A 72089-nucleotide genomic window follows, 5' to 3' on the forward strand; every position below is an offset into this window, starting at 1 on the left:
CAATTTTGGGGAAACCTTGTATTGTTGATGCTAAGGCCTTGTAATGAACAATGACTCATTTGGATAATATAAATGTGAAATTTAATCCACTATATCATTGTTGTTGTTGTATCTAGCTCACACCTAATAAACCGATTTGTCGTTAGCATGATATGGCATCACCTCATGTCAACATTTTGAATAGCATACCAGCTTCCCAGGGAAATTTTTCTGCAATGGAAATCAACATGATAAGGCTTATTTGTGTCATGTATAGCAACCCCTACTACCTCACATTTTCATGGATTAGCCCTCTTTGATCTATGCTCCCTTGACTCCATTTTCCCAAGGTGTGATTAGGCATGTTTTCCTTCATATTCCCCTTCTCACATCGCTCACTACTCCATTATACTATTACCATCTATTTTGCTTAGGTTAACTCCATAAATTGCCTTTTGCCTATACTCTTTAGTCTTAGCAATCTTACCTTTTAGGGAAGTCCTCATTGAGTTGGAGAAGAACCAATCAAACGTGTGAGGAAGAGCTACTGTGGCGTGATAGTGGGTAGCTTTCCCAGGTTGCAAAAAACCATCCTCTTGATGTTTGGGACTATTACCCACCCAAGTGGGTAACCCCAAGACAATTTTTCTCTTATTTTGTTTAGCTTGCCGGCCAATAGACCTATGATGATCCACAAATAGCTGGCCTCAAAGGTCCCCCATCCATTCTCCGGTTAGTGCTTTATGACATTTAGCTTACTTATCAGATGAAGGCGGGCCATCTATTTTAAGGTACATAACCATTCTTGTAATCAAGTGCTTTCTTTTAATATTTAAGGGAATTCTAGTATGGATCATAGGTTGAATTGGATGACAGACTACTTTTGGTTGTATTCTTATTCCCATGCTTCATGTTGGTGGTTATCCCCTTCTCCTACTTCAGTGTGACCCTCTCTGAGGCCTTTCTTTCCATTGTCTAGGAGGGGCACAAATACGAGGCATTGATTGATGTTGCATGTCCATGGTAATCCATACTCCAACTTTCCCTTGTATGTATGCCCCATCTTTGGGTTGATTACTATTTGCCATTGGTATTGGTTCCTTGTTTTTCTCATTCTTGAGTAGGGGCTTGAAAACTTTGCCCTAAGAGTTTAATTCAACAAAAAGAAAAGAAAGAGCATGAGCAAGGATGATAAAATGCAAAAAATTGGTTGGGATATAATAAAGTGCATGGACAAAAGCCTAGCCTAAGCTCTACCTGCCTCAGTAGGTTCCTGGCTAATGCATGAGCAATCAAAATGAAAAGAACTTTGATATTCCAACCTTAATGAACAATAAACTGCTTCATGTTTAAAGGGTAAATGATGCATGAATGAAAGCTTATAACCCAAGCTATGTAAGAAAAAGAAAACCGGTGAAGAAAAAGGCGCATAAGAGGGGTGGTAAAAATAGGTCGAGGAAGGTGGAAACCCAGGTCCCATGATTGCTTCCTCTTCACATTAAAATAACGTTAAAGAATGATGGAATTTCACAAATATGGTGGCATCCTCCATGAAGTAAATCCCCACCATACCATTTTTTTTGACAATAATGAACCAATGACTAAGCAAGAGCTGAGATGCCCAATATTGACCACGAATGGAGTGAAAACTCCCTGGGGATGCCTACTCCTCGACCCTAATTAGTACAGGCTAAGCATGTTATTTTGGGGAATCGAACCTGGTGGTGAGGGAGTTAACAAACCACTTCAACCACTCGATCTACCCTTACTTGACAAACCCCACCAGTACAGGCTAAGCATGTCATTTTGGGGAATCGAACTTGGGTGGTGAGGGAGTTAACAAACTGCCTCAACTATTCGATCTACCCTTACTTGAAAAACCCCCACCATACCAGTATCTACTTGCACTTATTGATTGATGGGTAGGCCTAGGAACTGTTCCTCTCCTTAAGGTTGGAAGCACCTAATAAGTCTTGTGGATAAACCTCCCATATTTAAGCATGGTAACTTGTTTACAAACCCTAAGCTAGAAAGACATTTGAAAATGATGTTTGTGTGAAGTACTTTAATGCCTTTTGCATTAGATATGGCCCACCTCTTATGGTTAATTTACGTATGATGATGATGTAACTTGATTTTTAGGATATGTTTCGAATGCTTGCTCTTAAGTACAATTTCCATCCCTTGAGGGATTGATTGAGACTTTTCGAACACTTTAGAGAGGACGTCCAACCCCACTTGATGACCCTTCAGGGCACCATAGCTAGGATGTTGACCACTTTATGATGAATGTTGACCTTGGGATGTATCCAACAGTGATGATGACTTTCTCCTCTCCCTCTAAAGCTTGTAATGTTGCACAGTGAATCGAAGACATTACATAGAAGGAAGATGTACCCCAGAGGCCACAAGGTGCCCCCAGGTTGACATAGTGCCTTCTTGATGGACATTGCCTTGTTTCTAGCCTAGTTTGATGATGATGATGATGACGTGAGCTCCCTTTTGAAGGAATGGAGCATTTTTCTAGGTGATGATGTCATGCTCTAGCTGTTGGCTTAGGGAGTCCTGACCCATGTTCAATATTAAGTTAGCCAAGCAAATCCCTACAGTACTGGCCCTTTCGACATCAATTTGCGGAGCGCAGACTGAAATCTCACCCGAAGCAGTATGGAGAGATGCTGGAACCAAGTTTCCGCACTCAGAGATGGTTATGATGTCGTTTTGTACCCTTTATCTGCCTTCGCGCAGATCGATAAGCCCTTGAGGCTTATTGATATAACTTCCTCTTACCAACATCTAGACCTTCGCGAAGGTCTATGACTGTCTTTCGCGGACCCTAAACAGGCGAACCAATCACTTACACACCTTTATAATCTCTCCTAAGTCTGTTATTACCCAAATCGGCTTAAGTGTTTGATATCTTTAGCATGCATTAAGATATTCTTCGCGTAAACATATATTATTACTTGCATTCATATAACCATGTAAACCATGAAGAATCGCACATTAATACAACATTAAATTATAAGCCCAATATTCATCATAACATAAACGTATTCATTCATAACAGAAGTAAATGGATAAAACACAAATATTTCTAGAACAATCTCTTTATTGATATTTCAGATTTGCTTACAGACTCAAAACTACCCTGCGCACTCATCTGCAGAGCCTCTCTTCTACTCTAAGACTCTTCGCTCTTAGCTCCTATTGACCCATTACATTCGTTTTCAAAAATTCTATGAACTGCTTTAGACTCTCTAAGACTTTCTTTTTAGGTCTATACAAGCCAACACAACTTACATAAAAGAAGGGTAATGACCCTTTATGACACTTTACATCTACGCGCTCCGCGATCATAACTTGCGGAGACTTTACACTCTACGTTACAGAAACTTGAGTTTTCAGCCCCAAAACTTGACCTTAGAAGACCCTGTCTCAACAGGCCCCCAACACAAATATTGTGACTTGCCCACGAGTCACTCTGCTGGCACGAAGGTCTTACTGCGAAGACCTCTCAGCTCCACTTGCGCCTCTGCAACTTCAGTTGTGCACTGCGTAGCTGTCTACTTGACTTGCTCGGTTGTTGGGCCTGCGCTATCTTCCTGGGTCTTCTGCTGTGATCTCTACAGGTTGGCCAAATTCTCCCCAGTGGTGGCTGAGATCACATAGGCCTCATTCAGCCAAGGCCCCAATCTGGGCTTAAGGACTGCCTCTTTTCGTTGCGCTGCTTTTACATGTTCTTGTAGTTGCTTTGCTTCCTGCAGCTTTGCCAATCTTTGCGTGACAACAATGGTGCGTGTTGTCGCCTTTTCTTCGTCGTACTGTTGCTGCAGTTCCCGGGTCTCTGTGTTCAACCTCTGCAGGTTAGGATCTTCCTGTAGACTTGTGATTAGCTCCATAGACTGCTCGAAGAGCGCAATGCATTCCGCCACCGCGACATCTACTATAGTGACTCCATCCCTCACAGCAGCTTCATGTTGTTCTTTGACTTCTGGTGGAGTTGAAGGCTGTGTCTTCAACTCAAGCTCTGTAATTTTAAGGTTCAGTTCAAACTGAACCTTGGCCATCTCGGTCTTTGCATCACGGACACCTGCAACCAACTTCCGAATCTTGGCTTCCATTGATGCTTCTTCTGGGATATGCAGTTCCGGAACGATTCTGTATGCTTCGGCTACTACCGTGGTAGTGTGCTCATTCTTCCAGCTTCTTCTAGGCTTCTAGCGCGATTGTCGTCTCAACGAATATCTGGTCATATTCCTTACCTTGTTCCCAATGTCATCCAAGTTTCCCTTTGTCAAGGTGATCGCTTCTAGCGACGACTTAGTGGCCTTTGTCTTCTTTCGCGGTCCTTCTTTTTCCTGTTCCCTGTTCCGCTTCACTTGGAAGGGAGTGCTTTCCAGATCTTTGCCGCCCTGTTCTAATTTCTCCTCTTCCTCTATCTGTGGCGAAGGAGATTTTTAACTTATGTCAGAGTCGCGTTCTTTCTCCTGTTCCTTGGCAGCATGCTCCACTTCTGCGCGTGCCTTCACCTCAGTCTCTTTCTTTCGCTTATCAGCCAACTACTGAACTTTCAAGTGGGCCGCTTCTTTTTTCCGCTTTTCCGCGGACTTACTAGTCCTGACGGACAAATCTGATGTTGTGCACCATTTTGCTGGTCAACGAGCGAGAACCGCTGCAATGGCATCTTTCGTCGCGAGGTATGGTAAATCATGCCACTTCTGTTCTAGGTCTTTTCGCGCTCGAATGGAAATTTGGTGGAAGTCCGCTTTGAACTCCGCGGACCCAGATAATTGCTCAAAAACGGTTGGCGACAACCATGGCTTCCGGTTGATGGTCATATTAATGCTCATTTCCATCAATACCCAAAACACCTTTCTCTCCCAGACCCGTTCAACGTCCTTTGTGGCCCATAGCGAAGCAAACTTCGCTGCTTCTAGCAAATCTGGCGTGATCGGAGGAAATTGGCTGTTGTCCGGCAACTGCCATGCGACCAGCGCAATTGAAAGTAAGAGCCATGAGTAGTGAAATGTCTTGCTCTAGTCTTGTGCCTCCTTGCAGTTCGCGAGGAACTCGTTGCACAGGTAACGACCTCAGTTGAATTGTACGCCCTCTGCGCATTGGGTCGCTAGTGAAACAATTGGTGCTGACACCTTGTCTGCGTGACACTTCATCATTATCTTGCCAGCCAAAACCTGGGCGGCCACCTTAACTGCGGGGTCAGTTATGCTGGAAATGGAATACCAGCGCGGCTTCTTGACAAGCTTAAACTTGTCCTTCATTCGCTTGGCGAGGTCGTGCTCGCCTGTCTTGCCGCCAAATGCCTTGTCCGGATTTAGTCCTGAATGTGGTAGTAAGGTGATCCTATGGATCAGCATGTCGGTTATAGGGATTGGCTCCTCCAACCATAGGCACCCGTCGTGCACCAGGCACAACAACTGTTTGATAACAATCAAATTTATGGGAGCGCGGTGGTAATGTGACACCCATAGTAGATTCAACAATCTTGCCTTTTCCACCCCACGAATCCACTTCACTGGCTCCAGCGTGGTGACACCAGAGTCCTTGTAGAATACTCGCTGCATGAAATTATCGGTAGCCAGGTGGGGGAACCGCTCAGTGTCCCCCAAGTCCCAATCTTCAAGCTTCAGATGTGGGACGCGCACCAAGCACAAACCTTCAAACATGATATTCTCTGGCAGTAGGGGTGTATGAAGGAGAAACTTTCCCTCATCTGGGTCCTTTGGGACCTTCACCTTTCCCTGGCGCGGAGGGAGGTATTCTGGCAACTTCAAAATAGGGTCTACCCCCTCAATATCAATGTCCTTTGCGCCCTCGTCGCCCTCTAGGTCGATCACTTTGCACTTTTCCAGAGCGGTTGGCTTTTCTTTCCTCTGATGTTTCCTTGGTGACTCGCGCATTGGTAGTGTCTTTTTCTGTTTATCCTTCTCCGACTTGGGAACCTCTCCTGCTAGCATAGGCTTCGGCCTATGCGACCTTGGCGATTTTGGCACTGTTGTGGGCACCTCCATACTTAGGACCTCAGGGGCAGCTCCCTCAGAGTCAATAGATCCTCCAACAATTGCAGTTTCCATAGGTTTAGACATGAAGCTGTTAATGAGATGCTGGGTTGCCTAAGGTAACCTGGCAAACACAGAACTAGCCACCAAGTCGTCAAAGAACGCACGGTTCATGCACAATAGACAATGCGACACATAAACTCTCAGAATGAAAAGTGTCTCTCGCTGGGCGGCCATCTATAATTTATAGGCAAGTTCGAATTCAAATTCGACCGTCCCCTCCAAAATCCGCTCATAAATTCTAGATTGGCGGCAAATTTTCAAAGATCTCGCTTTTAAATTCAGCCTTAAATGTCGGCCCCTGCTCCTCTTAGCTCTTTTCTCACAGTCAAATCATGAAAAATAATGGTAATGGTCACTTTCTGGCTATGCTGTGTGGTCTCTTGTCTTGTAGCGCAGCTCCCTTCACGCGTCCGATGACTCTGTGACACTCGTTTGTTCCGCGTAGGCTCCTCATTGCGCAGTTCTACAACCCAGGAAGTGTAGTTTATAGTCTCGCGTCTCCTTGCAGCTGCCTGGAGCGCTAAGACTGTGCTATCGCCATATAGTCATCTAGCCGAATCCTCGATATATGGCTTCAATCGTCTGCCATTTACCTTTCCGAGAAATGAATCTCCATTCAATTTCACCTGCTGAACTACTCCACCATCGGTAATCTCCTTGATCGCATATGGCCCCAGCCAATGCATCTGAAATTTTCCTGGAATTTTCTCAAACTTGTCGTCATATAATAAAACTAAATCGTTTACCTTGAAGGTGCGCAGTTTGATGTGCCGATTGTGCCATGACTTTGCGTGCTCCTTCTAAACTTGTTGATGGAATCTAGCCAAGAATCTATCTCCCTCCAGCACTGTCAGCTGTGCGAGCCTCTCTTCTAAGGCTTCGCGATCGGCCATACCTATGAATGCCGCTATCCGTAGACTAGGCACAATGTACTCCATCGTCATCACATCTTCTACGCCATAGATTAGCCGAAAAGGTGTCTGTCCAATCAACTTCTTACAAGTAGTTCTATAAGCCCATAACATCGCTGGTACATGCACGTCCCAATCATTCCTCTGTGCATTGCAAACCTTTGTCAGCGCGTTCTCCAATATCTTATTAAACGCTTCCACCGTCCCATTAACCTGAGGGTGATATGGCGTGCTCTTTTGATGATAAACTTGGAATTCCTCCGTCAGTGCGCTGATCGTTTCATTAAGGAAATGTGTATCGTGATCGCTCATCAAAATCTTTGGGCAACCAAACCTAGTCAGCACATATTCAAATAGGAACTTCACTGTTGTTGCCCCTGTAAAATCCTTTACAGGCTGCGCCTCCACCCATCTGGTCAAATACTCAATCGCAGTGATGATATACCATGCACCCGTCTTCTTTCCTGGAGGCTTAATGGGTTCTACAAAATCAATTGCCCATTTTTCAAATGGCCGCAATGACACTTGCGGATTTAGAAGCAGCTCATCCCTCTGCGATGGTTTGCCCGTCCTCTGACATGCATCACATGCCCTACAATAAGCGTTGGAATCCTTATGCAGCGCTGGCCACCACAACCCAACGCGTAAAATCTTCTGCGCTGTTGCTTTTCCTGCATGATGGCCTTCCGCATCCCTTCCATGAGCTTCGGCTAGGATGATGCTCCATTCAAACTCAGGCACATAACGTCGCAATATCTCATTCACTTCCATATTATACAAGTGACCTGCAATAATAGAAAAGTCTGCTGTGCGCACCACCAATTCCTTCTTTTGTTGGCTGGTGTACCCTTATGGAACTGTTCTTGTAGTCAGAAAGTGTATGATGTCTGCGAAATGATTGTCTGCCATGCACATTGCAAATAGCTATGCTTTCGGCAGTCCTTCCTCCAAATTGGTAGGCCCCTCCCTTGTTTCAATGCGTGAAAAATGATCCGGTCCCGCATTCAATCTCCCTAGCTTCACAATGACTTCAATTTCATATTCCTGAAACAACAACAAACATCTACATATTCCCCCCTCCCCCAACACAGACTTGTTGACCAGGTACTTTAATGGAAAATGGTCTGTATACATCTTAAAGTGTCCGCCTAGCAAGTAGTGTCTAAACTTCTAGAGCGCGTACACCATAGCCAAATCTTCGCGCTCTATCGTTGAATAATTCTTCTCAGCCTTAGATAAATTCCTGCTTGCAAACGCGATAGGGTGATCCAATTCTCCCTCACCGGCCTTTGTCAATACTGCTCCCAGCAATACATGATGCATCCACATGCACATGAAATTCCTTCTCCCAATCTGGAAAGACAAGGATCGACACGGTGACCATCTTTTCCTTTAAAACATCAAGGCTCCGCTGACATTCTTCATTCCAACAGAACATGGCATCCTTCTTCAATAGTTTTTCCATTGGCGCGGTAATCTAGGCATAACTCTTGATGAACTTTCGGTAATAACAAATATGCCCCAGTGTTGCACGCAGCTGTTTGACACTTCTTGGCGCCTCCAAATCGATTATAACTTCGATCTTAACTGGATCCACCATTAATCCTTGTATGCATACTACATGACCTAGCAAGATTCCAAAGGGAACATAAAGCAAACATTTCTTCAAATTTAGCGCGCTCTGATACCTCTGACATGTATCCAGCATCAAGCGTAGATTAGCTACATGGCGTTTCACTAGCCCAAACACCGTCCAATCGTTAAAGTATACCTCTAAAAACTTGTGAATGAAGTCCTTGAACACCGCGATGATTATGCGGGAAAATATTGTCGACGCGTTCTTCAGCCCAAAAGGCATTACAGTACACTGAAAGCATCCCCATTCAGTGGCGAAGGTCGTCTTACTCTTATCTTTCAACACAATCTTGATCTGATGGTACCCCGAGAAACCATCAATGAATGAATATGCCTCTTGTTCTCCTACATTATCCAACACTTCATCGGTGAACAGAGTTGGAAAAGGATCATGCACACAAACATCATTCAACTTCCTGAGATCTACGCATATCCTTATTTCATCCTTCTGCTTCTTTTCCTAAACTACCATCGGACTTACCCAGTCGGACTCTTCCACTGGTTCAATGATTCCTATTGCCAACATTTTATCCAACTCCAAACAGACTCGTTCCTTATATTTAGGATTAAGACGATATGGTCTTTGTTTCACAGGGTTTGCGTCTTGTTTCAACGTTATCTTCATTGTTCCTAAATCACCTATTATCCCTTTCATGTTTGAAAACTTTGTAGGGAACAAATCCTGGTACTCGCGAAGCAATTCAACGACCTTATCCACCGTAGCATCATCCCAGTAGTCCCCTATCTTTGCAAACTTCGGCTCCGCCTCTGTCCCAATGTTCACTTGTCTCGTTTTCAGTGACGCGATGATATCAAGATTCTCTATCTGCGGCCCCTTGACTTCGCGGTGACCTTTTGTCTCTGGGATATTAACGTTCCTTGGATCCTCCTCTTTTTCTTCTTCAGCAGTCACATTGTAGCACTTCAACGCATGGCGCAGCTGGGTGGTCCAATTTGGTTGAATCAAATCCAAGGGATCCTGCGGGACTCTGAAGATTGCTGCTTTGATCTCCTGCAACTCTTCATCAATGCACTCGAATCCATCTTCATAACTGAATGTCATCAAGAACCCCTGTCTCAAAATATCCCATTCGTCCGTGCCATGGCGGAGCTCTATCTCCAAGTACCAATTCATAGGTATTACATCTAATGTGTGACAAAACAGATGCACCAACTCCGGTTGTGGTTTTGCTCCATAAGCATCGGTCCATTTGGCTAAGTGATCGTGCGGATCACTCCTCCCATCATATTTCTATGTCAATCGCTCCTTTGGGCGACCAAACCGCACCCTCATCATTCTTCTATATTCACGCCATCCATCGAAATTGTCTTTATGCGTACCCCACCATCTTGTAGGGGTAGTGCGCAGTGCCAAGTCCAAGGCTTGGAAACGATGATTCTCTGGCACTTCCCTTTCAAATGCATCCAGAAATTTATCAATGTCAGTTAAACAATCATAATAAGACAAACTTCTTACCTTCGACGATACACAATGCAACGATTTGGTCATCATGTTACAACGTAGCATAGACACTTCGTATAATCTATTTTGCGAGTGTTCCAATTCCTCATCTGAATCTGATGTGCAAGAGCTTTCGCGGTCCCATGCAATACGTCCATCAGCTGTCAGATTCACCCAATCTTGATGTCGCGTCGTTATCTTATAAATCTGGTTCAAATCATCGTCACTTTCATAATCGCGGACCGGTTCAGTATAGCGTGGTCCTTTTGCAGGGTCCAACGTTACTACTACGCAGAGCGATTTTCTTTCAACTGACATCGTCTACTTCTTCAAATTGATCACCCCATTCATATCGATAGCTCAGCCGATCCCCAGGAGTGCGGGGTAGGGATTGCTGTCATCGACAATCTCTATTACTTCGAAATCGCTAATTCGCTCACGCCTTCAATATCGACAGTCACTCCTTGTAATCTTCCCATGGGGATAATCTTTTGCTAATTCGCCATCCTCAATTGAATAGGAGATCACTGCAGCGCAGGTTTCCCCATTCTCTCCCATGTCTGTTTCGGCAAAACATTCGCATCTGACCCAAGATCCATAATAACTTGGTCGATTTCATACGCTCCTATTTGTGCGGTGAGCCTCATCCCATGCTCTGTTCTTGCCTTATGCTTAACAATTTTCTTGACCACGCGTGGTCCCTCAGGAGCATTACCAACACATTTATTGATCAACTCCTGTAATCCCTTTACGACCTTGCTATCACATAGAAGCTTCATACAGGGCTCCAAAAAGGTAGTAAGCATGGATGGGTCCATTTCTTCAGACTGCTTATCCCGACTTCTTGAGGTAGAAGCCTCAACAAAGCTTTTCTTTTCTTCCATGAAGGTTTCCTTCGCGCGCTCCAAATCAAAGCCAACCTCATTTTTTGGAGCTTTGTGGACCCATTCACCTTCTTTAGGCCATTTTCCCTTATCTTCGCCAGTTGTCATTCCACTTCGCAGCATAATATTCACATTGGGGTCCTCTTCGCGGGGGTTCAACCCTCATCATATGCAAGTTCTGTGTAGGCTGCGTCCCCTTCTCGTGCATCTTAGCTATTAATACAGGGAAGTCTTCTATCGCGTGGTCAAACTGAGTGCAGTATCGGCACGACAGGCGTGTCGGGTTCGTGCATTCTCGTGCATAGTGTCTTGGACCTCCACAATTGTCGCAAATAACTTGCCCCTAACCTCTTGCATGTCCTCCTCCTCCTCGACCTCGTCCGTGCCCCTGATATATTCTCGCGGCCCCCTAGGGCCTTGATCCGAAGGCCGAGTTTCTATTTGCATCCGATACGCGGGCGTTCTCTCCATCATTAACTCATAACTTCGGCAATTACGCTCATCGTGACCTACTGATTGGCAAAAGTTGTAGAATAGCTGTTGCGGTGTCTGTACAAATTTCTGCAACAAGTGGCAATTATTTGTCGCATGTTTTCTAGCTACCTGACAGATAGCACACCACAGCGCGGGCCATGCACTTGGCCCTGTGTGAGCTTCCGGCCTCATAGGCATTGACCCTCCTCCTGCAACATAATTCGTGAAGACGGGGCAATGATCTTTATCATGCCCTTGACTCTTACATTTCAAACACAAACCTCTTCTTGCACCTCTGGTCGAGCCGCTCTATCCTTCTTTAGACTTTGGAATCCTAGGCAAAGGTTCTACAACTCCGCGTGAATCCGCTAAACTCCCAAAGCAACATCTTGAATTGGTGTCTCGTGCAGTCTCATTGCAATTTCCAGGGCCTCCGCTTGGGTCCCAATCTTTTGCTGTGATAAAGCAACTATCAGATGAGACAAGAGCAAAGGCACAACCATTCGCGGTGCTTCCCATCTGTAAGATTCATGTTAGATTCGCGGATCTTGCACTTCAATCTCTGATCTAGCTCCCAGGGTGTCTCTCCAGGATTCATCATGATCTCCTTGAATCCAACAATTGATTGCGCTTCAGACTTGGGCCTACTAAATTCCTTATTCAATACAGTTTGTATGTTTGCCAACGTAGCCATCGGGTTATCAGTGCAGTACTTAATGTACCATGTTAGCGTGTGTTCCTGTAAAGCAGTAACCAACATTGGTTTCTTCATTTGATCATCTGTAATGCCTCAAGCTTCCCACACAGCCTTCGCGACGAACCAAAACTAGTCCAGGTCCTCATTTCCCTAGCCCTTGAACACGGGCAATTTTACTAAATTTGCCATAGCGAATAGTGGTGGAGGTGGAGGCGGTGTGGGTGAAGGTATATGCGGTGGAGGTGAAGATGGAGGTGGTGTGGGTGGATGGGGTATTTGCGGGAACCTTAGCCTTATTAACTGGACAACGCTATGCAGAGAAGCCTGTGCTTCTTCTTCGTCGTCACTCAGAGGAGGCTCAATCAGTGGGCTATATTTAGGTCCTGTTCCCTTTCTATCCCTGAATAATTTTCTACTTCGCATAGCTCCAAACATCAAGGTAATTGCATAACACGCTTTTCACACAAGAGCATTTTAATCCAAGTATTCAAAGACCTAAAATACTTACCTCACGATCCTTTGAAGAAGCGTCACTTTGCTGCGCTGTAGCTAATCGAGGTATCGACCGCGACCTCTGTCACAAATCCTCCTATGATACGATCAAGCCAGTGATCGATAGCACATGTGAACTTATCTTCATAGGCTTCCAATCTCCGCACTAACTCTGGGGTCCACATTATCGAACCGTTAAACCTCCACCTTCCTTGGTTTTTTGCCAATTTAGCGATCCACTCGTATAATTCGACCGTGAAGGAACATAATAAAATTTCATGTATCTCTGTGTACAAATACCTGTACAACCACTGTTATTTTGTCAATCGTTGGTTCCTGTTTTCTTGCGCTGTGAATTTGTGAATCTTTCTATCCAACCAATCTTCAATTTCCTTCTTAGTTGGATACCAGTGACGCGACATCACACATCTCTTTATGCAGATCCCTGTCCTGGCGACGAAACCATTTGTTGGCTTAGGGGGTCCTGACCCAGATTCAACGTTAAGTTAGCCAAGAAAATCCCTACACCACTGGCCCTTTCGGCATCAATCCACAGAGCATAGACTGAAATCTCACCCGAAGCAGTATGGGGGGATGCTGGAACCAAGTTTCCACACCCAGAGATGGTTATGATGTCCTTTTGTACCTTTTATCTGCCTTCGCGCAGATCGATAAGCCCTTGATGCTTATCGATATAACTTCCTCTTACCAACCTCTAGACCTTCGCGAAGGTCTATGACTGTCTTTTGCGGACCCTAAACAGGCGAACCAACCACTCACGCGCCTTTGTAATCTCTCCTAAGTCTGTTATTGCCCAGATCAGCTTAAGTGTCTGATATCTTTAGCATGCATTAAGATATTCTTCGCATAAACATATATTATTACTTGCGTTCATATAACCATGTAAACCATGAAGAATCACGCATCAATACATCATGAAATTATAAGTCCAATATTCATCATAACATAAACGTATTCATTCATAACATAAGTAAATGGATAAAACACAGATATTTCTAGAATAGTCTCTTTATTGATATTTCAAATTTGCTTACAGACTCAAAATTACCCTGCGCACTCAGCTGCAGGGATCCGCGCATTCAGCGGCGGACTCTACTCTAGGCCTCTGTGCACTCAGCGGCAGAGCCTCTCTTCTACTCTAAGACTCTTTGCTCTTAGCTCCTATTGATCCATTACATTCGTATTCAAAACTTCTATGAACTGCCTTAGACTCTCTAAGACTCTTCTTTTTATACAATCCCATGGTCTGCGGACCATGGGTAGGTCTATACAAGCCGACACAACGTACATAAAAGAAGGGTAAAGACCCTTTATGACGCTTTGCATCTACGCGCTCTGCGATCATAACTTGCAGAGACTTTACACTTTACATCACAAAAACTTGGGCTTTCAGCCCCAAAACCTAACCTTAGGGGACCTTGTCCCAACACTAGCCTTATGGTGTCACCCTTAAGTGGCTTGGCATGATGACATGGGCTTGATTGATGATGGCATGTTTGATGAGGAGGGTTTTGCTTGATGATTGCACACTTGTTGATGAGGAGATGGCCTTCGAGTGAGGGGCACTCTTGACCCATCCATGACACATTTTGATGGAGATATTCACCTTTGGAAGATGATGTCATCTTTGGAGGACCTTTTTCTCACACGCGTGGTCTAAAAAGGAAGCTTTTTATTATGTTTTATCATTGATATAACTTTTTTTTAGGTCGGCTTATGATTTACTTACCTTGTAATCACTTAAAAATATTAATTTTAGGGTTTTTTTAGTCAATTATTGATGTAAATCGAGTTGGTTGCTCTTCTAGAAATAGAGGGAAGTCAATTTAGGAGATTCATGGTTACACACATCCATTTATATATCTAGAGAGAGTGTGCACTAATCTTCTTTTTCTCTTAGACATACTGAAGCAATAAGGTAGCGAATTGTATTGGGGAGGATATTGTTGCTTGGAGCTATTTTCTCTTTGATTGATGAAGTAATTCAATGATGAATTGTGCTATGTTATTGTGAGTATTTTATTCCATTTTACGAATGGTGTAGAATTAGGGTTCTTGTGAATTTTTCATCTTGATATATTGAAATTTTATGGATCTAACGTATCCTTTGCAAAATTTGTCACCAAGTATCCATCAAAGAAACTTAGTATAACATTCCTTGACCTTAAATCTCCAATTGATTGAAAGCCACCAGGGTTTAGATTGAGATGTTTTCTCTCTCTTAACTCTCTCCAATCAAGATCTTCTACCATTGATGTCGCCCTTTTTGACTCCATACCCAAGATTGATAAAAACAATAGTCTTTTGTGTGTCATTCTTTAGAAAAAAACCATTTTCCTTTTTATGTTTTATAGGGTAAATTAGGGTTAGGTTCCACCAAAACCCACATTAAATAGCATAAAATATCTTGGATTTCATATCCTAGGATTAACTTTTGCATTTATTATATTAAAAAAACAACAATCATTAAACAAGGCCGCATAGCTAGCGTTCCCTGCCGCTTAGTTTAAATTTTGAACTTTGAAAGGTATAAGCTAGTTTTTACATTTGAAAAAAGGCTACATAGTACTACTTTTGCTTAGTTTAAATATAGCTAAATTAGAGTGGAAAATAATAAAGACATAGTTTTGTGGCTTAGTTTATATATATAAATTGGTTTATAATGTTAACCTTGTAAACTGTTGTTTAATTTTTTGTCAAAACAAGATTAATTCCCTGTGGCTAAATAAGATGGAAAGAGTTGCACATATTAATAATAAACACTTATATGTTCAAACGACAAGAAAAATAAGCACGTTGTGAAGGCATGAGGCCAAAGATAATTAAATCTTGGTTGAAATTTGTCGACAACAAGAATATGCAAGTCAATATGTCTCGGGGAATATACTACTAATAAAAAATATGCAAGTTGTTTATGCTATGGTTTCTTTACAAAGTAATAACTAGGCTATCAATTATTTAACATTTTCATATTATATGTGGCATAGAATAATTGACTAATAATTTTTTGTTTTATATCGGGTCACTTACAAATATATATAATCAGGGGGATGTGTTGTAAAAGTTCATAAAGGGTTGTAAAACTTGTCTTAACGGTTGATTGTGGTGGTGTAGGTTTGACTTTGAACTTATTGTACGATGGACTTGAATTTGTGTTCAAGTATTAAATTATTTTTGTTTGATTTTTGAGGCAATTGGTGGTAATGGTCAAAGACCGTCTTTACTGAGAATATATATATATATATATATATATTTGTTGCCTTTAGACAAAAGTGGAAAATGATTGTTATGAGCCCTAACCAGTTTGGTGGTAAACAATAATGAATAATAAATATAAGAATGATTTAAAAAGATTATAGTATCCTAGGATAATTTATTTTAGAAGATAATATTGTTGATTAGAATAATTTTTGTTTTTATTTTCTTGATTTAAGATATAATATTATATTATTATATAAAACATAAATTGACACAAATCCTATTTTTCATAACTTAATCTTCTCTTATTAATATAAAACATAAATTAACATAAATTTATAACTCAAAATATTATTCCTTACAAATTTCATAATAATCTTAATTGATTATTTCAATTGGATTCAATCTGAAAGTGAACTGGACATTCCATGTGAACTTATAACCATTTTTATTATATTGATCTTCATTAGATATTTATGAGAGATTTTATTTTCAACATAAAATATTAACCACTCATTAGATGCTTCTCCCACCAAAATAAATTGCAAAAAGATAAGAATTACTAAGCAAATGATAATTATGCCACGTGGATATCTCTGTGATTAGTGTTGTTATTAATTTTTAATAATATATATTATAATTGCTTGTAACTCTTTTATCAATTTATTAACAAACTAACCAATCTAATGCAAACATGGTAGCAACTTCTGAAACTTCTATAATTTGACAGAGATAGTGTACATATTTGAGATCCTTTAACTAATAAAAGATGGTGATCATCAGCTTTGTGATTTAGTACACATTTTCTTTAATATATGACGACTAACCGCACTTACAGTCACAGTTTAGATCGTTCGGAGAACGGAGTTCAATATATAATTTTATTTGTCGGCTCTTCACGTAAGTCAAAAAAATATATAGATGACACTGCACGCCTTGCTTAGTTTCAATTTGACTGCACTTGGCAAGGAGAAATTGATGGTAAATCCCAAGGCAAAAGTTCCGGTTATGGGATATCAAGTGTTATGCAAATTGGGGGAAGAGCATCTCTGCTGAAGAAGCAACATTTACACATATTCTCATCCCCGTTGAAGAAGCAACATTTACACATATTCGCTGAAGCGAGCAGATACAACAGCCGAAACTGCGAGGCAACATTTAACATATTCGGTGAAACAAGCAAATACAATAAAAATTGCGTCATGCTGACCGTAACCCACAATAATACCGATAAGACATATCCAAACTTTGGCCTTGTTAAATAAATAGAAAAAAATAACAAAATATGTAAAGAAATCGAAAAGAAAAAGTGGCGTGAATGACCTTTATTTATTTAATTTGTGTTTGAGCATTTGGGTTTCCTTGGCGGAAGAGCAATGTGCGTTACTACTGTTCTGAGTTATCGATCTGAGTTTTGGGCAACAACCATTCTGGATACAGTTGTTTGAGCTCTCTTAATAGAGTTGTAAATTTGTAAAGGCTCTGAAAAATCACGTCGGTCGTCCCCAAACAGGCAGAGATTGCGCATTCGGCTCTCCTATCTCTCATACCCAGTAAGTCTCCATACACATCCTAATGCTCTTCCTGCCCATCTTTATGACATTAACTGAAGTAAACCTCAACATGATAACGTCTGAAAATTTCCTTGCCTGTATTATACCCTAAGATTTTCAGGACGCGGGCAGTTCAGGGCTCTTTTTTGTTTTGATGGGTGTGTTTGTGAATTATATAGATTCCATTTTCCCCTCTAATTCTGTATAAGAATAACTTTATTTGCCTGAAGCCTCTGTTGCAAAGTGATACATACAATTTTGCATAGATTCATGGAAGTTTCTCATAGTTTGTAGATGCCCTCGTGACAGAGCCCTGTACCATCGACAGTCGTGAAATCAGAATCCTATTTGTACAAGTTGGCTCTACTGCTCTTTATTACAAAATAAAAAAATTCCAAAATATCCACAAACCTGGTTTAAATTAAGATTTAAATATTTTGTAACCCCCTTAGTCTCATCACTGATGTCAGTGTCAGTATTGTATCAAAGTAAAATCATGCGAAATAAGAGCATAACCAATAACCAATAGAATGTAGGAAAAATGGAAATAAAATATTTTAAAAAATAAATATTTTCGTTTTTATAATGTTAACTTTAGACAAGAATTTTATTTTTTATTTCAGGAGTTATTAATTGGATAGTCAATGAATTTGCTAATGCCTTATACACCTGCCATGCGGCAAGGATAATAAGAGGTAGCATGTGTTTAGCATCTATTTGAGTATCTTTAGGAGAGTTATTAATTGGATAGTCAATGAATTTGCCAATGCCTTATACACCTGCCATGCGGCAAGGATAATAAGAGGTAGCATGTGTTTAGGATCTATTTGAGTATCTTTAGGACTATCTTAGCCCTGTAGACTTAGCCATGTCTTTTGAACTCGTTACCTCATCTCACCTAAAACCCTATCTTATTGAATATTATCGTTGGATGCTTATTTAGTAGAATCCTTGGAGGGTATTTAGCCTGAGAATTCATGGGTTATTTAATCTTCGAGATCCACTGGGGAAGCCTCCCTTGTGGGCATAACATCCATCCATAGAACAAGGGAACAATTACTGAGGTGAAAATGGTGGTTGATCTCATTGTTGCCCTTGCTTAGAGTACGTAGTGAGGCTTTGCACTAAGGTGTTAGATTTTGCAGTGATAGGGATTTTACATTATGTGGGGGTGCTAGAATCTATTGTAACATTGGGAATAATAGCAACACCCCCTTTACTAACTAACCAATGCTCTTTAATGCTTTTTTTTTCATTTTGTTCAAAATTAAAAAAGTAACAATTTTCAATTATTTCATTGGTGTGGCTAATTTTAAAAAAAAAGAAATATGCTCCTAGGAATAGCTAGACTCACATGTTGTAGACATACTCGTGCTAGAAATAACTAAAAATGTTGTCAATGCTAAAATAAAGCAGAGAAATGATAGTAGGCAAAAGTGGATATATTTTTATTATAATAATACGAGCACATGTTCAATGTCTAATTAGAATGTTATAAAGCTTGCCCTTTTGATATGATCATAAATAACTAAGTGGAAATAAGCTCAAGAGATTCTCCCAAGTGCATAATATGAAATATACACTTAAAAACAACTTTTCCCTTAGGATATGATAAATGTGAGAAATACCAATTCAGGCCAAACAAAATAAAGAAGCATAATGTATTTAACAATAAAACATATTGCCCCATCGTAAGAGACAAATCTAAATCCAAAACAAGTAATTATTCCATTATAAGATATAACTTAGCTAAGATGATGAAGATATTGAAAGATATAAATAGGGTGTAGATTACCTCATGTAGATGTCTTCAAACAAGATTCATTAGCCTTGTTACAATTGTAGCAACCTAGAGGCCAAGCTAAAGATAACTAGAGATGGTCGGCATGGGGGTAGTTACATGCCTTGGTAAGCTGGGATGGATGACAAGTACAATGATGCAATAATGCTAACTATACTCGAGCTCTTATTGTTTAGTTATATCACTTGTATTGTTATTTAATCATGTTAAATGATTTACATTAATTGATGGTTGATTGTTGTGCAAGACACACACATAATTTGCTCAAATGCTAGGAGAACCTAAAACATAACGTGTGTCTTACTGGGAAGCCAAGTAATGAAACTCCTAGGGTCCCCAAGCTAGCCTTAGGGAGAGTTGAGGGGAGTGGAGATGCTTTTAAAATTAATCATCATTTCCTTTTTCTAAGTCAGTCTAAGGTTTGCTATCTCCTTGAAGTTGTGTTGTCCCTATTAATTTGGGGTAGCATAGGATGTGCTCTAAACCTCAAATTTTGCAGGGAGGCTTGGGAACAAGTATTCTAAAGAACCCAGAAAGTGTTTTGGGAAATTCCACCCAGAAGTGATTTTATTAAAATAATTAATATTTTTTATGAGGTTCCTAAGTCTAAACTTAGGAAAATTAAAATATTAATGGGTATTAACCTAATTAGGGGTGAAACTTCTAGAAAAAGCCACAGATCAAGGCAAAAAAATTTGAGTCTTTAATTATGTTTTAATCTAGGCCGTTGCTTGTCCAATAAGAAGATATAAGAAGGGGCTTGAGGGTCATTTGGAAAATACACAAAGAGATTGAGAAAATCGATTTTTTGAAGTGAGAAGTTCTCAAGAGGAAAATCAATTGAGGAGATCTTGCAAGAGAGGGGCAGTGAGAATTCGGGAGAAGGAATTTCCAGAGAGTGAGAGGCAAAGGGAGAATAAAAGGACGTCCAGAGGAAGGTTGATGCGGGCCCACGCAGTGCTGACGCAGAGGCAGTGCAGTCCTTGAGGGGAAGTTGAGTCCCTGCTGAGGGAAGTCGAAATTTAGTTGCCGAAAGCTGGGATGTGAGTCTAGGAGGAAAAAAGTCGATTTCTCAGCCAATAGAGGATCCAGAGGAGAGGCAGCGTAATACCCAGGAGGGGTGATGTAGAAACTGCCCAGGGTGACACAATTTTGCGCAGAGGCCACGCAGAGGGCGATGCAGAGCCTCCAGAGCAGCAGGATCAGTCACTGATTCTCTAGTGACAGAGTGAGATGATTTCACCAATATTTTGTTCAATATTCTCTTTGTATCAGATTGTTAGTTAAGCATCCTAGGATTGTACTTAGAATTTTCTCCCGCATAATAATAAACAATCAGAGCTGCTGCACTGGTTTTCCCAAATTTGATTTTTCCGGGGACTATTTGTCCAAAAATAACTGTGTCTTATGTGTTTTATTTTTCTTTCTTGCTTAGTATTTTGTTTCCGCATATATGTTAATTATGTGAAGGCTAAAAATGTATTTGCTTCGATATTTACCGTAGAACACAGTAAATAACTTGCTTTATTTAAACAAGTAGGAGAAGTAACATCAATTTGCTATAGTAGGGATTCCGGCTTACGAATTTTCACATGGTATCAGAACTAGTGCAGGTGAGACAAGAAGATGAGAACCAGAAAACCCAGCGTTGAGCAAAAGGGGAAATCGAAAAGCTGCAAGAGGCAGCAAGTTGAAAGCCCATAAGGTTTGCACAGTTCTTGCCAGAGGGCCAAAAATTCGAGGTAGTCTCTCTTCGACTGAGTTGACGGAGATAAAGAGCTTCCAGTTCGAATTTTTCCATGGCAGAGGGAGTAGCGCTTAGCCTTGGCGTGAGGAGCAGTTGGTGGACGTAGATTTTTCAGTGGGCAATTTTGCTGGGCTGAAAGACATCAGAAGAAAGAAGAAAAGCATAAAGAGGGAATACTTCCTCAAGGATTTCTTGCCGAGGAAATCAACATTTCTCAATTGCTGAGCAACAAAGGAGAAAAAACTTACCGGCTCCATCAGGGAGTGCATAAGTCAGCCTAGGAGCTACGTAGTAGGGAGAAAGAGGGAGATGTTTGACATTTTTTGGAGGAGATGGAAACTAGTGGCTTGAGGCATCAGGATAGGTTGGATGTGGCTTCCAACTATGCCATCTGAAAGGCTAGAATGACCTTCCTTCTAGACGAGCATGCCCTCAAGACTTATGTTGATAATGTGGTAGTTGTCCCAGCGAATGCAGATCTGCTGAAGAAGTACAAAGCTGAGATGGCTAAGGCGAAGAGGATGATCTTGGATGGAGTCAAGGATCACGTGGTGTTCTACGTTGCAAGCAAAGGGACTGCTAAGGAGATGTGGGATGCCTTGGCCACATTATATTAGGGATCTTCCGAGTAGAGGAAGATGTACTTAGAGCAGAAGTTGAGATTTGCTCAGATGCAGAAGGGAGAACGTGTGGATCCGTTCCTCACAAAATTGAAAGAGACCCGTGATGAGCTCTTAGCTGCGGGACATACACCTCAAGATTTAGGGTTAGTGAGACTGGCTCTAAATTCTGTTTCGGATGATTGGCAAATCTTTGTCCCGAATATCCTAGGCAAAGCAACATTGCCAAATTGGGACGAGATGTGGGCAACTCTGAAACAAGAAGAGTTGAGGAGAGACCTGCTCAAGGTAAAACTTGACGGGAGTAGCAACAACAGTGGGTTGAAGCCCAAATTATAGGAGGATAACATAACCTTTGCATCGAAGGGACACCAGGGGCAATAGAGACGAAAGAAGGACGTCTCCAAGGTGAAGTGCTTCAGATGTGGCGAGATCCCAGTGTCCTTTGAAGAAAAATGACAAGGATGAGAAGCATGATCCCAAGGTTGCAACTGCAAAGATCGAATAGGAGGAGGAGTTCACCATGAAAACCAAGACACCTCTATGAGGGAGGTGGGATGATATAGAACTGTAGTTTGACAAAGCTACAGATGGGCAGGATCCTTGAGGATCCCACCTCTTGGATCATCACCTTGGTACTGGAGTCCATGATCAGTAGTATCGGGATGATGGAATTTCAGTTGGTGCCATGGAGTGTTGATTCGACAGATGTAGTGGCTAGGAGAGCCAAAGATTGAGCAACACAAAGCAGAGAGGCAACAGTTTGAGAAGGCATAGTGCAGAGCTTCAGCAGCGCAATGGCTTCCGAGGTAGCATGAGATGAGAATCAGTCAGGATTTCAACACCGAGGTGTATCCACCAGATACTTGTCCAGTTTTTGGGTGTTTTTAGTTGCTTCTCTCAGCAACTGAGTTGCAATACAGATGCAGTGTTAACAGTGACAATGCTAACAACATAGCATATGAAACATTTGATAGGGAGTTGTAGTACATATGTAGCATTCGTAGTGGCAGTGTCAAAGGCAGTAGTATAGTAGCAGCAACAACGCAGTGGTTGGTGGATAGTTAGTTAGACATCAACAACGCAAAGACGATGCTTCAAAGTCAGAGAAGTATGAAAATAGGAAGTGTATTGCTAGAGCACATTCCTCTCTAATAGGGAGTGTTGATTTGGGGTAGAATCGGATGTTATCTAAGCCTCAAATTTTCAGGAAGTTTTGGGCATAGGTATTCCAAAGAACCTAGAAAGTGTTTTGGGAAATTCCACCCAGAAGTGATTTTATTAAAATAATTAATATTTTTAATGAGGTTCCTAAGTCTAAACTTGGAAAATTAAAATATTAATGGGTATTAATCTAATAAGGGGTGAAACTTCTAGAAAAAGCCACTGATCAAGCCAAAATGATTTGAGCCTTTGATTATGTTTTAATCTAGGTCGTTGGTTGTCCAATAGGAAGATATAAGAAGGGGCTTGAGGGTTATTTTGAAAATACACAGAGAGATTGAGAAAATCAATTTTCTGAAGTGAGAAGTTCTCAGGAGGAAAAACGATTGAGGAGATCTTGCAACAGAGGGGCAGTGAGAATCCGGGAGAAGGAATTTCTGGAGAGTACAAGGTAGAGGGAGAAAAGAAAGACGTCTAGAGGAACGCTGATGTAGACCCACACAGTGCTGATGTAGAGGCAACACAGTCCTTGAGGGGAAGTTGAGTTCCTAGTGACGGAAGTCAGAATTCAGTTGCCGAAAGCTAGGATGTGAGCCCAGGAGGCAGAAAGTTGATTTCTCAGCCAACAGAGGATCTAGAGGAGAGGCAGCATAATACCCACGAGGGTTGACATAGAAAATTCCCAGGATGACACAGTTCTGTGTAGAGGCCACACAAAGGGTGATGTAGAGCCTCCAGAGCAACAAGATCAGTCACTAATTCTCTAGTGACAGGGTGAGATCATTTCACCAGTATTTTGTTCAATATTCTCTCTGTATCAGATTGCTAGCTGAGCATCCTATAATTGTACGTATAATTTTCTCCTGCATAATAATAAACCCTCAGAGCTGCTGCACCGGTTTTCCCAAGTTGGGTTTTGCTTGGGTCTTTGTCCAAAAATAACCGTGTCCTATGTGTTGTATTTTTATTTCTTGCTCAGTATTTTGTTTCCACATATATGTTAATTAAGTGAAGGCTGCAGATGTATTTTCTTCGACATTGACTGTAGAATACAGTGAATAACTTGCATGATTTAAACATGTAGGAGAAGTAACATTAGTTTGTTGCAATAGGGATTCCACCTTAGGAATTTTCACAATCCCCTTAGACATATTATTTTGTAAATTAGACTATAAAACTTATATTATGGGAAAATATTTAAATTCTATTATTGAATAGGCCCTATAAGAGCTTGGCCATATAACCTTAGGGTAGTGCTATTGGGCCCTAACTTCTACAACAACCTAGGTGACCTATTCTATAATCTTTATGTTTCTTGTATTATGGGAATATTTATATTCTATTATTGGATAGGCTCTAGGAGCTTTGCCATACGATCTTGGGTTGGTTTTATTGGGCCTTAACTTCCACAACTACCTAGGTGACCTATTGAAGGAAAGATATTTGAGCACATAAGGGGGAGTAGTCCTATAGATCACTTGACTCTCTGTATTTTATGGCCATCATGTCATCATCAATGGAGTTGATGGAAAAACTTGCTTTTATTTAGTGTCAAAGTGTACAAGTGGGGAGCACTTTTATCTTAAAGGAGGTGTTGATTCTTGACTCTTGTTAGCCATGGACAATAGGGGTACACTTGATCTCAAGAGAGGTGTTGATCCATGATTCCTAATAGTTTCGCCATTTTGGTCAAATGGATACTAGATACCCACTTGAGGTGTTAGCCATTAGGATTGGCATTGGGTTTAAGTTTTGTACTAGTTTCTAGTGTGTTCTAAACCTTGCATGTGGGATATCTCATGGATCTTGAACGTTACATTTGGATTGGAGTGATTGTGTTCTAATTTGGCATGCCAACCATTCACCGCTTAGCCATGAGTACAAGCCAGATAACTACTCTCACGTTTTCAATAGGAAATATGAGAGTTAAAGATTTAATTTGTGAATGAAATGAGGAATCTTTTGGTAACACTCCCTTTTTCATTCTCCCATTGCAGGATGGGGCTGATACATATGGTATCAATAGTGTTTTACAAAATGGTCAAATTTAATTTGAACTTGGTTGAGTTGACTAAATTGATCCAAAACTCTACCAACTTGGAAATCTAATTGGTTTGGGGACCAATTCAGTACTTAATTAGTCAAGTCAATATACAATTCAACATGTTTGGTGCCAAATTGATCCAACTTGGTTGAGTTTGTAGCTACTTGATTGAGTTGGCCTGTTTCCTCACAGAGATGCATATTTTGAAGAAAAGATCTTTTCTTCCATAAATTTTAAATTTTATCACCCTAAACCCTAATAGAGATCCCCCCTGTTTTCCTTACACCTCTCTCATTGAGCATTTGTGAGAATTTGGAGTTTTTGGTGTAGCATTGAAGAGTTGTGATTTAGAGTGAGCTTGAAGCTTTTTTGGCAATGCTCATGAGTTGTTTGCAGTGGACTTGCCATCTAGGTTGGGAGGTTACAACCCATATTCAAGCTTGGAGAAGTAGTTGACTCGATTCTTGTGCCCATTAATCTCATTCCAAGGTATGTTAACTCCACCCCTATTTTTTTCCTCTCATAAAATTACAGATTTGAACTCTTATGTCTTTTTTTGCTTTTACTAGTTTGCATATTTGAATTTGTAGATTTGTTCGCATCGAAATTTTACCATGGTCCCAGGACTAAAAGACCCTGCATAGATCCATGTTGATGTTGTTGATGAGATGTATTGCAAATATTGGAAGAAACACATAAAAGGGGGGGGCAATCACAGGTTGAAACAATAGATAGTTCTTATAAGAGGCCAAGTTGCCCTGTGCAAGGCACCATTAGAGGAGAATGGACATATTAGATTGGAATTGCAAAATTATTTTGAGAAATTGGAAGAAGACGAGGAAAATTAGGAGATAAATGATAAAATAGAGGGGAAGAGACAACTTTCCATGGTGAGGGGATTTTGAATCGCTAGCAAATCCTAGTGTTGATTTTATAGGATCTTCTTCTTTCCCTTATACCAATATTAGGGATCCATTCATTATGTTCCTCCCCCTCATGAAATCCAACCTAAAAATAAGAACATTTAAGTTATTTTACACTGTCACCCACCTCTGGCAATGCCAATGCCTCTCAACTAAGCTAGACTTCCCACCTTAGATAACCATTGGAAGAAGGAATACAAAGAAGCTTCTTTTGATTACATAGCTTGATGGTCGTATGAGGTTAGATATCCCCTTCAATGTTGTTCTCTCACCTTATTACCAACCTATGTGGGGTTCCATTATTGTTTCCCGAAAGGGATTCAAAGGCCCTAATACGCATGAATTGAGGGGATCTCTTTTGTGAATAGGGGTTTTGTCCATCAATGAATACTTGAAGGGTCTTAAAGAGTCATGGTAAAAACAGGATGTACCATGTGTTGAAAATGTAGAGAAGGAAGGTCTTATGGCTTGTTCCTTACCCAATAAAGACCCTAACTTGTCTTTCTCTCGCATGAATGCGAATTCATGAGATAGACTTTAGTGTGATGAGTAGATTGCATATGTAGTTTTGGAGCTTCAGTTCGTTTGAGTCTTCTTGAGTTAGAATACAAGATGAGGTGGTAGAGACAAGTCTAGTTAGGACGAGTTAAGACTACAGACACAAGTTCAAGTTAGGATGTGTTAAGACTTCAGAGACACGTGAAGGGAGGATAAGTTAAGTCCTTAGTTAATTCGGTTCACAACCAGAGGAAATCAAGGAACAACTCGAGCTAGTTAACTGATATCTAGTCCAGTGTAACTGAGACTTGCTCCAGTTAACTAGCAAAAGGAACTCATTACACTTGTGTGAACAACCATTCGGAATTGGCCTCCTTGCATGGATTAAAGTATTGTTGAAATATGTAACTAGGTTCGGTCTTCATAAGTATATTTGAGTCACAATGAAATTTATTTATAAAAAGAATGAAGAAAGTATTATTATTATTATTATTATGACTTATTAAAGCATGGGTTTCATGCTTGGGTCATTATGTTTTAGGTTAAAGTCTCCATTGAGGACTTCTAGGATTTATTCTGAGTCATTAGAGTCATTGTCCATTAAAAGAGACCCTTCTTGGGCTTTTGAATCATGTAAAAAGGATTAATATTGAGTCAATTATGCTAATTTCCCCCTCCACACCAAGCCGACCTCAAAGAGATCGAGTCGGCTTCAAGAAGGACAATTCGACCTCATTGTAATGCTATATATACAAGGTAGTTCAAATTCATTTGAAGCATTCACTCTCTCTCTCTATCATAAGTTCGATATCTAGAAGCAAGAAGTTGGGAAGTGCAGAGTTGGAAAAGAGCTAGAAAATAGTGCGAAGTTTGGAGGGAAGAAAGAATACGTCAAGATCGAAATTTTGGGCCATCTATCTCTCACTTTAGAGGAGCATCTAGGGAGATCAAATTTTTCTTTGTGTAAGTCAAAGCTACTGCTGCTACTACTGCTAGTTGTTGGGTCGAAGCTACTACTGCAAGTTGATGATGCTAGGTCGAAGTTGCTATTGAAGGGTTATCCTCTACAAGAAGGATTGAGGGCTAACTTGGTGTGGAGGAAGTCTTTGTCTAGGTCAAGAGTCTTGGATCATCTCGAGAAACTATTGAAGAAATAATTGTTGACTAGGTTTTCCCTAGATAGGGTTTTTGCACTGACTGTTCAACTACATCTGTTGTCCTTGTGCTATTGTTTTGGTAATTGCTTGATGAACTAAAAGATAAAAGAAGAACATAAAGCTAAAAGAATCACAAGTAATTATCTATATAAGAAAATCTTTTTGCCTTTCTGATTTTTGAACATGGTTTTAGAGCTAAGGTGAAGAAGGAAAAAGGAAGTTTTGAGAATCTACTAAAAGGAGTCTGAAGGATTGAACGAGGGATCATATAAGGAGCTCTTATAAGGGAAATAGTTCAAAGGAAAGGTGAAGAAACCTACCGAAGAATCCTGTGATGCAGATAAAGTAAAGTTTAGAGAGTAAAAAATATTGGCTATGACACTAATGGTAGAAAGCATAAAGGACAATCTTGTCCCATACATTTCCGATATAGACCATGTTCAAGAAATGTACGAAGCTTTATCAAAATTGTTCTCTATCAAGAACATCGGTCAAGTAGCAAGTCTGAAGAATGAATTAAGGACTACAAAAATGATGAAGGATGACACCGTCGCTTCCTTATTTGTAAGGATATCTAGAATTAGAGATGAACTTTAGGCCATAGATGAAATTGTATCAGAAAAGGAGCTAGTAATTACTGCATTATTGGGATTGCCACCTAATTGGAGTTCTTTTGCTTCAGGTCTCAACAGTTGGAAAGAAGCTCCTACATTTGAGCAATTATGGAATGATTGCAGCCAAGAAGAAATGAGAATATCATTAGTATCCAACAATGAAGAAGAAAATGTTTCAATTGCATCCTATGCTTCTCACAAGAAAGGAAACTTCAAGAAGTCAAAAGGGCCAAGAAGGAAGGTCGATATGTCCAAAATAGAATGCTACCAATGTCACAAAATGGGTCACTATAGAAGTGACTGTCTTGACAATCTGAACAAGAAAAGAAACAAAGACCAAGCTAATGTTGCTAAATAAGGATCTCCGAAGAAGAATAAACCCGAAGAACTGGATATAAGGGACTTACACTGCTAAGTCCTTTGATCTAAGCCTTAGATATTTCATTGTTTGATTTCTAGTATTTGTAGGTTTAACATATTTTGGAAAAACATTTTTGATTTGATTTTATAAGGTTATATGTATCCCTTAGGCTTGGAGGGAGCCCTCACCAACTTCCAAAGGTAAATATCCTATTACCCTTTTCATTTTTTAGTTTTCCTTACTTGTCTAGTTTTGCTTGCATTAAATACTAATCACATTTCTATTCATATTTTCCTTGTTTAGGAAAAGCTTGCTGAATACTCAAGGATTATGGAAGAAGGTCTCACAAGACAAAGCATTGGAATTATAAGGTTTGTTAAGAAACAAAGGTATGTCTTAAACTATAAGCTTTTTCTCTCTTCATGATATTCATTCTTGATAAACTATTACTAATATCATTGTGTCTAGAACTCCTGAATCATAAAGATTATTGATTGGGTGATTCATCATTAGATAAATATACCCTCCACATACCTTTGATTGCTCTTGTGGAACCCTAGAAAGGTTCTTTGTGAAAACCCTAACTTAAGGGCATGTTGATGATAATGTTTGGAACCCTAACCTACTTATGGTTATTGTTGAAATCTAGAAAAAATGCTTGATGCTTTGATAATGTTATGTTTGGGGTTTTGGTATGGTTATGAAAAGTTAGGGTTGAATGGTGATGTATGAAATCCCAAACCTTTGAAGTATTGATAAATTAGGTTTTTCTATGTTTTTTTATTGAAACCCTAGATCATTAGGGTTTGGTAGGGTTTATAAGCAAGACCCTTATTTTAGATAGTGTCCTAGAAATAAAATCCTAAGTATATGTGTGTTTGTCCAATCAAAACCCTAGTCTAATTAAGTTTGTTATATGTAAAACTTTAATATATTGATATTTGTGCCATTGGGTTTGACTAACACATGTTATGATATGGTTGTACATGATGATGGAATCCTAGATATTTGTGTTGACCTAATTGTTGACGGTCATGAGTCGTAGGGTTTGGAACAAAGCCCTAATAGAAGTTTGAATCTCTAAGATGATGGTATTTGTGAATTCTATGGTTGTGTAAATAAACCTTAGTAGAAGTTCAATTCTCTAATATATGATGACAACATGATAATCTGAGATTTATGAAATATTGTTGAAATTTGAATTTGAGCTATGATTGGTTTTGATTGTTGGAGCTTAATGGATCATGTATGAAATCTAGGATCTTGCACTAAATCCTAGTGGAAGCCTATCATATAAGTTCTAAAGTTGATAGATGCATTGTAGAACTATAATTGTTTAAATTTCTTCTAGGGTTTGCAATATTTTGTAATAACTATGGAATAAATATTGAAACCCTAGATATAATGAAGGTTGTTATGTTTGAGATGCTCAAAGTCTTGATGATATAGTCTAGGGTTTATGACAAAAACCGTAGCAAGATGTTGAAAAGTATGTATCCCTTATTCGTAACTAAGTTTGGGTATTTTATATCTAAAGTTGAATGCTTCCATTATATGATTATGATATGGTTAACTTCATTCTTCTTTAGATTTGGTTGTACTTGCTATCTGAGTTGTGCAGGTACATAATCTTCAAGATGGTGAAGATGCTCGTAAGTAAATATGATAAGCATGATGAAGAAAGTTATATGAATGATGATGGTCATAAGAAGGATGGAAGCCATGAAAGATTCTCCAATTTCGTAAGAAGTTGAGATTCCTAAGTTAAAAGGGAGCTTGGATGAAAGGAATCTCCCTAGGTTAAGAGGGAGCCTGGATGAAAGAAACCTCCCTAGGTTAAGAGGGAGCCTGGATGAAAGAAACCTCCCTAGTTAAGAGGGAGGGAATATCATAGTCATGATAGACACTTTGAAAGAAGAAATTGGAGAATGCATTTTGAGGAGCTGATGAGACAAGAAAAGCAGGATCTGATTGAAGCTATGTTGTTGCATGAGAAGTAGGAAAAAAATATGTATGATTAAGGAATCTTCTGTCAAGATTTGTTTGAAAGTCCCACTATGATAAATTGAGAAGCAACATCAGTTGTCTGGCATACACCGGAGGTTTGTGTTTACTTATGTACATTTGAAAGTTTGTTACTGATTGGGGTTGTGTTTGTACAAGTAAATCTCTTAGATATTTGATAGCATGCTGGTTACACGAGAGAGATTTGTTACTGATTTGGGTCAGGAAGGATTTGTTACCGATTGAAATAATCGGGAGTGTTGAGGCTCTGTGTATAAGATACATTGCCTGGGAGGTCATCTGGCTGACACTTTGTGTTGATGTCTACATCCCAAAGTAGGGAGGATGGCGTTGGTCATAGATCTCTAACCTCAGATATGCACCTAGATCCCTGGGTTGATGGTTAGAAAGTAAGCTTGATGGTACCTAGAGAGGCTAAAAACTTTAGTCCATATTAGTCCCACCTAGATAGATTTCCCTGTCCAGGAATCTAGTCCATGGAATCGTAAGTGCCTAAACTATATAAGGACCTTGTATAGATTTCCTTGGTCAGGAACCTAGTCCATGGCATTGTGGTGCCTAAATTCTTCATGGTTCATGTGTTTTGAGATCTTCCTTGTACTTTTACTTATGAATACCTCCCTAGCTAAGAGGGAGTGTTGAAATATGTAACTAGGTTCGGTCTTCATAAATGTATTTGAGTCACAATGAAATGTATTTATCAAAATAATGAAGAAAATATTATTATTATTATTATTATGACTTATTAAAGCATGGGTTTCATGCTTGGGTCATCATGTTTTAGGTCAAAGTCCCCATTGAGGACTTCTAGGATTTATTTTGAGTCAGTAGAGTAATTGTCCATTAAAAGAGACCCTTCTTGGGCTTTTGAATAATGTAAAAATTAATAATATTGAGTCAAATATGCTATTTGTCCCCTCCACACCAAGTCGACCTCGAGGAGATCAAGTCGGCTTCAAGAAGGACAATTCAACCTCACTGGAAGGCTATATATACAAGGGAGTTTGAATTCATTTGAAACATTCACTCTCTCTTTCATAAGTTCGATATCTAGAAGCAAGAAGCTGGGAAGTACGAAGTTGGAAAAGAGTTGGAAAAAGGGATGGAAAAGAGTGTGAAGTTTGGAGGGAAGAAAGAAGAAATCAAGATCGAACCATTTATCTCTCACTTCAGAGGAGCATCTAGGGAGATCAGAGTTTTCTTTGTCTAAGTCGAAGCTATTGCTATTGCTATTGCCAGTTATTGGGTCGAAGCTACTACTGCAAGTTGATGCTGCTAGGTCGAAGTTGCTATTAAAGGGTTATCGTCTGCAAGAAGGATAGAGAGCTGGCTTGGTGTGGAGGAAGTCTTTTTCTAGGTCTAGAGTCTTGGATTATCTTGAGAAACTATTGAAGAAAGAATTATTGACTAGGTTTTCCCCTAGATAGGGGTTTTTCCCTAGCTGTCCACCTACATATGTTATCCTTGTGCTATTGTTTTGGTAATTGCTTGATGAACTAAAAGATAAAATAAGAACATAAAGCTAAAATAATCACAAGTAATTATCCATATAAGAAAATATTTTTGCCTTTCTGATTTTCTAACAAGTCTATTAAGGAAAGAGAAGGACAAAGGCACAGATTGATGATTATTTATTGTTGGCAGAGTGCATTGGTTGAGGAGCAAAGATCAAAATTCAAAGATTAGAATCTGAGCCTAGTTTCAGTAGGAAATAATTGTGTGTGTAGGCCGAGATCAAGAGGCAGGGTTGAGAGCATCTTCTCAAGGCCGAGAGCAGGGAGAAGGCCGAGATTGATTGTGGAGCTAAGATTAATTTATCAGAATCTATTCGCTGGCTGTAGTAGCAACATAATGAATTTGTAAAAGATCTGTTTTCTCAAAGAACAATCAATAAAAACCCACAACAAAGAAAACAAGCTTTTTTGTTTGGGTTTCCTTGGTAAAACACTAGTATCAAATTTATGTTTGTGCATGTGTTTTTATCTCAAGTATTTTCCATTGCATGTTGAATGTTAAGGAATTCTATATCTTGGTGAAAGTTAAATTTGGTTTCAGTTTTCAGCTACCTTGATTTTTCAGCAAATTCATCTTAGTAGTTGTAAAGTTTCAAGAAAGTTAATATGGTATCAAAGCATGGCTCTATATAAAAACCAACTGTTACACAATAATTTGTCACTGCCTTCACCCCAGTCCTTCTACTGTGTCATGTGTCCTAGTGAAACATGCTCATGCTGAACAAATGCTCTCTTATGTTGCCAAGTGACCCACTTTTCCTAAGTTTTTTGCCTCATCGCGATAATAGACTTAATATACGTGATGAACGGCGGTTGTAAATAGTCCAGCCGCGCTTCCAGCGCGGAAGTACATCTGTTTCTTGGAAACGGTCCGTTTTCATGCTCCGGCGCGAGGCTACTTGCTATCTTTAGCGACTGTTTGACTGGCTACATTGCCTACTAGCGATGTCAGTGCTAAGGCTTAGTTATAAACTCACAATGATCCAGATTGGGCGAATTTATTCCAACAGTCGGCCTTCTGGATGTCTCCAGACCTAGTTGTTGGCATAGTTTGTGTCACCCTTCCTCCTCTGGTATGGAAGTTCCGTCATTTGTTCTACCTTCCTTGGGGATAAGCTCTCTCTTCCACATTTCATGGAGACTCCTTCTCCTATTTAAACGCTCACCATTACTATGATCAGCTAGTTGGTAAATTCTTGGATTGAGTAGTGCTATTAGTGCTTTTGAGTTTGATAGATAGCTAGTGTGGGTGTGACAAGTGTGGGATTGTTGGTAGCTTGTGGAAGGTTGTGAAGTGCCCTTAACTTTGTGCTAAAACTTATGAGTGAGAGAGAAACTTTGTATGTTGGGAGATCTATCTTCAAAGAGTGAATGCTTGAGAAATACACTGGTTGGACCCTCTGGGAAGGCTTGCGATGTCAAGAATTTGGTTGTAAGCTTGCTCTTATTTCATTATTAATGAAATCAATGATGTTTTCCTATGTCTTGTATGTAATTTACTTGATAGCTCATGACTTCTTTACTTTGTGAGTAAATAGATCATTGTTGTTTTCCGGTTACGTGCTTTGTTGTATTTCCTTTGCATTGTTTCAGGTTGATCACTCATTGAGGAGAAGGAAGCGAAAGCTGGAGCAGCACAATAGAACTCCATCGATCACCGGTTGAGGTATGCCTCCAACTATGACTGTTTAAGGAAATCTATTGTTGATCTGTCCTCGCTGTGACTAGGCCCACTCTAGGGCTAGAGGGGTTGCCTATGTCCGCAGAGGGAACACTTTCCTACATCACAAGTTGGCGACTCTGCAGGGGAGTCTGTCCTATGTTCTTCTCTTGTTTGCTCTTGTTTTGATTTTGATTTGGTATCTCTTGAATTTCGGGGATTAACTATCAGTCTTTTGGGTCACCTAGATCGATCTGGGAAATCCCTCTATTGTCTGTTGGATTGACTGGTTTTTTTTTGGGAGTCTTTTGTTCGTTTGTCATTGTTTTTAACATCATCGTGGAAAATAGTTTAACAGTAGCGCTGACGTCACGCTCACTCTTTTGTAAAGTACTGTGCGCCTCGCATAGTCGTGACGACTCCTGAAATCAGTACGTTGTGGGAAAGATGTGTACTTCCGCGATGACGTCGCTCTGTTGCTACAACTAGTTGCTGATCAGTGCTAGTTGCTTGTGTTGTCCTCGTGACGATTCCTGTAGAATTGATTTTTTCAATTCTGCCTCCTTTCACCAGTCCTGTTAATCCTTTACTTTTTTTTTCCTCTTGCTCAATAGCTTGTTTTTCACTGTTTATAGTTAAGGCACTCTTTCTTTGGCTCTGTTGAATGAATCTTGCATTTTTTCCTGTGTGACCTAGTTCATTCTTTCAAGTTCTTGAATCAATTGGCTTGGTTGCTGGTTCGCCCAAGGTTTGTTTGCAACTTTCTTGTTGGTTTGATTGAACCTTCCCCATTGCTTGTTTCTGGTTGATTTTTAGTGACAATTATTGAACCAATCTTTGGTATTGATTCGATTTCTTTTCACTACCGAACATAGATCACAATTGTTTGGATCAACCGGTTTTTCCACGCTTGCTCGTTTGTTTCTTTTAGATTTAAAGACATCAAAATCAAAATATTGCATTCATTTAGTATACGAAAGTGAAAGTGAATTTGCATTTCAAGTTTGCATATTGGAAAGCGAATGATAAAATCTCTCATTAGTAGTACCCGTGCACTGTAGGAATTGATGTCTGTATGCATTGAGTGACTGCATTTGTTTATCTTGGTTTTCTTGGTTTGGGAATGATCTCTCTACCCTCCTATAGGTAGGTGTTCATTGAAGTAAAAGGATATTTTTCTCATTTTAGCTACATCCTAGGATTTGTTGTATACATATGGTAAGGCCTGAAAACTAAAACATAATTCAAGATCAACTCTAAAATGAACTGAATGAACCTAACAACGCATTGGAACATAACGCACACTATTTAGAGGTCTAGGCTAGAGACGTGCTCCGGCATCGTTAAACCTAGTCACTATTGTTTTCACTCAAGGTTGGGTGATTCCTCCTTCTGTGACTCAATAGCGGTCTAGTACGGAATTGTGCTCCCATGTACCATCGAGTATATGTTGGGAGACCCCACTAGGTTATCATCCTATATCCTTAGGAAGCCGTGTCTGCCGCCTTGCAAACCGTAATGCACCGAACACAGCATTCGGGAAGATTGACTGCCGTACGGAAAGTCCTTGGTTTTCATATGACTGCCAAGGTGTATATGCAGTTTTACGGGTTGTTTGGTAAACCTTTTGCCTAGTTCTCTAGAGTAGTCACTTTCGTTCCTTTTCGGACTCCCTAAAAGAAAAGGTCCATCTGAGCACTTGTCACTTCAGGCTCATTAAATATTCGAAGGTGACTAGAGTCATCTTTTCATCCTTTTCTTGACTCTTTAAAGATGAAAAGGTCAAGTTCTGTTCCTGTGTCTTAAAATTTATTTGGCCACGTTCACATTTACCCTGCTAGATCTTGTTTGTGTTTTAGCTTGTGTAGGGTTCTTTCTCGTTAGTTTTCCTAGGATTTTGAATTAAATCATCCTGGCGGAATCACCGATCTCGTCTCCCGTTCCAAGTGACCAAGGGTCTCCATCCTCTGTAGCTTCCGAAGTACCGGCTGTTAGTGATACTCTTCCTGTCATCCCGAGTATCCAATCGCTTAACTCTCGCGCTCTAGAGGACGAGTCTTATGATATTCATTGGAACCCCGTTTGGGAGCCTTCCGAAGAGGATATTCCCATTACTCCTCCTAGTGTCTCAGTCCCAATGTCTTCTTCCGACATGGATGAGACAAACCCCATCCCAGGCGAAGAAACCCTCATGGCTAGTGGTGAAATCCCTGTATCGCCAGAAACTTCGCCCTTCCGTGTCACCCCTCTCGGTGTCACACTGCCTTTATGCTATAAGGCTTTGGCAGATATTATGGGTTCTAGATCTCCCCTTATGAGTTCCATGTGGTCTCGTACCGTCACTCCGACTTCGGAGCCTTTTACCCCTCAAATTCATAATGTGTTTGTCACCTCAGTCCCGACTATTCCAACTATTTGTGTGGCTTCTTCAACCCCTGTTGTTAGTGTCGTCACTGCATCTTCAGTTGTGACCACTGTTGCTGGACCTTCGTCCGGACCGGCATCGGCATCTACATCCAGAGTTGTTGATCCTACACTAAGTACCCCACCTTCTTCTGGTTCCATTCCAGTAGAGGGGACATATGATCAGTATTTACAAGCTCTTCAGAATCCGGATCCCCAAAATCCATTTCATTATTACGATTCTCGAGGAGCTCATATTTATTACCCCGGACCTTTGCCATCTCAACCTGCGGTTGAGGTCTCGGTTCCGTTGTCCATTGCTTGGGGTACCACCACTTATCATGGTGGCCAAGCACCGCCCGCAAATTTTCAAGGACCACCCTATCAAGGTCAGCCGTCTTACGAACAACCTTATCCAGGGCAACCTGGAGGCCCACAAGGACAACCCTTCTAGGGACAACCTTCGGCCTTTGGTGGTTCCTCCTTTACCTATTTCGGGCAACCTTCTGGTAATCCGGGACAACCTTACGTTCAACAAGGCCAACCCGGTGTCCAGCAAGGCTACTCTTTTGGGCAAGTCGGTCAGCCTTACGTTCAGCAAGGCCAACCCACTGTCCAGCTTAGTCAACCATCTGGACAAATTGGTCAGCCTCAAAACCAACCGGGCCAACCAATTGTCCAGTTTGCTCAGCCATTTGGCCAATCAGGACAACCGTCAGTTGTACAAGGAAAACCCAGTACCCAACAAACTCAACCTTCTGGGAAAATGGGTCAACCTCAATCTCAACTAGGTCAACCTTCTAGCTAGATGGCTCAGCCTCAGCTCTCTCAAGGACATCCGTATGGGCTTGCTCAACCGGGCACTCAAATGACTGTTGCTTCTCAAGCTCCACCCGGTTTTCAGTCCTAGTCTGGGCTCCAGACCCAATCCGGTCCTCAAATTCAGGCTGGATCCCAATCTCAGTGTGCTTATCAAACGCAACCTGGCTCCTACGCTCAGTTTGGAGTTCAACCGCCTTATGGTTTTCAGTAATCCCAAGGGCAAACCCAATTTTCCCCATACCAAAATTATCAACAACTGCAGCTGAGTCCTTACCAGAATTACCAACAACCACATGTTGCTCCCACAAGCCAAGTTGGTAATCAGTGGAATGCTGGGGGGCAGATCCAGGGTCAACCGTCCAGTTACAGCTATAACCCCTATGGACAAAATCCTTACGGACAAAACCCTTCTGGGCCAAATCCGTCCAGACAAAATCAGTGGGGGAAACAAGTAGCTGGGTGGGACTTTGGTGCTACCTCCTACCCGCGGCCTCAGATGTCCTTTAACCCTCAATTACCATTTTTAGAAATGTTGAAGTTACCGAATGTGTCCAAACTGACAAATGATCCTATTCTTCATAATTCGTACTGGCCATCGGTTCCAACTAAGATTCCCGGTGATTGTCCCAAGTTTGACAGTAAAGCTGGAGAAGATCCCCAAGCCCACGTCATGACTTATCATCTATGTTGTTCGTCAAACTCGTGGCTTAACGATTCAATCCAACTGTGCCTTTTTCAACGGACCCTCACTGGTTCTGCTGCCAAATGGTATATTGAGTTAGCCCGCGGATCTTTTTAGGACTTTAACTCATTGGCTATGGCATTTTTAACTCATTTTCAATTGTCGATTCGATATGAGACGGGCACACATCTCCTGGCATCCTTAAAACAAAAAACGGCTACACATATCTCTGATCATATTCATGAATGGAGATGGTGTCACCGTTTGATTAAGTTTTGGATTCTCGATCAGCTTCTGACCGACTGGTTCACAACCTCGTTTGTCGGTCCAATAGCCTGGGACATTTCTATGGGGGCATGTGTAACTAAAGAGTAGGCTATTGCGCGTGCTCAGTACCTTGACTTGGTTTACTCCCAGTCTGGTACACTATATGATTATTTTCCTGATGCTCCGAGGCCCGGAACTTCCAAAGCCTCGCCAACACCATCTGTTGATGGCATCATTGGTTATGTTAATACGTCCTCTAAGAAATCTTCTGCGAACCTTGGGAAGCAAAAGTCGAATGCTTCGAATGAAAACACTTCTTAGGCTATATCCAATTCTAATAACACTTCCGAGGTTAACGCCGTCCAGTCCACCATGGCAGATAAAGCCTTGAAAGGGAAAAAGAAGGGAAAAGGGAAGAATAAGGCTGATCAACCGAAGCAGGATCCCCCTAAACCTCCACTCGAGGAAGGTGCCAAACACAAGCCTAAGTATCCTTGCCTTATCTGTGACGAGGACCACTATACCAAAGACTTCCCTAGGCAGTCTGAAGTTAGTAATTTGTTGAAAGGTGCCCCTGGGACTCCTACCGTACTCAAAGAGCCTTTTCCCTTGCAGCAAACTCAAATGGTGGCTGATCCATCTCAATCCTCTTCTCCCTTTGGTTCTCAGGTATTTATGGTTGGGACGATTCTCGTCCACATTAGTACTTGGGCAAAAGAGTATCTGTCGCCTGCCAGGAAGGAGCCTGAGGTCCCCTCTAGTGTTCCTCCATCCAGTTCTAGTCCTCTTCATATTGAGCGACCCAGCACTGAAGCAGTCCTCCGACCTCCTCCTAAAGGTGTGCTCTGGAAATATTCATACAACCCTAATGCTCGTGCTGCTCAACACTATAGCATTGTTGAGAACTTAGCCCAGGCTCCGTCAGCTATGTCTGCATTAGAAGTCCTCTAGAGCTGCCCCTCTCAGAGGAAGTCCTTGCTATCGACTATCGGTGGCATTGACCTGGCCGACTCGGACCTGATCACTTTTGACCTAGACAGTCATATACTGAGACAGCCTAACCAAATTGGCTTCCTTATCCAAGTCATCATCAATTCTAAAATGATTCATTGTACCGTCATTGATGAAGGCGCTTCTACTTGCATAATGTTTGTTGCTTGTTGGAAGGCTATTGGTTCTCCGACTCTGAGCCAGTCTCCTACGACCTTGGAAGCCTTTGATGGGAGAGAGTCTCATCCTTATGGTATACTCCCACGCTTGCTTATTACTTTGGAAGGGAAGACAATCGAAGTGGAGGTCAAAGTTGTTGATGCCAATTTAACTTACAACCTCCTTTTAGGACGAAGCTGGACATATGCCATGCTAGCCGTGGCTTCATCTCTATTTCGTGTCATTCATTTTCCTCATCAGGGGAAGATAGTTACAGTAGACCAATTGTCCTTCTTCGCCCCCTCCTCCTTTGATGGCAACGTGCCTTTTGTGGAGCATACCTCTGTCCCGTGTGAGAGTGTGGGTGTTGGTCTCTTTAAAGATCTTGCCCTTATGGGTGTTTTTTCGCTCCCACCTCCCAACGTCGCTCCCATTAATATGATTTCTATTCGCTCTGATCCTTGGGTTCTTCCCCCCGCTGATTAGATAGAATCTTGTGGTGATGAGATGCCGTTGAGTCCTGCTGAGCTCAACTACGTCGAAATTGTTTCTGCATCGACTCCCTCCTCTGAATCTGCTCCTTCGAGCAGAGCTCTCGACTCGTACGTTAAATCCCCTTGGCTTGGAGATGGCGCTTCTGTAGACCCTTTAAAGGAAATTTTTCCTTTTGATGAAGTGATTGTTGAGACCATGTCGTTCTAGGAACCCCCTTGGTCTGATCATCACCATCGTTCCTCATTTCTCCCTGCCCATCAGGAAATGCTTACTTCTCTCGAGCGGTTTTCTCCTTATCTCCCATCTCAACCCCTTCAGACATCCATCCAAGTTCATCAAGTGTCTTTTGAAGGGAATATGGGAAACATTATGTAAACTCAGCCAATCGACATCTCTGTTCAACTAGGGATTGTCGAGCACATCCATGTTGGAGTAACTTGTACTCCGAAGGAGATTCAGCTTTATACTGATCTTTTTCGCTAATTCCGTGATGTTTTTGCTTGGTCTTATGAAGAGATGCTTGAAATCGACCCTAGTATCATGGTGCATGAGATACCTACATATCCGGGTGCCAAACCTGATCGATAGTGTCTACGCCCGTGCACCCTCGAAAGGCTGCAGCTATTAAAGCGGAAGTTGAAAAGCTTCTTAAAGCTGGTTTTATTTACCCCATCCCACTCATAGATTGGGTTTCTAATATTGTTCCTGTGACCAAAAAGCAGGGCACTATTAGGGTATGTGTTGATTATCATGATATTAATCGTGCCTATCCCAAAGATAACTTCCCTACACCCTTCATTGACCAGCTCATTGATGAGTGTGCTGGGAGTGAAATATACTCATTCATGGACGGTTTTTTTGGTTATAACCAGATTAATATTTCGCCTGCGGATCAACACAAGACTGCATTTATTTGTCCATGGGGCACTTTCTCTTATAAAAAACTCCCCTCCAGTTTAAAAAATGCTGGTGCCACCTTCCATCGTGTAATGTCTTATGCATTTCATGATATTTGACACATTGTGCAGCCCTACCTGGGTGATCTGCCAGCTCATTCAGCAAAGTGCCAGGACCATCCAGCTCACCTTCGCGAAATTTTCCTCCGCTGTCGACACTATCGTATCTGGCTTAATCCGCATAAGTGTGTCTTCTGCGTTGAGTCAGGCAGACTTATCAGGTTCATCGTCTCTCGAGAGGGTATCTGTCTCGATCCCCTTAAATTCGAAGCCATCCTGAATCTCCCTCCCCCTGCTTCTTTACAGCAATTTCAAAGTTTGGAGGGTAAAGAAAATTTTTTACGACGATTCATTCCGAATTATGCGGAAGTGGCTAAAGGCTATATGCGGTTATTAAAGCGGGATACCCCTTTTCTTTGGGATGCCACTGCACAAGAGTCATTCGAGCGCCTCAAGGCCCTCCTTGTTTTTGCTCCGTTGTTGTGTCCCCCTGATTATCACCGTGACTACACTCTGTATTTAGCCGCTGCCGATACCACTATTGGCATGGTTCTAGTTCAAGATGATGATGATGACACTGAGCATGTCATTTACTATCTCAGCCGCAATTTACTAGATACAGAAACTCGATATGCTTATGTCGAGAAGTTGGCTTTGGCCGCCGTTTGCGCTGTCCAGTGTTTCCGCCACTATATTCTATTGCATACCACGACGGTGATTTCTGATTGCAACCCAATGACGTACATTTTGTCACGTCGGTTACTAGGGGGCAAATACTCAAAGTGGATTGTCATCCTCCAAGAGTTCGACTTGGAGTTTACCACTGCCAAGTCTAAGAAGTCCCTCATCTTCGCTGAGTTGCTTTGCTCTCTGTCATCTGTTACCGCACCCTCTCGGTTAAAGGACCATATTCCGGATGAAACTTTGTTCTTGATTAGTACCCTCGATCCTTGGTACGGGGATATTATTGTCTATCTTTAGATGTCCTCTTTTCGTCCCGATTTGTCCAAGGATGCTCGGTGACAGATTTTCCATCATTCTCAACCCTATCGCATTATTGGGGACACCCTATACCGTCTTAGCGTTGACTCTGTTCTCCGATGATGCTTAACATTCGAGGAAGCCGAACGAGTTCTAAATGACTGCCATTTTGGCGCCTGTGGTGGTCACATATCCGGGTATGCAACTGCTCAAAAGATCCTCCGTGCTGGTTATTTTTGGCCCTCTATCTCCAAGGATTGCATTCTTGCTGTTTGCTCTTGTCATGAGTGCCAAATCTACCAATGGAAGATGCGCGCGCCCCCCGCTCCATTGCACCCTGTCATTACCGTCGGCCCTTTTTCCAAATGGGGCATTGATTATATGACCTGTAACCCTCACTCGGCCGGGGGGCATGGGTATATCATCGTTGCCGTTGATTATTTCACAAAATGGGCCGAGGCAATGCCTACACTATCCGAGGACGGTCACACAACGACGCAATTTTTATTCAATCATGTTATTTCACGGTTCGGAGTCCCTTAGGCTATCGTCACTGATCACGGAAAACATTTTCGTAATCATATGATGATTGAGTTAACAACCCAGCTAGGCTTGCAGCATGATAGCTCGACACCGTACTATCCTCAGGCCAATGGCCAAGTAGAAGCCGTCAATAAAGTTCTAGTTACGATGCTTCAACGCACCATTGGCATGCACAAGTCCAACTGGAACTTGATGTTGTTCTCCGCCTTATGGGCCTACTGAACTTCAGTGAAGGATGCCACCGGGTTCACCCCATTCCAATTGGTTTACGGTCTGGAGGCTACCCTTTCGATTGAGTGTGAGATCCCTTCTCTGAAATTAGCCGTCAAATAACTCCCCAACACTACTCTGGTAGAAGAACTTCTCCTCTATCTAGAGCGACTAGACGAGACCCGTTGATTAGCTTCTCTAGCCATTGAAGCACAGAATAAGAGAGTGAAAACTCACTTCGATCATACTGTCCGTCCTCGTTCTTTCGTTGAAGGAGATTTAGTCTTGCTTTATGATCAAGCAAATGATAAGCTGGGGGTAGGCAAATTCGAGCCTATGTGGCACGGGCCTTATATTGTAAAATGAGTTTTGCAAAAAGGGGCCTATGAGCTGATTGATTATGAAGGGAACCTTCTAGATAAGCCCCGAAATGGGCTTTATCTGAAAAAATATTATGCATGAACCCCATGCATTCTGATTTGTACATACGTGTGTTTTCAGCAGGTGTGTTGTATGAGTGTTTTCATGTTTGGCTTGGTTTGTAGGCATAATTTTCTCTTATTGTGTCTTTTGCTTCTCGTGCAGATGTCTGGTACACCTTACGTTGGTTTTGCTGATGGTGCCTGCCGTAGTACTTGCAACCTTTCTTCTGCAGCATGGGTGATCTATGATCCTCACGGTGAGTTAGTAGACCTCCAAGGTGTTTGTCTGGGTTGTACCACAAACAATATCGCTGAATATAGTGCTGTTATTGAATTATTGACCGAGGCCATTAACCTTGACATTCCTTCATTAGTTGTGAATCTAGATTCTCAGCTTGTTGTCCACCAGCTTAATGGGCGTTATTCCATCAGAGATCATTGGATTTTAAGGTTGTATTTACGTGTTAAATTGTTAGAAAGGAATTTTGATTTTATTACATATCAACACATTCCAAGAATATTAAACACGTTAATTGATGCATTAGCAAACCATGTATTAGACAGACATTTGCGTAACATGTAATCAAAACAGCATATAGAAGCATTCAAAACACAATAATGAACCATAGGAATATGTATATGTATATATATCTCGTGTGGCGCACCGAGGCACTCAAAAAATAAGTGTATATGTCCAAATAGAGTTTGTGTTCTTCGTACATCCGAGACACATGTCTCTCAAAAAATCAGCAGGAAATAAAACCTAGGCATATACTGCGGTGGGTTATGCTCCCTATAGCACACCACCGCTCATGCGACTCGCCTCAATAGGCGGTGCACCCTGGGTATCACCCCTACTATATGTATCTGGAACTCTATGGGGACCTCCTCGATCCCCATGTAATCAGGGATCCTCGCCGTCAGGCCCTCAAGATTTTGGGCCACTGTCTCCACCGAATCGCCAGCTGGGGGAGCCAAGGCTAGCGCTCTGATGCCCTGTGGATCCCTCCGTGCCTCTGGAGCTAGTCCCACCGGCCTCACTGGTCCCATATCTACAAATACCATAGAGTACATCATTAGGACATATGCATGAAAAAATCTAAAAAACATCATAAAAGACAAAATACAAAATAATGTGATCAAGTATTTTACTGCCATCATCCCACTGCTCGCCAGCAGGCAGCTGCATGTCGGGGTCTCCACGGAAGTCCATACCAGCATATGGCCAGTCCTCGATGAAGATCGTCTGGCGATCCAACCACTCATGGAATAGTGTCCCCCATAACACTGGTCATCCGCCACCCCCTCGTGGCATAACATGCATCCACCGTGTGATCTTGGTCTCCCGCGGTCTGGGCCTGTCCAAGTCCATATCCTGTAACTGTAGTATTGGCACCCACTCCAACATGAGCGGGATCAAGATAGACCTGTAGCCAAACTACTTTTCCTCCTCGCGACGACAGTTGGTGAGCTATCTTTTCATGTTGGCCGTCACTGCTTCTGCCCAGTTGAACATGGTCGGATTGAGGCAGTCAAGAGCCAACCAGAGTTGGGTCTTTGTTGCCTCGTGTTGGGCTTGGGAGCCCACTGCCCTCATCACCATGAATAGAACTGCACGAAGAACCAAGTATTCCACCGTCGGAATTTCCACCTTCCTGCTTTTTGATTTGCGTGCCCGTGGGCACACTCGTGCCATCAACATATCTAATGACTCACCCACGACTCGTTGGCCCTTTAGAATCGGCCTCTCATTGTGACGGGATAATCCGGTCAGAAATATGTCTGTAGCATCAAACTCAATGTCTTTGCCACGGATGATGAATTTTCCATTTGTTGGGTTCCAGGCATGAATCAGCAGCTCTAACAAATCAGGTTGGGCCTGAAGGTGCAGAGTAAGGAAGAATTTTAGCAACCCGCATGCACGTAAAGCATTTCGGCACCCAACATTAGCAAAAGCTTCCTCATCGTTGACATTGTGAGTTCGTTCCTGCCAAACAAATGCCATGATGCCCTGCATGACAAGAAAAAATGAATTAGAACTCCTTCTGTAAATTTAAATTCATAATTTACACAAAAAATTAATTTTACGTCGCCATCACGACTGTTTTTAAAACAGTCGCGATGGCGCTCAGTTCACAGTTCATTTTTCTTGCGATCATCGCGAGAATACATCAGTTTCTCACGACGATCCGAAGGTGCTACGTATAAATCATGCTCGGTCGTCGCGGACCCGAGCGGTTTTTCCGCGATGTCCGAGAGATGGATTTTGATTCAAAAATCCGTTTAAAGTCACCTAGCCAGAGCTAAACTGCATGAAAAAAACTACTAAAATGCAGCGCAGGACGAAATGTACTTACTTGGTGAAGGTTTCAGGACGAACCGTGGACGGATGAGGCCGAAATCAGCTTGAGAACTTTGCTGAGGTTGGTGCTCCAAACGCTCCAAGGTAAAATGAACAGTGTAAATGGTAAAGAAAAATGGATTAACCCCCCCCCCCCCCCCCCCCCCCCCCCCCCCCCCTTTTTATAGTAATTTTTTGAAATATTAAAAATTTTACTTTAGAATGTGGGTTTTTTTCCATTTGTATTATATGGTTAATTGGAGTTTTTGGTTTTTAACTATGTTTCCACATATATTAATCATTTTATGTCGAATGGGTTTTACGTTTGACGTGTTTTGTGCAGAACTACAGGTAGTGGGGTTACATCATACTTCGTGTGCACTTGATCCGTAAAGTCTTCTTTAACGCTCTTTTCCGACTTAAAAGACGAAAAGATAGCCGAGTTGTCCCTTTCGACTCGTTAAACGAAATAAGAGGTGGTCTACTTTAAGCTCTTTTTCCAACCGTATAAACGTGAAAAGATTGGCGGGCCTTTGTCATTTTGGGTTCGTTATTGGTTACAAAACGACGTGGTTTTGATCGCTTTTATACTTTTTCGGGTCGAGGTCACTAATCACGAAAACTACTCCTTGATCGTAATGGTCAAGCGGTTCTTTTGAGTATCGTTTTATACTTTTTCGGGCTCGAGAGACACAAATCTACAAAAAAGGACCCCCCTAGAGTTTTGTTTTCCGTGTCTTTTTCAAACTCTCTAAACATGAAAAAGACTCAAGTTTCACCTATGTCGGACTCGTTAAACCGTGACGGCATTAGACTCATCACCATGACGAGACTCGAGCTTCTCCTCCCCAGGGCTCGTTAAACTATTACTAGGTTGGATTCGAGCGAAGGTCGGACTTATATTACAAGCACATGCTATCTCCTTCAAGCTTGTTTTCAAAAAATAATTGGGGTACTCGCCAGCAATGGTGGGGAAAATTTGGAAATCATCATTGTCTATGGCAGCTAGTCACTCTTGAACATCGACACTTTTGCTTCTTGTCGGGTTGGGACATCCATACATCGTCATTTGGCCTTCCGTGGGTTTGGGTTGCCATTTAGCCTCATTCCATCTGATCTATGCTGTCTCCATCAAGCCTCTGATCCCTTGGTACCTGAATGCTGCCACCCTCTGGAGTCGTGTCGCCGACATGTTCAAGAGTATAATCCTTCTGCAGTTTACATCCTTGCCTCCTCTTCTGATACTCTGTTTCGCCATCTACCACTTGTTCCTTATCTCGTGTCGTTGATGGGGGAAACATTATGGCCCTCCTGCGACGGATCGTCTCCTATCGACATCAACTCATTATCCAGGAGATTGACCTAGAGATTCCCTTTGGTACCTTGGAGCTTGCATGCCTCAATGGCAAGTTCTTCGCGCCTGACGGTCGACTTTCATCATTGGTCGTCGATTGGGTGATTCCACGAGTGTTCGACTTCAGCTCATTCTTCACACTTCATGGATTGTATTGGACAGTACCTTGAGAACCATTGGCATTATTGGTGGTTTCTCTTACAATTGTTAATGGTTTTCCTCATTGACCAGTAATCAAGCGACTTTCTATCATGCTTGACTTCAACACATCTATTCGCATGCTAGAATTTGTACTACGATCGGTTGGGTTCAAGACCCCGAACTCAGATTACACATGTTCGGGCTGCGTGGATTGGTTCGTGATTACATGACTCATTGATGGATGGCTGCAACCATACTTGAGTCTTCATGGATGGCTGCGACCATACCTTTTTCATTATCATGGTCTTATTAGTTGGGTGGCTGCGTCCATACCATAGACCTAGTTCGTATGTCTTTTGGATGGCTGCGCCCATGCCTAGACTACATGTATTTCACTATTAGAGATATCAGTTGCACTTGCACCTGCAGGTTCTTCCAGATGGTGTTCTAGCTCAGTCAGTTTTGTGAAGCATTTCACCCCTCCTACTCTCTCGGGTTTCGTACTTTAGGGGGCATCTGTTACACAGTAATTTGTCACTGCCTTCACCCCAGTCCTTCTACTAAGTCATGTGTCCCAGTGAAACATGCTCATGCTGAACAAATGCTCTCTTATGTTGCCAAGTGACCCACTTTTCCTAATTTTTCTACCTCATCGCGATAATGGACTTAATATACGCGATGAACGGTGGTTGTAAATAGTCTAGCCACGCTTCCAACACTGAAGTACATCTATTTCCCATCTATTGACCATACATTCACTCCTTAAGGAAGGAGAGCACTCCACAAGCCATATGCCTGTTCATACAATAATACTTCACTTCATATCTCTCCATGTGGAGTCTCTAGCCTCTATATAGGCCTCATACATACAATACCATGGGTCATTACCATGGTTCCCTCATACCATCAACTAATACCATGGGCCCATTACATTATTATTAACTACTTGTGGTCCCTTACATGACATGGGTTAACTTCATATCTCTCCATGTGGAGTCTCTAGCCTCTATATAGGCCTCATACATACAATACCATGGGTCATTACCATGGTTCCCTCATACCATCAACTAATACCATGGGCCCATTACATTATTATTAACTACTTGTGGTCCCTTACATGACATGGGTTAACCACCTTATTTATTACTATGGCCCATCCCATTATTACATTATTACCTTGGGTACCTCCCTTGGTACCCCATATTATCCCCCCTAGGTATATAACAAGTGTTCCAATGGGTGAAGGAGATCATCCCAGAGGAACTGCGAAAGGAAATAGGATCTTGGAGGGTAGAGAGGAGAAGGTTTGTGAGAAGCTTTAATTGCCTGTGAGCATCTAGGAGGATTGTACTGAGAGCTGGCTAGCTGTGAGAGCTAACGCTTTGTAAAATTCTGATGTATTTCCACCTTGTATGATAATACAGATAGTGGGGTTTTTAGCTGAGGCTTTCCCTTGAGTATTTTCTGTGTTTCATGTGCATTGATTCATCTTCTTCTAGTTATATGTGTTCAGCTCGATCTTGCTCAATCTTTAAGCTTCCGCAAATTAATAGTAGAAGTAGATTATAGTTTTTTTCTTTGGTATATTGCATTATCGGGTTAATCTCTATAGAGACCTCAGAGGGAGATTTATAGAGAATTTGCAGAATTTCTACATGGTATCAAAGCTAGCTGATCTATAGAGAAATTTCTACATGGTATCGGAGCCAAGTTTATCAGAGCTATGAACAGTATATGGAGAAGATAATTCGAAGTTTGAAGTTCAGAGTTGTAGGTGAAAATCAAATTCTTATCATAGTTCAAGGTTGGCCAATGGAGTTTTATGGCTTGAGACTTGAGTATGCCTTGGAAGGCAGCTTGAATTACATAGCGTGGAAAGATCACACGGAGGCTATATTTGAAGACAATTGCTTGAAGGATTTCATTGATCAAGAAATCCCAAAGCCGAGTTCAACTAATGCACAAGAGTTTGCTGAGTGGAAGAAGTGTGTGGCGAGGGCGAGATAGATCATCCTTGAGGGAGTTCGAGACCATATTGTCTCGAGTCTCCATGAGAAGGATACTCCATATTCAATTTGGAAGACATTGAAGGATCTCTACCAGAACAATAGCGACCAGAGGAAATTGGCGCTCAAGGATAAGCTTTGAAAAATCAATATGGAGAGCGGTGATACTATTTCCACATATTTGAACAAGCTCACCACTTTCAGGGATGAGCTTAGTAGTGTGGGAATAAATACTGCCGATGATGATATGGTGAGCCTCGCTCTCCTTGGCCTTCCAAAGAGTTGGAGTATCTACCAGGACTCTGTGAATGGAAGGGAGAAACTGCCGGATTGGGAACGACTCTGGTCAGATCTCATGCAGGAGGAGATTAGGAGGAGCACTCGAGATGGTTCTTCATCCAAGGATGATGATGAAGAAAATCTTGCCTTAACGACTAAGGCAAGGAAAGGGAAGGGGAAGGATTCCCATTCCAATTCGAATTCTTCTCATGGAGGGAAGAAGGGTGAAAGGTCTAAAGTGAGAAGCTTTAATTGTCACGAGATGGGACATTATGTGACTAATTCCCATCAAAGAAGTCCAAGAAGGGATCCTTGGAAGGATCAGAAGGTGAGGCATTAGCCTCTCAGTTCGAAATGGACTTTACCCTCATTGCATGCATGGTGTCATCGATGATGGGTTGTGGTTGGTATCTTGATAGTGGAGCCTCATTCCACATGACCAATGATAAAAGTTTATTCAGTACCTTAGAGGAGAAAGACCTCAAGATGCACGTAGAGATGGGTGACGACGGAAAGTATAGTGTTTCAAGAGTGGGCATGGTTGCTTTTCAGAGGGAGCATGGAGTTCCTATCACCTTGACAGATGTGAAGTATGTGCCTGGACTGAAGAAGAACTTGGTATCGGTTGTGATGTTGGAGGACAAAGGCTATGATGTTGTCTTCGGTAAGGGAAAGGTTTTCCTTAGACACATCACTACGAGACAGGTGAAACAGATTGGTTCACAAGTCAAGAACCTGTATGCTCTTGAGGTTCAAGACCCATGAAAAGCCTTGAGGAGCAAGGAAAATGCAAATGTTAGAGACTTGGTGGTTGAGAGGGAGAGTAAATTACCTCTCAACATGCAGTCCTAGAAGAAGTCTCAGAAAATTGTGGAGGAGCCACAATTGGAGAAGTGGGCAGAGGGATCACATGCAGTCATACCTCCAAGTGTGAGGTGGGGAGATGTGAAATGATAGTCCCATGAAGGCTGAAATTGGGCAGGGTCAATTGAGAGGTTTTATCTCATGGATCGTACCTTGCTACGGGAGCCCAAAGTACATAGTAGCGGGAGGAATCAGTGGGATTGATGTAGTCAGAGATCAAAGTGATAGAGGCTAGAGCAGTCAGATACTGAAGATCACATAGAAGGATTGAAAATAGTGCAGAAAGGTAGAGTCAGCCGAAGCGCAAAGTTTTCAGTTGACAAAGGCAATAGCAGTCAGAGACTTTGATGACAGATGCATCATACTAATTCAGGTTGGATGTTTTTTTTTCTTTTCTTGAGTTGCTGGAGCAACAAAACTAGAGAGAAGTGCTACATGCATAACATTACAAAGGTTCATGATTGGGATCGAGTTGAATTCCTTTCGTGTTGAGAGGGAGTGTTGAAAATAGCAACAAGAAATGATAAAAATAGAATCTAGAAATTCCAATTTTAATTTGTCCTTGAATTAAAATTGTGAATTAAATTCGAATTTAGTCTTACCAGCTGCTTGGAAATAATTAAATAATTCGTTATGGATTAATTAGTTGGAGAAATTCAAGTTAGAAGTCTTTCTGAAGTCATGCAACAATTATCCCTTAAATTAAGGAGATTATCCCTTAATTAAGGAGATAAGATTGTGTTATATTTGACTTGTAATTAGTTAGCTCAGTTTACTGAGTTAAGTCCAGTTAAATTAGTTCCAAACTATTTGAGGAACTAATTGTGAGTTATCAGTCAGTTTATGCATGCATGCACTCAACCAGTGTACTCTAGATAACTGAAGATTCCATCATCAGTAACTCATGCATGTCTATTATGAGAAAGACCCAGTTAAGCTAAATGTCAAGGACAGTTGATCCGGATTTAAACAGGAATGCAACAAATTACAGAGATAACCATATACACAAAGATGCAACGGAAATAATACTTCATTTCATTAATAGAAAATACTGAAATATGCTTACAACCAGAAATGGAAATAAACCAGCTAGGGCGATGGTAGCTTATCTCTGAGAAGAGATGTGGTGGCTACATGCCTCTGAACTATCTTACAATGAGGCTCGAAGGCCTATTTATTGTTGAGAAACAATGGAAAACCCTTAACATTCCAAAACCTAACCCTAGGAGATGAAACGCCCAAACTGTGGGCCCCGTTTGGGTAAATTGGTACATCAACTTCATGGGGTCGTAACTTTGGCATACGATCTCCGTTTGACGCGTACAATAGCTCATTAGAAAGATCTATCCGAGCACTACCACTTTGGGAAGGGCAACATCGGTCCATGGACCCATGTTGCCCCCAGATTTCCCAAAAAACGTCGTTTAGGGCCTCAAAACGGCTCCAGAAGTTTAGGACCCGAAAAACTGCTAAAAATAGTAAGTTGTGCTACAATTAAGGAAACTGAAACTGCTGAGAGAAACAATGGTGGGGGTCCAGGTGGACTTGGCAGGTGGCCACCAATATCCACCTGGATCATTCCTCCCCCCTTAGGAAGCAATGGTCCCCATTGCGTTGAGTTCCTCCATGAGATGAGGAAACTTTTGCTGAACTTGTTCCCTGGTGAACCACTTGCCCTGCTGAAGGATTTGGCCTGCTTTGACAACTCGATACAGTTGGATATTCTGTTGGCGAGTGTTCTTGATCTGTGTGTCCATGATCCGATCAATTGCAGCTTGTTCCATGCAATCTGGATTTAATTCTGTGGGTTTGAGCTGTTCTGCAATGTCGGATGTGTCCAGCAATGGTGGAAAGTATGGTCGAAGGCGGTCCACATTGAACACTGGGTGCAGGCCAAGGAATGGGGGAATGCTGAGCTCAAATGCATTGTCTCCCATAGCCTTAGTAATGGTGTAAGGACCATATCGGAGTGGTCTCAATTTCCGATAGGCTCCAGTAAGGCGTTCCTTTTGCAAATGCAACCAGACTTTGTCGCCCACCTGAAACTTGTGTGGCACCCGATGTTGATCATGTCGCTGCTTGTACTTGGCATTTGATTTCTCCAGAATGTCATGGACTTGCTGGCGAATATGTTGGATGCGCTCAATGAAGCTAGTGGCCTTATCTGTTTCGGACAGGACATGAGCTGAATTTATGTGAGTAGCTGCAAGTGGCATGGCCACATCAATGGGGCATAGTGGCTGGAAACCCAAACCCACCTGAAAAGGGCTATGGCCAGTGGAGCTGTGAAGAGCTCGGTTGTAGCTGTGCTGAACATAGGGGAGGCTCTCGTCCCATGTGCGTGGATGCTTTGAGTTATACATGCGCAGAATGTGCACAATCATCCTATTGACAACCTCTGTCTGGCCATCAATTTGAGGATGGAAGGCTGTGGACTTCGTGAGTTTGGTGTCCAGCATTGACCAGAGACTGGACCAAAATGTGCTGAGAAACCGACTGTCCCGATCTGAGATGATAGACTGTGGGATCCCAAAGTGCACCCACACTCGTTCAAAGAAGAGTTTAGCAGTGGCTTCTGCTGTGATATTCTTCTTGCAGGCCGCCATAATGGCCATCTTCGAGAACCTGTCGACGACCACAAAAACACAGTCATTTCCATGCTTAGTGGAAGGAAGGCCTGACATGTAATCCATGGAGATGGATTCCCAAGGTCGACTAGGGGTAGGCAACGGGGTATAGAGGCCGTGCTTCTTAATGGTCGGTTTGGCAATGGCACAGGCAGTACATGATCTAATGTACTTCCCAACATCCTGTCGAAGATTCGGCCAACTGAAATAATTTTGCAGTACTGCCACTATTTTCTCGACCCCGAAATGCCTAGCAGCCCGACTGTAGTGCGCTTGCCAAATCATCTTGGCATGCTCGCTTGAAGGAACACAAAGGTGACCCAGGTGGCATAACAGGGCATCTTGGAGGTGAAAATTTGGAACATGCCGACCCTCCAAGAGTGTCTGGTATGTGTGGCCGAATTCTAGGTCGCTTTTGTAGAGAAGTGGCCAATCAGAAGTCTCGTGCCCACAAGAGTTGAGTACGGTGGTTAACGCCATGATCGGTGGTCAACTGAGGCAATCTGCAACATTATTGGTGCTGCCCTTCTTATACTTGATATTCAAGTGGAACTGTTGCAGGTATGTAGACCACTTCTGATGGCAATCATTCTGCAATTTCCCTTGGGTCTATAGGAACTGCAGGGGTTGGTGGTCTGTGTGGATGACCGTTTCCTTCCCCAAAATGTAATGCTTCCATTGTCGGCAGGCCTGTACAATGGAATACATCTCTTTATCATAAGTGGGGTACTTCCGGACTGTGTCTGAAAGTGTTTCACTGTGATATGCCACTGGATGTCCATGTTGAGTAAGGAGTACCCCAATAGCATAGTCAGAGGCATTTGTCTCGACCTTAAATGGTTGTTGTAAATCTGGTAATGCGAGCACTGGTGCCGTGCAGAGGCGATCCTTCAACTCCATGAATGCCTTCTGTTGAGATTCAGACCAAAAGAATTTTGCTTTCGCCCCTCCCTTGGTGACTTGACTCAAGGGCCAAGTAATATGAGAAAACCCCAACACGAACCTGCGGTAGAAGTTGGCAAGACCTAGAAAGCTGCGGAGCTCTGTTAGAGTGGTTGGAGATGGCCAATCCCGAATTACTTGGATCTTGGCTGGATCGACATGCACCCCCTGTTCATCAATGATGTATCCCAGATACTGAACCTGGGTCATGCCAAAAGTGCATTTCTCCAAATTGGCACATAGCTTGTGTTGCCGCAGTGTTTGGAGAACCTGTCGGATGTGGTGGAGGTGCTCTTCCAAACTCTAACTGAAGATCAGAATGTCATCCAAGTATACTACTACAAAGGAGCTGGTGAATGGCCACAAGATGTCATCCATTAGCCTCATGAAGGTTGCAGGAGCATTCATCAATCCGAAAGGCATAACCAACCATTCGAAAAGGCCCTCCTAGGATTTGAAGGAAGTCTTCCACACATCAGAGGGTTCGATTGGTACCTGGTGATATCCTGACTTCAGATCGATCTTGCTGAAATATTTCGCCCCCTTTAGTTGGTCCAGGAGGTCATCAATCCGCGGGATCGGGTACCTATTACGAACAGTGATCTTGTTCAGTGCCCGATAGTCAATACAGAGTCTCCACGTCCCATCCTTCTTCTGTACCGACACGATCGGGCTCCCACAAGGGGATGAACTCGGATGGATGTGACCTTTCTGCTGGAGCTCCTGAATCTGCCTCTTCATTTCATTGTTCTCCAGAACGGAGCGCCGATAAATTGGTCCATTGGGTAGCGGTGCACCTGGGGTTAGATCGATGGAGTGCTTGACTTGACAGTGCAGAGGAACCCCTACAGGGGAGGTGAAGATGTCCTCGTACTTCTCCACAACCTTGTCCATTTGTAGTTGTCGTGCAGAGGGACCTCGTCTGGAGGCCGCGGCCACCGTTTTCTTCTTTCCTTGAGGGCGTACCATCAAGAAAACAAATTCTTCTTTCCTTGAGGGTGTATCATCAGGAAAACAAATTTCCTGGTTTTGGAAATGATCTTACTGCATTGTTTTGCAGTAATCAAAGAGATGGCAGTAGGTGGTGCTACCTCTGGCATCCTGTACAACTTATTTCCCAATGTAATAATAACAACACGGGGCCTTGATTCATACACAGCATGTCGCTTCCACAAGTATGGCTGTCCTAATAATACATCACAAACTTCAAGGGGAGCAATGTCACACAATACCTCATCCGTGAAGGGCTTGATGTTGTATGGAAGGCGACACTCCTGGCTCACGCGAAGATCTCGTCCTTGGTGAAGCCACCCAATGGTGTATGGTTGTGGATGTGCTGTGGTCGGTAAGCCCAACCGCTTCACGACCTCTGCCGAAATGAGGTTCTTTTGACTCCCGCTATCAACAATGAACTGTATCGGGGAGACCTTTACCCACATCTGGGAGTGGAAGAGACACTCCTCCTGCTCTGGATCTTTGGGTTCATTTTTCTGGATCTTGGCGGTAGCAACAATGGCATTGGGATCCGCATCAATGATCTGCTTCCCTTTGTCATTCCCCTTATCGGGTTCTGACTCAGAGTCGGAACATGCATCTGATTCTGAAACCTTTAGCTCAGCCACCAGTGACTGCTTGGCCCGACACTCACTTGTGTTGTGAGTGGAGCTCTTATGGAACTCACACCATTTTCTAGTGTCCTTTTTCGGCTTCGCGGCGCTGTTCTTTGCTTGCAGCTTCGACGGGTTGTCTTGGGCTGTCCCGCCTTGGCTTTGTCCTTTGTTCTGTGGTTTAGGGGCACCTTTCCCTTGCTTTGGATTCGCAGATCCAAAGTCTTGCTTCTTTTGTTTAAACTTCTGCTCGACCTTGACGGCATATCGGTATGCTGCGCCGAGCGAGAAGATGTTCAGGAATTGTATTTCTTCCTGGATGTACTTGTGCAGGCAGCCACGGTATTTGAGCATCAAATGTTGCTCCGAATCCTTGATACCCAACTTTGTGCGAAGGGTATGGAAAATATTGGTGAACTCCGGCACGTCTTGGTCCCTTCCCTGCCGCAGCGTGGTCCACTTTATGTATTCATCCTCATAGCTTCCGACAGGGTAGTACTGCTCCTTGATGGCATCCTGGAATGAATTCCAGGTGGGTGCGGCTGAAAATAGTGAGCCAGTACTTTCATCCTTCTGCTCGCAGTAGGTTTCCCACCAGTCCTTGACGTGGGGGGCTGCTTTGAGAAGAGTGAAAACAATCTTTTCCCGACTCGAAAATTCATGAACAGAAAAATAACCCTCTAGCAGATTCAACCATTTATCTACGGCATCTGTGTCTATCTAACCCTCGAATATGGGGATTTCAAAATTAACTTGTACCTTAAAGGGCGTGGCGTTTCCAGAGTAGCTGCTGGAAGCCGATGTGTCACTTCTGGGTAGCCGTTGAAGGATCTGGGCAAAGCTATCCATCATCGCGTTCCGTTGTCGCTCGAGGGCTTCTTCGAGCAAGATTTTGATGGGATCTCCTGCCCCTTCGTCTTTCTTCTCATTCGCCATGGGAGGCCATCGGGATTTGCGAGGCTGGTCTTGCAAAGGTTCGACCAGTTCAAGCCCTAACTCCTTATATCCCGACCTTGTTGGGGACATGCAAAGAAAAACAGAGAAAAAGCATACCGCTCTTATACCACTGATCCGGATTTAAACAGGAACGCAACAAATTACAGAGATAACCATATACACAAAGATGCAACGGAAATAATACTTCATTTCATTAATGGAAAATACTGAAATATGCTTACAACCAGAAATGGAAATAAACCAGCTAGGGCGATGGTAGCTTATCTCTGAGAAGAGATGTGGTGGCTACATGTCTCTGAACTGTCTTACAATGAGGCTCGAAGGCCTATTTATTGTTGAGAAACAATGGAAAACCCTTAACATTCCAAAACCTAACCCTAGGAGATGAAACACCCAAACTGTGGGCCCCGTTTGGGTAAATTGGTACATCAACTTCCCGGGGTCGTAACTTTGGCATACGATCTCCGTTTGACGCGTACAATAGCTCATTAGAAAGATCTATCCGAGCACTACCACTTTGGGAAGGGAAACATCGGTCCATGGACCCATGTTGCCCCCATATTTCCCAAAAAAAGTCGTTTAGGGCCTCAAAATGGCTCCAGAAGCTCAGGACCCGAAAAACTGCTAAAAATAGTAAGTTGTGCTACAATTAAGGAAACTGAAACTGCTGAGAGAAACAATGGTGGGGGTCCAGGTGGACTTGGCAGGGGGCCACCAATACCCACCTGGATCAACAGTGTACTATCAATTGCATGTGTTTTCCTATAAAGGAAACTCATCCATGCAGTTAAGGTAAGGTTCCTTGAGGATTGCGCAGTTTTGACAGTGTGTTAGAGAAGTGTGTGAGAGAAGTGTTCCACTAGGTGAAGGAGATCATCCCAGAGGAACAATGGAAGGAAATAGGAGCTTGGAGGGAAGAGAGGAGAATGCTTGTGAGAAGCTTTTATTGCCTGTGAGCATCTAGGAGGATTGTACTAAGAGCTGGCTAGCTGTGAGAGCTAACGCTTTGTATAATTCTGATGTATTTCCACCTTGTATGATAATACAAATAGTGGGGATTTTAGCTGAGGCTTTCCCTTGAGTATTTTATGTGTTTCATGTGCATTGATTCATCTTCTTCTAGTTATATGTGTTCAGCTCGATCTTGCTCAATCTTTAAGCTTCCGCAAATTAATAGTAGAAGTAGATTATAGTATTTTTCTTTGGTATATTGCATTATTGGGTTAATCTACAGTTAGATTTTCTACAGAGATCTCAGAGGGAGATTTATAGAGAATTTGCAGAATTTCTACATGGTATCAGAGCTAGCTGATCTATAGAGAAATTTCTACAAGAAATGAGGTTTGTAAAGGATAAAGATCTAAGGGAGTCCTTGGAGTGAGAGCAGGTTGGAGGGATTGAGGAGGAGCTTCTCGCTCCCAAGCAAAGAGCTCAACCAGTACCACAAATTAAGTCTAAGCCGGTTGGAAGGTCGTACAACATGATGACAAGGACTCATTATAGAATGAGGAGGAGAGACTAGGATGATGGGAGGCAACCACTTATTTAGTGACTCCCAACACAAGGAGTAAGAGAGTCCAATGGGCCAAGAGGTTGATCCAGTAGGCCCAAGAGCGAGCTGATACTGCCAACTCTACATTTAGGTAGAGGAAGGAACCACAGAGGTATATTAGGTACATGGCATTGATGATTGAGTTGTTAGAATTAAAGCCTTCTTGTTATGAGGAGGTGGCCTCTTAGCGGGTTTAGCAAGATGCCATGGTGGAGGAATATTCCTCCATCATGAAGAATGATGTTTAGGAGATTGTGCCATGCCCAGAGGTCAAATCAGTGGTAGGCTCACACTAGGTGTATAAGATGAAGCATGGAGTAGATGGGAGTGTGGAGAAGTACAAGGCCAGGTTCGGGGCCAAATGCTTGTTGCAGGTTGAGGACATTGACTATGAGGTGACATTTGCTCCAATGGCTTGTTATTCATCTGCCAGGATGATTCTGGCACTTGCAGCTCAGATGGGGTGGAAGATCCACGAGATGGACGTGAGGACAACATTCCTAAACAGGGTGGTAGAGCAAGAGATTTATATGGAGCAACTAGAGGGGTTTGAGACTTTCAGCAAAGACATGTCTGCTTTCCAAAGAGAACTCTTTACAGGCTCAAGCAGGCATCAAGAGCTTGGTACACTCACATTGACATCTACCTTTAGGGATTGGGATTCACTAAGAGTGAGGAAGATGCCAACCTATACAACATTATGGTTGGAGGGCTTCCACGCATTCTAGTTCTCTATGTTGACGATCTTATCTTGACTGGAGTAGACAACTTGATTCAGGATTGAAAGATAGATCTTGCAAGAGAGTTTGAGATGAAGGACATAAGGCTTATGCATTATTTCTTTGGGACGTATGTATGACAAGGTGATGGGGAAATCTTCTCGGGGTAGGGGAAGTACACTACAAATATCTCAGGAGGTTTTGTATGCAGGATTGCAAGCCTGACCACGCCATTAGTCAGAAATTGGAGGAAGGTGGATGCTAGTAGAGTAGAGTGAGTGGATGTCACGTTGTACATTCAACTCATTGGGTCGTTGATGTACTTAGTTAAAACACATCCTGCCATATGTTTTGTAGTGAACCAATTGAGCTAGTTCATGATGGAGCCTACCAGAGTTCACTGGGTTATTGCCAAGCATGTCTTGAGGTATCTCAAAGGCACGACAGATTATGGGTTATGGTACAAACAAGTTGGTGGAGTGAGGCTTGAGGGCTTCATATATGTAGATTGGGTAGGGAGCTCTACAAATCAGAAGAGTACTTCAGGATGTGTCTTCTGCATTGGGTCAACAACTGTTTCCTGGTTCAGTAGGAAGCAAAGATCAATTGCACTCAATTCAATAGAGGTCGAATACATGGCTGCCAACTTAGCAACATGTGAAACCTTCTAATGTGAAATTTCCTTAAATTTAGTTACCAGAATTTAATCTTCTATCTACTGCAGATTATTTGTCTTCATAATTTTAGTTAGAGAAAATAACAATTAAATCACTACTGCAATTTTCACAAATAATAACAGGAACTGAGAAATAATTCGCACACAAAAAGTAATTGACTCATGTATTTTTGGACAAATTGTCCTTGGAAAAACCCCAATGTGGAGAAAAACAGTTCTGCAGATGAGGGTTTTATTATTATATCTTTAGAAAAAATGAGAAATAAAATCAACTTGCCTCTCACTGGCAAAGCTCCGACATACAATATCTCCACTGGAAAAATCAACTGGAAATACAAAGTTTCCTTTTTCAAAATGAAACGACCTCCTCAGTGCAATTCACACTCCCTACCTGCTACACACATTGGCTAAAATGTAAATGCGTATGGCCCTATTTGGAACTCACACTACCTTTGGGAATTAGTTTCGACAATCTCTCTACATCCTGAAACTTGCTTAAGCAACTCGCACCTCCTTCGGTACCTGTCTCCGACAACTAGAAATCAAACTACTCCCTAACTATGTGCATTGGCTAATTCACACTACTTGGTACGACCTCACTGTAGAATATTTCGACCTCCCTTCCTCTCTTAGAATGCTAGAGTCTTTTTGGATAATTTCTTCAAAAATTATCCAATTCCCTATCGACTTTCTCTTTATAATGCCCCATTGAGCAACCAACGACCATGATCTAATCACAATCGATGGCTAATATCATCTTGACCTCCTCAAGTGAATTTTCCAGAAGTCTCTAGAGAAAAATCGATTTACCTCAATTAATCTAATTTAATTAACGAGTTTTCCTAAGTTAGACTTAGGAAAATCAATAATTGACTAATTAATCTAATTAAGGTATTTTCCTTGGAATTTTTTTTTGGGTCTTGGAGATAATTATCCTTTTGTGTTCCTTAGCCTCTTAGATACCATAGAGACTAGAACACCTGTCTGCTGCTACCAAAAACTAACATTTGGATGAGGAAGTTGCTTGTGGGTCTTTTCATGCAGGGTTTGGAGCCCACTGTGATTTACTTTGACAACCAGAGTTGCATTAAGCTCTCTGAGAATCCAACTTTCCATGATCACTCCAAGCACATTGAGATCAGGTACCATCATCTCAGGTACTATGTGCATAAAGGGATAGTAAAGCTTCCGTACATTCCCACAGATGAGCAGGTTGTAGATATATTGATGAAGGCCTTAGTCAAAGTCAAGTTCGTGTTTTTTAGAGATAAGTAGGGATTTGTATAGAATACCTTCCTCACCAAGAGGGAGTCTTGAAAATGTAGCGATGGAAGGTCTTCTGGCTGGTGCCTTAGACAATAAAGACATCGATTTGTCTTTCTCTTGCATGAGTGTGAATTCATGAGAGATACATCAGTGCGATGAGTAGATTTCATGCGTAGTGTTGGAGCTTCAGTTCGTTGGAGTCTTCTTCAGTTAGACTACATGATGAGGTGTTAGAGACAAGTCCATTTAGGACGAGTTAAGACTATAGAGACAAGCTCAAGTCAGGACGCGAAAAGACTTCAGAGACAAGTGAAGAGAGGACGATGTAAGTCCTCAATTAACTCTATTCACAACTAGAGGAAATCAAGGAGCAACTAGAGCTGGTTAATTGAGAGCTAGTCCATTGTAATTAAGACTTGCTCCAGTTAACTGGAAAAAGGAACTCATTGCACTTATGTGAAAAGATATTTGAATTTGGCCTCCTTGAATGGATCGAAGTCTATTAAGGCATGAGAAGGATGAAGGCACAAATTGATGATTCTTTATTATTGGCAGAGGACATTGGTTATGATGAAAATATCAAAAGATGAGCCTAGTTTCAACAGGAAACAATTGTGTGGAGGCCGAGATCAAGAGGCAGGGTTGAGAGCAGTGATCCAGGAGCGGGTTGAGAGCAATTGTGGAGCTGAGATTAATTTCTCAGAAGCTATTTGTTGGCTGTTATAACAACATACTGAATTTGTTAAATATTTATTTGGTCAAAGAATAATCATTAAATCCCACAACAAAGAAATAAGGTTTTTCCATTTGGGTTTCCAAGGTAAAACACTGGTGTCAAATTTATCTATGTGCATGTGTTTTTATCTCAAGTATTTTCCACTGCGTGTTGAATGTTAAGGAACTTTGTATCTTGGTGAAAGTTAAATTTGGTTTCAGTTGTTAGTTGCCTTGATTTTTCAGTAAATTCATCTAAATATTCGCAAAGTTTCAAGAAAATTAACACCATGATGGATGGATTGATGGAAAGAACCATACTATTATAAATTTCCTTGTCTCCTACCCACAAAGAACCATCTTTGTCACATAAGTTGATGCATTTGATAAGGTAAAAGATGCCAACTTTTATTTCAGATTTTGGATGAAATTGTTATGTCAGTGGAGAGACAAATGTTGTATAGATCATAAAAAAGAATGCATATAATTATGTTTTTGCTGGCAAGATGTTAGAGACCCCATGTGCTACACATTGCATAGACCTCATGTTTGAGGAGATAGGAAAATAGGTTTTTATCGAGAACATTGTAGAGCATGCCAAGAACATTATAAAATACATTTACGACCACTCATGGTTATTGAACCTAATGAGGGAAAACATCGAGGGCATGGACCTTGCTAGGCCTGCCATCATGGGATGTGCAACTCACTTACTCATATTGGAATCTATCCTTTCCAAAGCACATAACATGAAAAAAATGTTTTCTAGTGATGAATGGAGTGGATCTTAGTGGGCCTACAAACATGATATAAAAGACGCCAAAAATAAAGTTTTTGAGAACATATTCTAGAAAAAAAGTAGAAAAAGTTGTGAAAAATGGTGAGTCATTTATTAAGGTGTTGTAGATGGTGGATGGGGAAAATTTGACCATGGGTTACATTTATGCAGCTAATGATTAGGAAAAGGAGTAGCTAAAGGTAGCATATAAGGATATAGTAGCTAAGTATGGGTCTATCTGGGAGATCATTGATAATAGATGAAACAATCAACTCCATTGCGCTATATATGTAGTTGGATATTTTTTGAACCCAAGGTATCATTATAGAGCTTAGGAGAAGATTAGACTAGGAGGTGTTGTGGTAAAACAACTACCTCCCATTTACTATAAATGGGGACCCTTCCAAAGTTTCACTTTCTTTTAAAATAACCCTTTTATGTATATTAAACTTTTTTGTATTTAAAAAAAAACCTTTTAAAAAACCAAAAAAATCAGAAATTACTTTTAAAAATTTCCCAAGTTTCCCATTTTAGGCCTTTAATGCCTTAATATAAAATAAAATAAAATTTAATAAAACACATAAGACTTAAAGGCCGAGAACCACCATAGTCGAGGCTTTTAAATAAAAACGATGTATATAATATAAATCATTCATATATAAAATATGCAGCCTTTCATTTCATTTTGCGCTCCTCTATTGGGTCCCACCTTACACCTCATCTCGAAGATTATATCTCAGATATTTTTCATGCAACTCCACTTGAGAACCCCAAGATATGATTCTTGAGACAAAATTTTTCCCAATAATGGAATAGTGTTTCTGTCAAAAATTTCCGTCTCACTGGTTCCTCCTTGGAGATTTCTTGTTGTTGACTTATAAAAATTGTTGGGACAACTCAACAGAACACAAAGGAAAAACCTGCATGCCATGTGTTATATGGATTCCAAGAAAACGCTACATCATCGGCCCTTGTTTCCTTCACTTAACAAGCCATCTCGGAGATTTCTTCTCGGAAATTTTAGTGAGCTTCCTTTATGGTTTCTTTTGAGATACTTCTTGGACACCTCATCTTTCTATGTGTCATTCCACCATCCTCCTCCCATTCGTCCACAACATTCTTAGCCATCCTCACCTTGCACATCTTCTCGAACAAACGACCTCAACAATTATTCAAAGCACTCCATTCGTTTCTCCTGAGATTTTATTCTCAAGGTGACGTCGGGAACTGTTGAAGAATCGAGGGCAATTATGTATAGTAGGATTCTTCTAGTCTTGATAACAATTTGTGAATCACTTTTCCAATTTATCTTTGTTAGATTGATCTTCTTCTTATTATTATTAGTGTGTGTGTTTACTTCATCAAACTGCTACCAAAACAAAAGAAACAAGAACACAAGATGTTGGCTCTTTGCCAAGGAAAAACCTCTCTCTCTTAGAGAGGAAAACCCTTTCGTAAATTTCTCTTATTGAAGCTTCTATTGATCAATGCCAAATCCTAGACCCTTGAAAAGAATATCCTCCAAGCACAAGTCAAGCCCTTTTCAAGATCACTTCCCCTTGCAACACTTCATCCTCCCTCTTCTGACACTTTGTTCTTCTTCTTCCGCCAACTGTAGAAATATTAGATGGTATGCCCTAGGGTGATCCTTGTCCTTTTTCTTCCTATGCTTGAGATGGAGCCTTTCTAACTTAAGAAGATGAACTTGTCACCTCCCAACCGGGATTTCTTTTCTTCACAAAGATTGCAGACTTAGAGCAGTAGTAATGCAACCATAATTCTTTGCATGTGTGAGGGGATAACTTCACAAAAACTATGTTAGATTCCTTATTCTTCCTTTGCTTGTGTAGCCTTATTTCTTGCTTGAATGACAGGCCTTATAGGCACTTTTTTCTAGACCAAACACTTCTCCTTTATGATTGCAATAGGAGAGCTTGATATGAAAACATAATAGCCTTCTTTCCTTTGCACGTGTGGCTGCAATTATCCCTAGAACAGTTCCCAAAAACTCACTTTACTTCTTTCCTTCTTCACTACACTTGGAGACCTCTTTCCTTGACTTCTTCATACCCTTTACTCGTCCTCTTTCTCACTGATTTCAGAGATGATATGATAATACTTTGAGGAGGTTGAATGGCTCCTTATATAGGAGTCTATATCCTCCTTTTAGGCCGACTTGAGGCCAACATGAAGACTTGAAGCCGACTTGCTCTATATAATTTAGATTGCTTCTTTTGATGGTGCCAACGCTTGGAGGAGGCTTATGAATTTGCTTGGAGGTCTTCTTATGACTCTAATACATATTATTACATAGTGTAGCAAGCCCATAAGGGTATTTAATAAATACATTGACTCTTTGACTTACTAGAAGCACTTAAATATGTGCTTGACCTAACCAATGAGAAAGAAACTCATTGTTATAAATAAAAACATAATATTTCTTTTTCTTTACAAATACAAATATCAAAATTACATTTATGAAGACCGAACCTAGTTACACTTTCTTCAACACTCCCTGTTAACTAGGGAGGTATTCAAAAATCATTACAAGGTGTTTGGCTAATTTTCAATCTTGAAGAATCCACATAAGAGAAATTGGATTGGCAATCCATCTATTGTAGCATCATAGTAACCAACATTGTTCATAGCAAGGCCTTGAGTAGCAACTCTATCTCTCATAAGATCATAGCACAATGTTGGCGAGACCAATGACTTATAGACACCTTAGTGATTGTCTCTCAAGGTAGATACCCACCTGGTGTTCACTGAGTATTCTTGTCTTCGGTTCCCATCCCTAAAAGAATATTGGTCCTCTTGCCTAGACTTTCCTTGTATGCCCTACACATCCTCAAAGAGTATCAGATGCTAGATGATTTACCCAATCCTCTCATTCTTTCTTCCCAAGTGAAGAGAAGAATGTTGTGTCTATCTCTTCTTCTTAATTAAGGAAGACATGCCCAAGTTTCCTTTGACAAGGAACTTGTCCAAGCTCATTTTTAATTGGGAACTTTTTATAACTCCCTCTTAGCTAGGGACTTGTCCATTCATCAACAACTTCTTCTTCATGGGTCCTTCTGTTGCTTGATTTCCTTATTTCTTTTGATGTCATGAAGTCTTTATTTGAACTTCTTCTTGGTAGGGCACAAGTCATCAATCACTTTCCTTCCTGGCTTGTCATTTCGTTGCTCCTTCGTGTAAAGTGGCCTTATTGATGTATGCCATGTTATTTCATCATCTGGCTACTCCTTTGTCATCTGTCTATGCTTCAGAATACTTATCACTTAGATGCTTATTTGTACTTTCTTATTCCCATTCTTTTATTTAGTAGCCCTTCATGACTTCATCCTGACATTTCTACAACATTAAATAGTGCTTTTTTTGGATGGCTTCTTCATCATGACATATTTGTAGAGTTGAATCAATTATCTGCACTTTAATATCTCCAAGCCCTTCATAGGTTTCAAGGGTCCTTTTATCTTTTTCTTCCTTCATCAAATTTGTCATGCCTTCTTTCGGGATATGTATTTAATGGATCTTGTCAGATAGTGATTTTTTATGACCATGGTGTTCTTCACATGCTTTATCTCTTTCTTCATTTACTTCTTCTTTAATTGTTTAGATAACAACCTTATACTTCCTCATGAGAGCACTTTCTTCATTACATGCTTCTTGGACTAGTCAACATTTCCTATTCACTTGCTTCTTAGTCAAAAATATTATACTCCTTAAGAGAGTATATCTTCTTCACTTGCTTCTTGGACTAGTCAACAATATTATACTCCTTATGTGAGCATTTATTTTTGTTGACCTTTACTAGATGTAGTACATGCTCTTGACTATGTCTTCGATGAAAGAGATCCTTTTGTACTTGATCATGTTCTTAGAACTATACCCATGAATCAATAACATATATGAAGACTTGACTTAAACTTTGATGCATACATACCTCATCTTGATTTTTCCTTTATCATCTCAGCTTCATTTGATGGTCCTTTTTGATTGGTGTAGCCTTTCTTGCTTCATCTTTTATTGCTTGCATATCATCCTTCCTTGTATTCAATGAATGGAATTCCCATTGATACATCTGCTCCTATTTATGAACCTTATTTTGAAGATTCTTTTCATATGATCTTGAAGACCCTCTTCCTACAAATGTTTCTTTCTTTTAGGCCTTCCATGATTTTTTAATCTTTATAATTATCCTTTTATCATGGATGATGTCCTATAATAACTATGCTCCTTGTACATGAATATTTTGAGCTATATGTACACCATGCTCCTACATTCTAAAAGATATTTGTAACCATGCATTTTGTTTTATTTCTACATGCTGCTATACTACTCAAAAATTTGAAACAAGATTATAAGTAAAGAAGTAGACTTAGTCATAGTAGAGATTTAGAGGATCTTCCTTCTTCTGCTTCTTGTATTCTTCTTTCACCTCTTGAGTTATATGAGCTTCTTCCCTTTTTCTTTTGTTATTTTTGTCCCTCTTAAGTTTAGGACAATTCCTTTTGTAGTGTCCATATTATTGGCATCCAAAGCATTGAACTTTGGACATATCTCTATTGTTTGTTCTCCGTGGACCAAATTTACAAAATTTTCCCTTTCTCTTGGCCATGGTTGTAAATGCTTGCTCCTTTGATCGCACATCATCTTTTTCTTTGAGTCGACTTTCCTCTATCTTGCATAGAGACCATAATTCACTTAGTTGGGTATCTTCCTTCTTGGCATATATTCTTGATGTGAAGTTGCCCCAATCCTTAGTTACATCATTGAGTACTATGATTGTCATTTCTCTGTCAGACATGACTTCTCCTAGATCTTAAGTTTGATGCCTCATCTCAAAGATCTTCATGAAGTATGGAGTTATTTCTTCCTTTGATATCTTAATCTTATACAAATCATTTCATAGAGATATCACTTCTCCAGCTGTGCTTACCGAGAATAGCTCTATTAGATTGTCATAGATTTATTTTGATGTTTCAAATTTGGAGACATAAGGAATGAGAGAGTCTTTGATGGATTCTATTAGAATCCTTTGAGATCTTGTCTCATCCTTATTTTACTTGGCTAAGGCTTGAGTTTGTTCCTTATCAATGATAGTGATATTCCCTTTGATGTGATCTAGAAGTTCATTCTATTTGAGAATTAAATCAGTCCTCTTCTTCCATGCAAGGAAGTTAGTGGTCCCAATCAGTGTGTTGCTTTCTTTGCAAAAAAACATTGAGGTATATTCAGAAGGGGACATATATTACCTGATAGAGTTTGCGATTTAGTGGACTTGCTTTCTTCTTGAAGACTTCAAATGGACTTCCAGATCTTGATGTTCTTCAAGTTGCTTTCTTCAAATGGACTTGTTTGATGATGAGATTTTCTTGATGAATTGGCTTGTAGTTCTTTTCCTTTCTGAAGATGGTGTAGCTTGATGTAGGTCCCTCTTTGATTTTCTCTTCTTGTAGGTGCCTTTATACAAAAGGCTTCTCCTCTTGCTTTATAGTATTCTTGTAGTCCTTTCTTGGTCTTGATGTGATTGAGGCTTATTGACTTGATGCTTCAACCTTGTAGTTGTCCTTGAGATGTTCTTCCTTGATGAGTCACCTTATGAGTGTTTTTGAGATGCCCTTTCCTTGATGTGTCACCTTAGCTCTGATACCATGTTGAAGAATCAAGGGCATTTATGTATAGTAGGATTCTTCTAGACTTGATAACAATTTGTGAATAACTTTTCCAATTTATCTTTGTTAGCTTGATCTTATTCTTCTTATTATTAGTGTGTGTGTTTACTTCATCAAACTGCTACCAAAACACAAGAAACATGAACAAAAGATGTTGTCTCTTTGCCAGGGCAAAACCTGTCTCTCTTAGAGAGGAAAAACCTTTCATAAATTTCTCTTATTGAAGCTTCTATTGATCAATGCCAAACCATAGACCCTTGACAAGAAGATCCTTGTTATAGCTCCAAACCTCACTCTTGATGTTTGTGATGCTGCACTCATGGCCTAGGGAAACCCCTCCTTCCAGACCTGGTCCAAAATTTAAAAAACAGTGTTTTATTCCCTATATGCGACATTGCCCTGATCTAAACACGTGTGTACGCGGGTCTGTGTATACCCAACCCGTGTATATGTCTTAAAACACTTAATAAAAATAAATCTCCTTAATTTCAGGTGGAGATCGCGGGTTTTACCTCCTGATTACCTATTAGTGCCCGTGGCCCAACTGTTCCCAATGAATTCCCAACTAAAAAACTACTTTGGGAGAAGTATAAAAAGGCTTCAATGGGAAGGCCTAAGGGAGGAGAGAAGAGAGAGAAAGGTTACTATGCTGATATTTCCCTGACCTGGTCTGAAGATCCTAGTGCCTCCTGCACTTCCCCCATTTACAGGAAACCCTTGTTTCCTTGTGTGATGATGTCTATCTACTACTTGAGGTATCATGGAGTAAGTCATGGAAGGAGTTTGTTAAAGGCTTGAGACTAGACGAATCCGGAGGACGGTTCCGCTTGGAGCCTGCGAAAGGATGAATTAGGTGAAATTATTCCTTTTTGTACTTTATTTGTCTATAATAAAAGAAAAACTTGTCTTTGTTCCTGATATAAATCTTCTTCATGTTTATGATATCCATGTTATGATTCATATATGAATGGTTGTTTAATTGCATAACTAACTACCTTTCAATATATTATGAAGATGATTTCTTTATGATGTTTAGTCCATATACTGCTGTACTTTCTTGAATTGATTGTTTTGCAGGTTGAAGGAGCAAAAGGAACTCCAAGAGGGTTTGGACCCTGGTAGGATCTTCTCAAACGAAGGACCCCCAGGTATGCCCCTTATTGTATAGTTTGCTTATATTAGCATTATGGCTGTATGGAATGTGTGTTTCTCTGTATAGACAACCTCTGATCTGCTAGGGTATCAACCCAAGACCCTAGGGGAATTTATCCCTTAACAAAATTGGCGACTCCACTGGGGACAACAATATTGTTGTTCCTAGTTTCGGTTTATTCAATCCAATCAGGGCTCAGCTGTCTGTTTTCTTGCTATTACTGTGTAGTCTGTTCCTATAGGAACTTGAATTGTAAGTTTGATCAGTTTCTTCAGACCGTTTCTTGTTTTTTCTTGAAATCTTTTATGTACGCTGTTTTTCTTGTTTACAGAAGCGTATATACGCATGTTTCCTTAAGTTAACCTGCGTATACGCAGGTTTCCTTAGGACCAGTCATGTATACACGCAACTGTACATCAATATAGTCGCGTATATCTTGTAATTTTCAAGATTTTTCAAATCTTTTTGTTTCTGAAGGTCCGTCTGCTGGTCTGGTTCAGTCCTGAACAATTACTTTTCTGTGTTAGTTTTTAGTTTTACAGCAAGTATCTGATTTCAAATTCTCTCTGATTTTGGAAAGTGTTGGTCTTATTGGTTTTATTGCAAGCGTCATCGTTTTTGTTAAGCACACAAGATTTCTTGTTAGGAGTCTTGGCTGCTCTGTTTTGTCAGGGCAGAAAGGTTGATCTCAGTCTTTGTGTCAAATCTTGTTTTGGTGGCTTTTTTGGTTTGCATGTCAAAACTATATCTTTATGACCATCTGCTTTTCTTGCTTTCTGAAAGTTGTTGGTTCACACTTTCTTGAAAGTTGTCTTTTCAATATTTTGGTCTTTATTGCCAAGCTCTTGTTGCTGCTTTTTGATTGTTAAGAGCATTTTGAAACACAATTTTGTTGAGTTCTCGCTTGTTTTGTGTTGCAAACTTGCAAAGTGTTTCATTTCCTATTCTTCGATCATAAAGTTTCAGTCTTGTTGAGAGCACTTTTGAAAAGACGTTTTTGCTTTTGATTTTGAAGAAAACTTCTTGAAAAACTTGGTTTTACTTTCTTGAACTTTGTTTTGATTTAGTTTCTTTTAGTGAATGAAAGTGCATTTTTGTTTGTCTTGAAACTTGCTTTTAGTGTAGGGACAAGAATGAGCCTTAGCAACTCATATTCCATCTAAACATTTTAAGTGACAAATCATATTGATAAACAAGTAACTTTCATTTCTTCATTTAAGAGTAGTTTTGAGTTTTGCATCAACATGTACTTGTTACATTAGGATAAATTTGTGCATCTTTTCAGGCATCCATAGTTTTGTTAATTTTTGTGAGTGTGAAGCGTGAGTAAAAGAGAAGAAAAGAAAAATTTGTTGCTTTCTTTGAAGTTCCTTTGAACCTAGTAGAAATTTCTTTCATCGAAAAACAAAAACAAGTGCATTTGCATATAGTTTGGTTTTTATTAATTTCTTTTGCGTCAAAACACCACTAGTTTCACTTCCGCTTATCCCTTGACTTAAAGAATAGCCCATTTAAAAACAAGCACTAATTAAAATATACTAGAACTTTTTATAATTGTCAAGTTAGACACACCAACAAGTTTTAGGATATTTTAGGGCCTTTGATTAGGCGAGTGGAGAGATAACTCTCCAAGGCCATTTAAACTGTCAAACATAGGAGTCTGAATAGTGAGTGAAAATCCAATAGCGTTAGGGAGACTAGGAAAGCTCCGGATCTGGGAGTTAAGCATGAGGGTTTTTAAAGACAGGGAAGAGAGATACCCCCTCTCCTACTTGTCGGACCTTACCTCAAGACTATTCTGCCTAGCTTCTGACATGAGTTGGTAACCTTAGTTGCTACGCCTAGGGATCTATACAGGTGGCTGCGGAGGGGAATCCCGTGGCAGCTGAGGTCGACGTTGTATCACTATCAATGGTACTAGTGGAGGGCACCCTTGCGAAGCTTGGGGGCTTGCACCGGTGCAGCCTGTTGTTAGGAGGTCAGCGTAACTTCCTCTATTACCTTCGCTGATAGGACTGGGCCGTCATTATCCCAGACTATCTTCGGAAGGCCCCTTCACTTTCTTGTATTTTGGTGTCCGGTCCTCATCACCTGGAGTGGAAATACTCGAAAGTTGTTTGACTGGCTGATATCTTTTAGGGACTTTTTAGTGTGTGCTTTGTGCTCCAAGTTGGCCTAGCTTTCAATTTTTTGAGTCTTTAGCTAGATCTTAATAAAAAATTCAAAGTGGCTGACCGATCACTTAGACGGTCTCGAAGACTTCGTGGTCTTTCACCACCAAGTTTAGAGCCTTCTCCTAGAAGGCGTAGAGGTAATACTACCAGTGGGTTTCATCCCTTAGCAGTTGACGCATCGAGCATTGATCCTCCTCTCAGGGGCATTAGTGTTCAGAATAGGCCTGGTACTTCCATAGAACAAGAGAGGAACACTCCAGTTCTTTCTCGAGTTCTCTTTCAGACGGAAGATAACATAGAGGTAGAAGAACTCCCAGAGTTGTTAGCAGCTCCGAATTCTCCCCTATCTTCTAGTTATCCAGAAGTATTATGATACGTTGGGACTCCGACGCATTGACCGTCAAGTCCAGGTCACATTACGCACTTACCATCGATGATCACTACTAGAAGCATGGCTTCTACTACAAGTGCTACAACTATGCAGACTTCAACTTCAGTACAAGGGGGAGGAACGATTTCCATCCCCTCTACTTCTTTATGTGGATCTTTTGCTAGCACATCCTTAGTTGGGTCTACCTCCATTCCTTCTATGAGTGGAAATTCTCAAACCAATGCTTTTAGTTCTGGATTTTTTCCATTTGGCACCCATTCACAGGGTATTCCATTGGTTCCGTTTAGTGCCTCCACATCCATGATGGGTGGATCGACTTCATTCCAGGGTTTTATTTTCGGAAGTGGTCATATACCACATTCCAACCCGACAGTAGGATCTATGCCTTTTACTTCTACAGGACAAAGCTGCAATCCTTTCCAAGGTTGGACTAACCCTGCGGTTAGTGGCATGGGAACTAGGAATCCGTTTTTCGGGCAACAAGGGAATGGGCCATACTCCACAGTTAGTTCGTTTCTAAGTATTCCTCCCTTAGCTTCTGCTTGGAATCCTTATTAGGGGTTATCGACTCCTTATAATCATTTAGGAGGAAGCTTCGCCGATTATGGAGGTTTTGCGGCCGGAGTTGGTCAAACTCCGAGTTTCGTTGGATCACAAGGCTTGCCTTTTGGTTCAGCTGGTTCTGCTGGATACTTCGGGCAACCTGGTGCCTTTCAAAATCCAGGCCAATCTTTTCAGAACTTTGGGAGCTCCGCCCAGTCAGGGTGGAACCCCCAAGGTCCTCCTAGGCTTCCTTTTCTGGCAACTTTGAACTTTCCAGATCTCACGAAATTAACAAACGATCCAATCAAATACAACTCGGCCTGGCCTCCGGTCCCAACCAAACTCCCTTCAGACATTCCAAAATTCGAAGGGAAGGGCAGTGAAGACCCAGGCGACCATGTAACCACATTCCATTTGTGGTGCTCATCAAACTCCCTTATTGATGACTCGATTAGGTTGAGAATTTTTCAATGCACCTTGACTGGTAATGCGGCCAAGCGGTATATAGAGTTTCCAGGGGGTAGCTTTACATATTTCGTTGACTTAGCTAATATTTTCTTAAATTATTTCCAGTTGCCTGTCCGTTATGATGTCAGAACTGAACTTCTGGCCACTTTTCGTCAGGACACGACAAACATTTCTGACCATATTCAGGAATGGAGACGGAGAAAGAGGCTCATTAAAGCCGAAATCCCTCTGGAATACCGTCTCGAATGGTTTTTGAAATCTTTACAACCTGAAATCTCTAAGGATGTCTCCATGTCCGGAGTCTATTCTGAGGAGCAAGCTATTTTTAGGGCCCAACAATTAGAATTGATTTACTCTCAGTCTAGGATCCTACAAAAAATCTTGCCAGATGCTCCTGGATCTAAGGTTGATA

General features: G+C 41.3%; 1 protein-coding gene across 1 annotated transcript; it reads right to left on the reverse strand.

Annotated features, from left to right (window-relative positions):
• Positions 1 to 6862: 6862 nt before the first annotated feature.
• Positions 6863 to 43660, reverse strand: LOC149181432 (uncharacterized). The gene is made up of 3 exons (XM_089414215.1): positions 43600 to 43660; positions 43333 to 43499; positions 6863 to 7117 (listed from the first exon to the last, which is right to left on the reverse strand). The coding sequence occupies exons 1-3, from the start codon at positions 43658 to 43660 to the stop codon at positions 6863 to 6865; spliced, it is 483 nt and encodes a 160-aa protein (XP_089270341.1).
• Positions 43661 to 72089: the final 28429 nt, after the last annotated feature.

This window comes from Pinus tabuliformis, chromosome 3_2, assembly GCF_031772625.1.
Source record: "Pinus tabuliformis cultivar Carrire ecotype Pingquan chromosome 3_2, CPIR1, whole genome shotgun sequence".
NCBI classification, from domain to species: domain Eukaryota; kingdom Viridiplantae; phylum Streptophyta; class Pinopsida; order Pinales; family Pinaceae; genus Pinus; species Pinus tabuliformis.

Bases quoted from the DNA above. Each gene is read 5' to 3' on its own strand.
- LOC149181432 (XM_089414215.1), bottom strand. From the start codon at position 43,660: ATGGACTTCCGTGGAGACCCCGACATGCAGCTGCCTGCTGGCGAGCAG. The intron at 43,500-43,599 runs GTAAAATACTTG...TGGTATTTGTAG, and splicing joins CGAGCAGTGGGATGATGGCA to ATATGGGACCAGTGAGGCCG. The intron at 7,118-43,332 runs GTCCCCATAGAG...TGCAATGCACAG, and splicing joins ATTACATGGGGATCGAGGAG to AGGAATGATTGGGACGTGCA.